Source organism: Corvus moneduloides, chromosome 6 (genome assembly GCF_009650955.1).
Source record: "Corvus moneduloides isolate bCorMon1 chromosome 6, bCorMon1.pri, whole genome shotgun sequence".
Taxonomy (NCBI): Eukaryota; Metazoa; Chordata; class Aves; order Passeriformes; family Corvidae; genus Corvus; species Corvus moneduloides.
In genome coordinates, this window is record NC_045481.1 from 25,956,315 (window position 1) to 26,027,355 (window position 71,041).

The 71,041-nt window shown below is 40.1% G+C and overlaps 3 protein-coding genes across 5 annotated transcripts; all 3 read left to right on the plus strand.

Moving 5' to 3' along the window:
* The first annotated feature begins 611 nt into the window (after nucleotides 1-611).
* On the plus strand, nucleotides 612-30,445 carry SNX6 (sorting nexin 6). Of its 3 annotated transcripts, XM_032112180.1 has the most exons (15): nucleotides 634-669; nucleotides 827-877; nucleotides 6,394-6,498; nucleotides 8,223-8,333; nucleotides 9,887-10,008; nucleotides 11,957-12,080; nucleotides 13,305-13,400; nucleotides 14,715-14,820; nucleotides 16,669-16,744; nucleotides 18,031-18,070; nucleotides 19,213-19,299; nucleotides 20,205-20,364; nucleotides 21,412-21,497; nucleotides 21,843-21,920; nucleotides 28,625-30,445. In XM_032112180.1, exons 1-14 carry the CDS (start codon nucleotides 664-666, stop codon nucleotides 21,885-21,887), a joined length of 1,215 nt encoding a protein of 404 aa, XP_031968071.1. In that variant the 5' UTR covers nucleotides 634-663; the 3' UTR covers nucleotides 21,888-21,920; nucleotides 28,625-30,445. The 3 variants fall into 3 exon arrangements, with proteins under 3 accessions (XP_031968070.1, XP_031968071.1, XP_031968069.1); XM_032112179.1 differs by lacking the exon at nucleotides 21,843-21,920 and having other exon boundaries at nucleotides 612-669; nucleotides 830-877; XM_032112178.1 differs by lacking the exon at nucleotides 21,843-21,920 and having other exon boundaries at nucleotides 636-669.
* Nucleotides 30,446-30,679: 234 nt separating this feature from the next.
* On the plus strand, nucleotides 30,680-35,743 carry EAPP (E2F associated phosphoprotein). The gene is made up of 6 exons (XM_032111705.1): nucleotides 30,680-30,805; nucleotides 31,295-31,476; nucleotides 32,116-32,214; nucleotides 32,544-32,667; nucleotides 33,493-33,612; nucleotides 35,124-35,743. The coding sequence occupies exons 1-6, from the start codon at nucleotides 30,732-30,734 to the stop codon at nucleotides 35,383-35,385; spliced, it is 861 nt and encodes a 286-aa protein (XP_031967596.1). The 5' UTR covers nucleotides 30,680-30,731; the 3' UTR covers nucleotides 35,386-35,743.
* A 4,882-nt stretch (nucleotides 35,744-40,625) lies between these two features.
* Nucleotides 40,626-45,902, plus strand: SPTSSA (serine palmitoyltransferase small subunit A). The gene is made up of 2 exons (XM_032111706.1): nucleotides 40,626-40,814; nucleotides 43,639-45,902. Exons 1-2 carry the CDS (start codon nucleotides 40,712-40,714, stop codon nucleotides 43,740-43,742), a joined length of 207 nt encoding a protein of 68 aa, XP_031967597.1. The 5' UTR covers nucleotides 40,626-40,711; the 3' UTR covers nucleotides 43,743-45,902.
* Nucleotides 45,903-71,041: the final 25,139 nt, after the last annotated feature.

Genomic DNA, 71,041 nt, shown 5'->3' on the forward strand with positions numbered 1-71,041 from the left:
TCCGGTTTAGTGTGCGGATGCTGACCTTCTCCACTATCATTAGACAAATCGTCATTTAAAGGCTCCGTTCCTTACTGTGAAATAGGCAGATGTCAATCTTAAATCACGTAACTGCCCATAAATCAAAGCCGTATTATAAGCCTCTTAATTTCTCGCGCTCTCATTGCACAGTTTCACACTCAGGTTTGCACAAACGCGCGAAGCCCATCTCCCGCACGAACGCCGGGAAGCAGCGCAGGACAGCGCGGCGGCCCTGGCCGGCGGACGGAGCGGCGGGGCACGGCGCTGCCCGCCGGGCACACCCCCGGAGGCTCGGCGTGCTGCTCTCGCCGCGTCCCACCGAACAAAGCCGCTCCCCCGCGCACGGGGCACGCCCAGCGCCCTCAACACCCGCTCCCCGGCGCTCGCCAGCCGCAGCCACACGCACAGAACCGCCGCCCTGCCCGGAGCCGGCCCCGCTCCCCTCCCCTCCCTCGCCCGCAGCCGCCGCCGAAGCACCGCCCGGCTCCCTCCCCTCACTTCCCCTCCCTCCCCTCAGCGGCCGCACCCTCGCGGCAGGAGCCGCTCGCCGCTGCTGCCGCCGCCGCCCCGCCCCGTCCCGCCCCGCGCGCCGCAGCCCCGCCCGGCCGCGGCTCCGGCGGGCGCAGAGCGCCGCGAGCAGCCATGATGGTGGGTCCGGGGCGGCCGCGGAGCCGGGCCGGGGCGGGGCGGGGCGGGCGGCGCGGCCGGGCACTCACTAACCTGTGCGCTTTGTCTCCCCTCACCCTCCCTGCCGCCGGCCGTGCCCCTCCGCGCCCCCCGCCCCCGCCGCCGCCTCGCCCCCAAGCAGGAAGGCTCGGACGACGGCCCAGATTTCCTCTCGGAGGAGGACCGAGGTGTAAGTGCTGCGGGGAGGCGTCGGGACCCCGGCGCCTGGGGCTGGGCGTGGGGGGGACAGGGTCGGCCTCTCTTCAGGGGCTTCCGGGCGCTGTTGGCCCGAGCCCGCCGCGTGGGTGCCGGAGGGAGGCGGGTTGCCGGGCGGCGAGCGTCCGGGCTGTCTGTCTGTCCGTCCGTCCGCCCGCCCGCCGGGATGTGCTCCTGGCACAGTCTCCCGCTGATATCGGCGTCTGTGTGCGTGTGCTCTTCATTATTCTGTCACCTAAGTTTCGGAAGGACAGTTCTCTCATGCTGTCGTTGGAATAGCTTGGGAGGGGTTGTGCCCCGGCCCCCTCCCGCTGCACACGCCCGGCGGGGCCGGTCCTGCCCGGGTTGACCAACCCTGGGGAGCACCAGGTTCCATCGCCAGCCGTCATCCAAGGCCTGGGAGATGCAGTCCTGCTCTCCCTTCTCCCTTCAGGCCCGAGGGGCTCTCCCATAGATAACAATGGGACACTTACATTGCAGACACATGCTGCATAACAAACTCTTTATTGGAAAGAAGTTCTGTTGTTGGGACAGGATGCCACAATTATGTTTCTTACTGAGAAAACCTTTTTTTCCGCCCTCCTGTTTCTGCCCTTAGTTTCTCTTCTGACTGCTGTATCCGTATTTCTTTAATTTGCTTGCCTCTCTTAAGCAACAAATCAGCTAATCTAGTATAATTTAGTCAGACTGATTACTCCTGTCACTTAGTATCTTGAGAAAGACCAACTGTGAGCAAGGTAGGTGAGCAGCTTCAGGCTCACTTAGGTTCCCTTGGCTGTTGGTGATTATTGAAGTGACTGTGTACAGTATATTACTAAAAATACAAAAATCTGAGAAACACTGTGATGGTGCATGTTTTATCATGCACACCACAGTCAGGTGTTAAATTTAGTGCATTTTATGTTCCAATTTATGACCAGAAATGTAAAAAGGCATTCTAATATTGTATCAGGCCAATTCTGGCCACTGTAAAGCTTTTGTCTTTATGTATATAGCTACTTTACTAAGAATATTGAATAAAAGAGAGAGGAGGTAGAAATCGTTGTTGTCCTTTGGGTGTCTTCAGAACAAGGACTGCAGAACTTACTAACTGTGGAATTTTAACTACATTGGTATTTTACATAGGTTGTCCCTGGTACTTAGGAACGGCCTTTGATGCGCACAGTTAAGTTGCCTTTACTGAAGGTGCAGGTAGAATATAACAATGCAGATCTCACCTCGTGTGAAACTTGTTTGTTTGGCTGGTTATTAACCCTCTAAGGCTGCAGGTCGTTAAGAGTTCACAAGATAATTTGAAAACCTTAAGAAATCTCTTAGCAGTCTTGTTTGTACTGTTGCGCAATATACCATCTCAGTTGGCCAAGTGTGGTCTTTTTTTTCCTGTCCTGCATGTCCAGTACTGAGGAATTAAACTAGAACAGTGTCCTTATAATTTCCCTAATTTTTTTTAGGGTTTCTTATTTCCAATCACTGGTCACTGTGGGGCTTTAATTTTTTCTCTTCTGTGTAAATCCCTGGGGTTAAAACACGGGTTGTTATCTGCATGATTTTGTTTGTGATATGGGAAATTAATCAGAAGCAACATGGCAGTCTGTTCATGAATGGATTTGCTGTGCTTTAATCTTCAAAACTGTAGTACTTTTTTTTCTTACTAGTAAAAATAAACATCTTTTCATAACGTGATTCCCTAGTTCTGTTTTGTTGTCTTCCTGTCTTTGCAATTAAATAACGAGTAGGTCAAGCCTTTATTTGAAAGCATGGATGGCAACTTCTGGTTGGAGTAATTGAGCTTTTAGTTTTGAAAAGCAATATTCTTGCCTTTGTTGAATTCAGATATTGCTGTGACAACTGTACTTTTAATGCTGCAGGAATTTGTTGGCTACAGTCTTGTTAAGTTTAACCTTAGGGTGATGGGATGAAAGAGGGCTGGAATTTATGCTGATGCCACACTGAAGAGTAATTCTCAAACAATTGTGTTACACCATATGGAGCCTTTTCTGGAGAACTGTAAAACAGAGTGCTGAGAATCATCTTTGAGGAAGTAGCAGTGGGTGGTCTGTAGAAGGAACTTATTATAAATGGTCTGCTTAAAATCAACTTGTGGGAATTGCTTTTCTGAATTTCCCTTAGGAAGACTGGATTGAGTTTGCTTGGTGTAACTTGGGTCCTGTTGAGATTTTTGTGCTCTCTCTAACATAAACAATGCATGCTTTGAAAAGTGGTGTAGTATTGCTCCATTAGTACTGTCTTGTGTATCGTATAGCTATATAATCTTTAGCTGGCTTGGCTGACACTTATTCAGAGGAAATGAGCTATCCTATAGAACAGGTCTGCTGGAAACTTAATGCTGTGAAAACACTTTGAAAGCTTTTGTTATAAAGGTATTCTTCATCCCCTTGCTCTGTGTATTTATCTGCCTGTAAAGAACTGGCTGAAGAAGGGGTCCTTCTACTCTAACATTTTTGGAAGAGCTCAGAGCATGGACATTACTGTTAATGGATGACATTACCTAGGAATGTAATACTTGGTTGTTTCCCTTGTCTCTCTACCAGATTCCACCCATTATCATTTGAAGTTTAATTGATCCTTAAACAAGAGCTTAGATGTTAAATCCTCTCCTTGCATTGTGTTGTCTTTTAGTACTGTAACATCGCTTGGCCTGGGTTTGGCTTCTGGTGTTTTCTAGACCCTTTGAATAGAACAGGGACTTTCTTGGTATAGCATAGAAAATGTAAAGTAACAAAATTAAATCAGTTTTTGTTTTGCGAGTTGTTCAGCATGGATTTAGATTACATATCTAAGCATAAAATTATTACGTGATATTGTATGTATTAGACTTGGAGGGGGCAAGATAAAAAGGGACGGTCCTATCTCTATTTTTTCCGTACTTTAAGGTGCTTTCATTTCAGTTTTCTTTGGTATCAAACTTCTTTTATTTTTTCATTTTCTCCTTCCTTTGTGACTAGAAAACCATCCATTGGTGGCAGTTTTATTTTGGAACTAGTGACGCAGAGTTTGTTTAAGTTTGTGATGTGATGATGTTGTTTGTGAATTCAGTTTCCAGTAATGCAAAGTGAATTGTTGTGTGACACGAATACATTTAAATTCCTTCAACTTTCTGATTGTCTTTGACACTTTTCATAAATGCTGCATTACCATTGCAGATGAAAACCTTCCCTGTTGGCAGTCAGGCTACACAGCATAATTTAACATACGATTAAACTCTTCAAAACTCTTACAAACTTGGTATAAATTAAACAAATAGTCCTGTATAGTTGTATGTCATAGGCAAAGTCATAGGTAGTTCTTAATCCTATCTCAGCACAGATAGGACTTTTGTACCTGAAGTTGTGAATAGTGCATATAGATCAGGCTGCACTGCACTGGATATGCTCTAATGACAAACTTTATCAGCTGTTATACCAAATTTTAGAATTTTACATAGTACCACTTTGAAAAAAAAAATAAAAAGAGGTGGAAAAGTATTTTGGTAGAAATATTTGTGACCTGTGAAAGACTACAAAAATACCATTTAGATAGTCCAGATTATTTGCTGAGATTACTCAGTCTGTTAACATATGCTGGGGGGACCGGAGAAAAACAAACAGTACCCCAGACAGTGTAACCACAAAAACCTTTTTACACGCTGAAAAATGTGGTGTCATGACATAAGGGAGACATTGGTATGTCATTATATTTTTCTTTCCTAAATTAGATGGTAAGCACATTGGAAACTCAGTAGGAGCTTGGAGATTCTGCCTCTGAGAAGTGATCTGCAAGGAGCCATTGCATGATAATATGCCTTTGTGTGAGGCAGTGACCCCCTAAACCTTGGGAAAACAAAACAAAACAAAAGGCAATGCCTGAATCACGTGTGTGAATATGTTACTGTGCAGTCATTTTAATGATTTCCAACTTCACTGTAAGGAAAAGCTATTACTACTTGTGTAAGAGCTATTGAACTGTTATATTTTGCAAGCCTTAGCACAGTATGCTAGAGTGCATGATTTTGGTTTACTTTAATACACTAATTCTAAGATACATGAGTCTGGTTGCTGCTACATAGGCAAGAGTTGTCCGTGCATCGAGGTTAACAGCAAGACTACAGTAGGATCTGACCACTGTGATTTAAGATAAAGGTAATTTATGGAAAACAAGATTTGGCAGTGATGCTTTTGTCCTAGTGCTTTTCCAGTGCCTCACAGCATTACCTTCAAAATCTGCTCATATGTAACCTCTGTACTATGTGTTGTGGATACTTAAAGCATTTTTGTACTTAAGTATGGACTTAAAAATGCAATCCTGAAAAAAATTAATGGAGAAAAAGACCAAATCTCTGTATGGTAAAGCATTTTTTATACTGTAGAATGGGATATTTGTAGAAAAAATGCAGCATCAAAGAAAACACTGTGTCTTAGTAAAAGGTATGCCTTGTGAGCGTGATGTTGAAATATTTTTTGACAATGTGATTGGAAAAGATTTCAGAGTTAGCCTTAGTGCTTGTAAAAACATTCCAAATGTCTGTTGGTCATGATGATGAAATCGTCATGAGACAAATTCCTCCAAATTCCTCTAGAACAAGGGTGCAAGAGCGAGGGGACTTGAATTTCCAGTTGGGGTCTCGATGAGGTTAGTTACACCAAGTACTGTTGAATGAAGCCTTTGGTCCAGTTACTGCCAAATATTGTGGTGCTCAGATAATATTGCAGTTTTGCTATATTTGATCATTGTCTCTTTTTTTTTTTCAATGTGACTTTGGAATTATTTTGTGAAAGAGTTCAGGTTTCTTGTCTTGTAGAAAAAAATATGTGTATTCCTTGCACTTTTGCCATTTCTCATGCTCATTTTGAAGACATCAAAGTCTTTGGTTTGAGTTTTTTGCTTTGAGCTTTTTCAGAAAAGTATTTCCAAGAAGACTTAGTTCTGTGAAGTTTAGGATATTTTTTTATGCTTTTTCATTATATGATGAGAGATGTTGAACAGAAGAATAGTGGAAGACAGTGTGAGTAAATCAGGTCTATAACAGCTCTTGCTTCTTTGAAATATAGAACCACTTTTCTCCTTAAAAGTACCTTTCCAACTGTTAGTATCTTTATAATTACCTTTACAAGTATATTTACTTAGGACAGATTGTCAGTTCAGAGGAGTGGGGAGAATAAAGAGAAAAATCTACCAAACTTGTTGCTATCTGTAAATGTACTCTGTCTTGAGCATCTCAATTACTAGCAGGTTAACAATGTACAGAAATGAAATTAGTGCACTAACATGGAGTAAAGGAGCTTATTATTTGTATGGTCGTTTGTGCAATGAGAAGTACTACTGGATTTCCTTTTTCTGCTGGAAAGAATCTTTTAATGTTGGGGGGTTTTGTGATCTGTCTTCAGCAGTGGAAGATCAGGGTTCATTTCAAAGGAAGAATAATAATGGAAATATAGTTTACTTTTTTTTTTTTTTTTTGATTTTAAGCTAAATATATTTTTCTCTCTTTAGCTTAGAGCAATAAATGTAGATCTCCAGACCGATGCTGCTCTGCAAGTGGATATCTCAGATGCACTCAGTGAGAGGGATAAAGTAAAATTCACGGTCCATACAAAGGTAAAAACCTGGGTTTGTACACGCAACAGTTATTAATTATATACAAAAGAGAGTTTGCTTAAACTGTTTATTGAAACAATGTGTAACACAGTCCAGAGGAAATGAGAAAGTAGAATTATCTCATGTTTAAGAGGCTGTGTAGCTACAGTGCATAAGAAAAAGATGACTAAGAGCTAAAGAACTGTTTAGAAGAAAGTTATGTTCATTTTTTTTTTGTATTGATGTGTTGTCATGTCATTCCCATGCTTATTCATTAGCCTGTTTGCAGGTAGAATCTTTACTAGACATGAATATACTTCAGTATAGTTTTTTAAATTAAATTAGATTTTATTATAGTTTCAGATTCTAAGAACATATGTTGTAATTGTACGTTCAGGGATCATTTTTAATTACTATTGTTTATGGCTTTTTTTTAGATTTGAATGTTTATTGATTGCAGAGTGACAGAATAATTAAAGTTGAATAAAATATCTGGACATCATTAAATCCTTATCTCCTCCCTCACTCTCACCATTAAATTAGAGTGTGTGAGAGCACATTGCTCAGGATTTGTCCATTTGGGTTTTGATTACAGAATCATAGAATCACTTAGGTTGGAAAAGACCTCTAAGATTGAGTCCAGCCATTAATCCAGTGCTGCTGAGTCCACCATTAAACCATGTCCCTAAGTGCCACATCTACACGTGTTTTAAATACCTCCAGGGATGGTCACTCAACCATTGCCCTGGGCAGCCCCTTCTAAAACTTGACAGCCCTTCTGGTGAAGAAATTTTTTTAATATCCAATCTAAATCTCCCCTCGTGCAACTTGAGGCATTTCCTCTTGTCTCGTCACCTGTTACTTGAGAGGGGAGACCAGCCCCCAGCTGGCTACAGCCTCATATCAGATACTTGTAGAGAGTGGTACGGTCACCCCTGATTTTTCTCCAGACTAAACATCACCAGCTCCCTCAGCTGCTCCTCATCAGATTTGTGCTCCAGACCCTTCACCAGCTCTGCTGTACTTCTCTGGACATGCTCCAGCGCCTCTATGTCTTACCTGTTGTGAGGGACCCAGACCTGGACTCGAGGTGCGGCCTCACCAGTGTCCAGTACAGAGGAACTGTGACTTCCCTGGTCCTGGCACACTATTTCTGATACATGTCAGGATGCCATTGGCCTTCTTGGCCGCCTGGGCACATGCTGGATCATGAACAGCTACTGTTGACCAGGTTCTTTTCCAGCTGCTCTGCCCCAAGCCTGTCACACTCTCTGGGGTTGTGACCCAAGTGCAGGACCTGGCTCTTCACCTTGTTGAATCTCCTGCAATTGCCCATGGATCCAGCTGGTCCAGATCCTTCTGCAGATCCTTCCCGCCCTTCAGCAGATCAACACCTCCACCCAACTTCAATCTGCAGATTGACTAAGGGGCACTTGATTGCCTCATCCAGATCATCGATAAAGATACTAAACAGATTAAATTGATAACAGGATTAAATTGATAAAAATATTAGAGATGTCTATGAGAGCAGACACTCCACAACCTCTTTGGGCAAACATGCCAGTTGATTGCTGCGCTAATTAAGATGAGGGTAGTTACTGTGGTATGAATTTTTGGGGACATTTTTGTTGTTCCTTCAAGTTTTTTTCTCATCTATTAATGAAAAACATTGTGGGTTTTTGTTGTGGTTTTCTTCCTCCCTACCTCCTTCCCCCCCATAATTCTACCTCCTTTTACCCTTCCAGAGTTCCTTACCAAATTTCAAACAAAATGAATTTTCTGTTGTCCGGCAACATGAAGAGTTTATTTGGCTTCATGATTCTTTTGTTGAGAATGAGGATTATGCTGGCTATATTGTAAGTACTGATATTTTTGGTTTATATGTGCTGTTTTCTGTGGGCTGTATCAAAACTGCTTGGGACTGCTTTTAAATCCAGTGGAAACAGCAGGTGTTCATTCCGTATAAAATCAGATCAGCTTCTCTAATACTTAATTTTATGCAATTACACAAAATTAATGGTTGAAGCAAGCTTGGAAGAAAGCTACTGTAGCTGTTATACTTTCTTGCCTTTTACTCCTAAGGAATGAGTAGTTTAATTTGTCTCCAAGTGTATTTTTATGCCACCGTGTTAAAAGTGTGGGAGGGAGTTGAACTGTGTGACTTGGTGGTATTGTTTTTGCAAGCTAATGTTTAACTTAGTTACAAGTTTCATGTTGCCTGTGTTTTAGCTGGAATGGCAGAGTGAAGTAACTAGACTTTTTGAGTTCTCATTATAAAGATCAGAATCATTTTTCCATAAATAAGAGGAAAGAAAAAACAGTTTAAATACCATGTGGAACTACAGGGAACCTCAATATGTAGTAACTTACGGTTTGAAGTTTATTTCAGGCCTTCCAGGAGCAGAGGTTTCAAAAGAGGCACTGTATGATAGTGCATATTAAAAATGGTGCTGCTCTTCATATGTTAATTGCAAATAGGAGTATTTGTCATCTTGGTATGAAAGTTATTCATTTTGTGTTGGGGGAGGTGTTTGCTGATTCAGAGCATAAACAGATATTTCTAATTGATTAGTGGGTACATTATAATGAGTATAATCGGTGATGTGTCATACTATTCTTGAGCTAGTCTTTTCTTAGTCAGAAAAGCTATTTGAAGTGACTAGACCTTCAGTGTGGTAATAACTAGTTTCAAATGGTTGACCGTCTCGATACTGGATTTTTTGGTTTTTTGTAAGTGTTAATATAATGGGCCAGTATCGGTAAACTAAAATTTAAACTTAGTTTAACTTTGTTCTGTGTTCCTTTCCTGACAGCAATTCAGGATTAGTTTGACTGTGGTGTTTTCTCTTTCAGTGTTAATATACTGTATTATAAAATTAACCTAGAGACTTGTTGACTAGGGGCTTTGTTATTTAAACACGTGTCTTTAATGTCAGCAGTGCTGCAAGAAAGAGCTAGTGTCTGCAAACAATAGGGAATGGTTTTCTTGGTTTAAAGTTTTGGGGAGTTATAAATGGATGGTGTGAAAACAATTGTGGAATTCTTTTTTTTCTTTAAACAAGAAGTAATCCTTACCAACTAAGCTAAACCAAAACTAATTAAAAAATAATTACTTCAAGTTTTAATTCATTGTCATGGGAAATGAAGTATTATTTGGTTTCTGTTGTAATTAAACTGAAGCCATTAGTTAATACTCTAGTAATCTTCAAGGACACTTGACCGAAATTGGTATAGTAATGCCATGTGTATAACTCGTGAAAGAGAGACTTCATCCAGAAATGCTGTAATGAATGATGAAAGAGAGAAACATGTATTAAAAAGCTGCAGGCAGTCTACAGTTCCTGTACTGTGAATGGGTGTTGTTTGACTGAGAAAATGAGAACTTAAAAAAAATTGGATTCAATTCCAGATTCCACCGGCACCACCCAGGCCTGACTTTGATGCCTCCAGGGAGAAACTGCAGAAACTTGGAGAAGGGGAAGGATCAATGACTAAAGAAGAATTCACCAAGATGAAACAAGAACTGGAAGCGTATGTAGACTTTATTACTACTTTATTTATTTATATTCCAGAACTTCTATTGCTGTTTACTGTCCCATGTTTCCAATTTCACTGTATAATGGTTCTCTGTGAAATACAGACTTGAGAATCCAGGTGTTATGTAAACAGGGTTAATCTCAGTGATCATGATCAGTGCCATTAGGAAAATTGTAGAAATAATTTCATGGAAGATCTTCTGAAACAGGAAATACATCAGCTTGTTCTTGAGCATTCTTTTATAAGAAATAAAGCACTTAGATGCTTTTCTTCACAGAACATCTGCAAAGGGAGGAGATAACTTCTTTTTTAGTTCTGGTGTTCCACATTTTATAAGCATAATGAGACTTCAAGGTTATACATATAGTGATTGGGAGTAGGAAGTTGTGCATGTGGTTGGTACTGTAAACATGGATGCCAACCTTCTGTTCCCCAAGAAATACGAAGATTACTAGAAAATTCCTTTTTTGACACTTTAAAAAAATTTTTTTGCACAAGGAGAATATACTTCCTGAAAATACTATTTTCCCTTAATATGAATTTAATTTATATTGAAATATCTGCTCTGAAGCTTCTTGTTCCATATGGAGTTACACAGTGAAGTTTCTCCTTGCTTCGTCCATTTTATCATGCATTCACTTCTTTGATCTTTTCCTGTCATTGGTTTCAGTTTTCAAGTGTATATTTACGCTGCTTCTAGACTGCTTCTATCAAGAGCTCTGAATTGGCAAGAAAAGTACATAGAACTGTTAGAACTGCTGCTTTCTCTCCGAACTTCAGCTGCTGTGAGCAAATATCTTAAAAAGCTCTGTATTAGTGATATGTACAGCATAATTTATAGCAGAGTAGATATACACTTCATATGCAGAAAACTGGAAATGAGCAAAACACTATAGATTTTAAAGAATCTGGTTTTCCAGCGGCCCTGATCATGATTCTCTTGTGGTCTGGTTAGGGGTTGGATAACACAGAAAACTTTGGGTTTCTTCTACTGCCACCTCCATCCTCTGCATCCTCCTTTTTTGTCTTCACTGAATGACTACTATCACTGAGATCAAACATCTCCCAACACTGGCCCTGCTGGTTTGCTGGTATGTAAATCTTAAACTCCTTGCACATAGTGGAAGGAAAAGCGTTGATTATAATTTTGCTGTTTGACCTCAGAATGGGAAAAAGAGCCCTTTCCTCATTTTTTAGATGAGTTGCATCTTACTGAATTTGCAAAGCACAATGAATTCTAGCAAACTGGTATTTGTAAGAGTGCCTTCCTCTTAATTAAATTGCAAGTGAGTGATTGCTTTGAAGCTGAGTTGGCTGAACTGGGCAACTGTGTGATTATTATGGTTAAATGTGATTTTTTTGTTGTACCTACCAAATGCAGCTCTTAATTTCACTTTTAGAACCACGAAGTGAGACATCAATGTAAGCTTTGGCTCAAAAAGGCTAGGTGCTTTAACATGAAATAAAAGACTGGCTAATCAGCTAACAAAAGTATATGAACTATATAAATAAGTAAGGAGGGTGCAAATGGGCAAGGGGATGGAGATGGGGAGGAAGGAATTTGCACATCAATACATAGTGCCTAGGGACTGTAGTCTGTACCTCAGTTTCTTGATTTTTGGGGTGCTGGGGAAAGGACAATGAAATGAGGTTACAGTTTCAGCAGACCAGCATCTGTTAGCTAACCATAAAAATTAGACTGTCTTTGTTGACTCTTCATTAAAAGTCTCTCTGTAATGTGTTTGGGCTTCAAATTTCTCCCTAGTATTAACATTGTACTATTTATTTATGTCTCTATCAAACATTGGAGTGATAAACTCCGTTATATCAGCTTGTAATTTTGTACCCTTCCTTAGGGTCTCTTAAAGCTGCTCACTAGGTTTATCTCAAACTTAATTGCTTCATACGAAATTCTTATGTCTGTCTTATTTCTTGTTTTTAGTGAATATTTGGCAATATTCAAGAAGACAGTTGCAATGCATGAAGTGTTTTTGTGTCGCGTGGCAGCACATCCTATTTTGAGAAAGGACTTAAATTTCCATGTATTCTTGGAATATAATCAGGATGTGAGTATTGAAAACTGAATTGCTGGTGAGAGAAATCAAGATGTACTTTTATGGTAGGATGGAAAATTGATTAAGAGGGAATTACCTCCTGGAGGAAATTACATCAATTCCTTCATGCCAGACATATTTGTGTTGTAAAAGGTAGAAATTAATTTAGTCTGTAGGAGTTCATTTTCTGCCACCTGGGGAACCAAATGCACTATATGCTCTAACCTCGGCATCAAAAATATTACTGGAAATCCAGTATATTTTGGATTAAAAAGCTGAGCTTTTGGGTGATTTCACATGACAGTATACTTTTCCACTCTTTGAATTTTTTTTTTTTTTTTTGCTATGAGAAAGAATTATGCAACAAAATGGAACACTAATTTTTAGCATTTGGAACTGTGGTATAAATTCTGTTGCTAACAAAACTAGAGAGAATTTCTAATGAAATGTTCTGATAAATAAAACCTTTTTGTTAATGATGGAAATGAAAATGTGGTTAATTTTTTTCTAAGTGTTGGACTAGTGTGGCTATCCATATGTAAATACTGAATTGAGATAATGGAGAGTACTTTTGGCCTCGTAACTCTTTGGCGTTGGAGTTAGTGGTTGCTCGTATTCTGCAAAGAGTTTCAGTTACTTTTTAAAATTGGGGAATCAACGTTGAAAGAAATTATTACAAAGACTGGCTCAACTGCATACATAATTCAAAATGTGTTACAGAGGTTCCTCTGTTGCTTGATGTAGAAATGTTTACGGATTCAGGCACTCAAAACTGGGTGAAGTTAGATGGACAGGAGGAGTGTGAGGGGGCTTAAACCAGCATTATCCTCTGGAAGTCAAAGATCTGCCATTCACCAAAGGGTGAAACTTGGTTGTATTAACTATAGTTACATCAACTCAGCTATACTGTGCATGATAAATAGTGTGTTATTGATAACTGAAATGTACACTCTGTACATTTGGTACTGTCTGTAGGTGCTAGAATGTTGCTGATTTTTTTTTTTTTTTTTTGCCTAGAATAGTATTTTAGGTGATGAGCAATCTAGTAAATGAGGTAGTCTTCATTGGGGATGCAAGGTGCCCTGTCCCCATTAGTGTAGAGTGTAAGAGTGAACAGAGAACAGGAAAGTTGCTTTAGGTGTAGCAAGTAGGGGTATGTAATTCTGTGATTTCTTTTTTAAAGCTTGTATTGCCTCCAGAAAATGACTGAACTTGGTAAATTAATTTGTTTTTCAGTTGAGTGTTCGTGGGAAAAATAAGAAAGAGAAACTTGAAGACTTCTTCAAAAATATGGTTAAATCAGCAGATGGTGTCATTGTTTCAGGAGTAAAGGTGATTACTGCTTAACATAGCAAGATTTAAAATGTATGAACATTGTTGTTGTCCTTTTAAATGAAGCAGAATTTTACATAGGTACAAATATGGGATTTTTATAGTGATGTCTAACTTAAGAATTAGTGGCAGACCATGGGTGAGAACTTGTGGCCTGGATGCAAAATAATTGAGAGCTTTCTTGTGGGATTGAGAGCTTTCTTGTGGGCTTTCAGTACTCTTTCTCCTGTTCTGTGAAATTAAGCTTTTTTTTTTTTTTTTTAATAAACATAGATAATTGATAATAAGGTTGGATTTTTTTGTTCAGGCCTGCCATTTTATGTAGTGGAAAGGAGAACTAGGTGTGACAACTGCTTCAGTTCAGAAGTTACTAATTGAGTGAATTTTCCCAGTCTTGTAGAATCCTTTTACTATTTCAAGGCTAGGAGCAGCAGTAGAGGTTATATGATTTTTCCCAGTAGATGTAAGAATGTAACTGAGGGGGGAGAAAAAGAAGAAAATGCAATTTAATTTTCACTTTTCCAAAAGCTACAAGATTGCTTTTATAACAAACAGAAGTTCTGCAGAGGATAATTTTTAATTTCTTTTCTTTCTAGTGGTAATAGCAATTTTTACAAGAGTTAAAAGTTTCTAGGTTCAAAGTCTTGGTTCTTGAAACTGCTGGAAAGTGGATATAACCATGGATTAAATATGACTTGGAGAAAAAAAAGTCCAAATAACTACTACATTTATAAGAACATTGTTCAAAGCCCATGCTGTAGGCTATTTCATGGTATTGAGCATCTGTGTTGTTTTAGAGGGTTTTTAAGTATAAGTATTAAACCAATTATGTCAAGTTATAATACAGAAAATACTAACAATTACCTGTGTTTACCAAATTGACAGAAGTATGTCATTAAGATCAGTGTTCTGAGCTAGGAGTTCAAATCATCTCATCTGAGACCACAGCCTCTGTACTGCTGGGTGACTTTCATCCCTTCTCCCCTTTTTCTAGGTAGATGCTTTTTTAAATTAAGTACTTGACATGTATTCTATTTCTGTCACCCTTGGTGACCCTTTGATGTTCCTTCATGTTTAGTAACATAGACCTTTAGAATGCTTGTTGCAAATTCTTAGTTCTTACTAAATTCTTAATAGAACTTAAAATCATTATGTAAGTGGAGAAGAAATCAGTTTACATAAATGGTGTTTTAGACAATAAAAATAGCTGCATTTCCTGTCACAGCAACAGTGAAATGTACAAATTTACTCTGCAATTGCTCTGTAGAGAGTGAGTGAAATCCTGTTTTTTCAATTGTTCTCTTTTTTTTGTAGGATGTGGATGACTTCTTTGAACATGAGAGAACATTCCTTGTAGAATATCACAATCGAGTCAAAGATGCCTCTGCCAAATCTGATAAAATGACGAGATCACATAAAAGTGAGGTTTTTTCCAGGGTGAAAATAGTAGTGGTTAAAATGTACAGAAGTTGTTCATGAGGAGAAGTAATTTTTAGTTTTCTTTTTGCATGTGAAAAGTGAATTCATTTCTCCAAGAGTAGCCTTCAGAGTCTAAAGAAGTTCAATCCGACTTTCTAAGTTTAGGCTTTGCTGCAGTAGACTATATGGAGTAAGAACAGCCTGGTGCAACACTGAGGATACCTTGATTCTTCATGCTGTCTGCTTGAAAAGAAGTACACTTTAAGTATTAATATTCTGTTGAAGTCTGACTTAGTCATTTATGTGTAGAGGTGGGTAGTATGGCAGTACATGTGATTTTACACCTAGAGAAGTTGTTATTGACTGGATGTGGTTGATTCCACCAAATGCAATCTCTTGGCACACTGGGCATTGCATTACCTTGCTAACTAAGTACTTTTGCTTGTAGCAAACTCCTGTTTGGGCCATTGTTCTAGACTAGATTTCCATTTTTTAGTTGTTTAGATTGGAGGCTGGAATGTGTACATTCAGTAGCCTGGTTTGCAGGACCCCTTTTCATACTGAGACAAGATTTTCCACTTGCGTGTTGATTTGTCTTTGTGAGCTCAGTGCTAGCTAATGTGATTTCTGAAAGCTCTAGATGGTCTTCCCAAGTGCAGTTCATTTATTTGAGAAAATGAAAAACCTTTGGGGTTAGGACTGTTGTGTTTGATTTAGGATTACTGTGTTTTGAGAAGCTCAGAAAAAATTACCTATATTGCCCTTGATTATAAGTTTTTGTGCCTAGATAAATCAAAATTGATTTTCCAGATTCTGTCTGCTGCTTCAAAGTTTGGGTCTTATTTACAGATATTGTCTTTGCTGTCTAAAGTAACATAGTTTGCACAAGACCAGGTCACAAACGTTTTATGAATCTCCATTGATAAGATCTCTAAAGTGGAGTTTGAATGAGACATTAAACCAAGGATTTTCTGAGTTCTTCAGATGCTTCTCTTGCTGTTGTATGAAGACTGAGTCTTCTGTAGTTTTAGTATCTATGGTAGGAGATGGAAAGAGTCAGTTATGGCTCAGTGAATTACTAAGGGGCCCTGTGTCTGCATTCAGTACCCACCTGAAGTGGTTTCTGGTGTTTTTGGTTGCTTTCCTAAAATGAGAACTGAACTTCCTTCATAGTAATGAAGTGCCAAGATTTATTTACAGAGTGAGAATGGCTTTTACATTGGTTGTAGAACCAAGAAAATCCTTTGAAATGAGGTTGTAGAGGATCTGACGGGAAAGGATTGATCAAACTCATGACAAAGCTTCATTGGTTTCCAGGCTTGAATCACATAGGATGTTTATTGACAACTTTTACCAAACTGTGAATTGGGACAAATGGCACGTTTGGAAATTCTGGCTAGAGGAGTAGAACAATGACCTGGGAAACCTGTTTTGGAAATGGGCAATCTGTAGTTTATGGATAACATGATCAACAGAGAGGTGCAGGGCTTGAAAATACACTGACTTACTATTTCCAGCAGCAAATCTGTTTTTATGTTGAAATGGGAGGAATAGAAGGGGAGATTAATAGCTTCCTAATACCATTCTTCACTATAACCAACTGCACTGATGACATGTGGAGTAATGAATTGCATGGAAATTGACCCACTCAATCTCTCAAGGTTGTGTTATCAAAAAAAAAAATCTGCTTAAAGGCATATAAACTTCAGAAATAACAAGCAAATGTATTTTCCTGTTCATTGCTTGGATCTGTTTGTTTTCATCATTCATTGATTTAATACTTAAAGCTCTTGAATAAAAGAAAGAAGAGGAATGAGATAGTAAAACAAGTGCTTGTTTGTTTTTCTAGATGTGGCGGATGACTATAATAGAATTGGTTCTTCATTATATGCATTAGGAACGCAGGACTCCACAGACATATGCAAGTAAGATATTGTTAATAACCTGTGGGATAATTTGCTATGTAGCAGTCTTCATGGTGACCTGCTGAGATTGGTAGCTCTTGTTAGGAGAAAACCAGAATTTCTTATAGCTGTATCACATTAAGATATTTGCTTCTCTAGTATTTCCTTTCTTTAGCAGGCTGCACTTAATACTTCCGCTTTAATATTTGTCTGTAAAAAAATGCTGTTTTCTACAGTCTGTAGAAAATTACACAGATGAGATGGAAAAGTCCTCATTGAATAAGAAAAAAACACAACTGTTCACCATTTTTTTAAAATGTTACAAATGCTTTTTACATGTGCAGCAAGTGCAGGTCTCAGTTGGAGTATATGCATTTTTTTAAGTGTACCAACATCTTGAAGAATAGTTGTGCTGTTCTGGCAACTTTACTGCCCTTAAGAAAATAAAGCCATCTACTGAGATCCCCAGAACTTTGAAAATAGCAGGGGGTCTCTATGTACAGATGTTTGTCCTTTAATCTTTCAGATTTGCTTGAAGATGAAGTCTGGTGTATCTGAAAATAAAACTTAGTTAACTAGCTTAAAGATGTCAATGGTTATCAACATACACACATAGTTCATTTGTGTGATGTTGGTGTCCGTGTGACGACAGGTAGGACATGAATGTGAAAGTTAACTTACTAATTTACCTGAATTACAGTGATATACATCCAAATGTGGTGACAGCTTATATACCAGATACTTTGATAATAGTATGGATATTTGTTGTAGTCCGTTAGGGTCTGTCAGAAATCACATCTGTCTTCTGTCAAAATAGTATAATTTGATTGTAATTCAGTCTGCTGTAAGACTGAAGCCTTGTATTGTCTTCTGCAATGGAGATGTTGCGACACTGCTGCTCAGCATCCCTGAATTCCAAGTAGGACATACGTCATGTTTACTGGGTGAAGAAAAGTACATTCAAATTTACGTAAAGCACACTTGATAATAGTGTAAGACCATTGACCAGGGTGCTGGTGTTTGGGGTTTAATTCACAGAAGAATAAAGAATCCTTGAGGAGCTGAGCAATTATTCTTTACTTTAAAATATCCATCAGTTATGCTTTGTTTGTCATTTGCCTTTCTTACATTGCCCAGTTCCCACATGTTTGAAGTTTCAAACTAGTATGTTCTCTGAGTTTTTGGATTATAATCCTAAGAAGTGCCTTTGCAGTCTTTATTGCCAGATGCAGACTATAGTGTGAGTTCTAGGAAGTAATTAGACTGTTTAAAACAATGTTGTAATATGAGCTGTTTCCTTTGCACAGGTTTTTTCTGAAGGTGTCAGAGTTATTTGACAAAACAAGGGTATGTACTATGAAACAGACCTCATGTGCCAACAAGGCATTAATATGTGGATTAATATGTGAGCTTCTACATGGAGCGTTTAAGCAATGTGTAGTATGGAATGAGAAAACGTAAGATTTCAGTCATGTGTTTTGTAAAATGATTGAACCTTAGGACTCTTCGGTTGACTAAACATTTCTAGGCAGTCTCCTGTAATACCCTTGTAAAGCTGCTGTTCCTCTAAAATGCATAGAGATCTTCCATACTTGTTACTAGGAATCACAGAACATGTTATGGATAAAAGAAATGAAGAAATGTAATCCTTTATCCAAAAAAATGGTGGCCATGCTGCTTTTTTTCTGGAGCCAAGATCGGTTTCTGCAATTATTTGACTCAGAAGTAGAATTGCTTATGCTTCTAATCAGTTTTTCAAATATCTCTTCTTTTGCCTTACTTGTTTGGTTTGGTAGAGAGAAGATGTGGGCCATGTATCAGGAAAACTTTCAAATGAAAAATGTGTGTATTCCCTAAACTGACAACTGTATCTGCACAAATACATACTTGAAAGAAAATTAACAGAATTACTTGCTTCGACTCAAAATGTTGCATTTTAGAAATTATTTTTTTAAAAATTAGGGTTTAAATAATGCGCTTGCAGACTCTATTTCTAATCTGTTTCAAATACAAGCAAATTAGTTTATTGGTTTTTTAAACCATTTAGTGCATGCAGTTACACAATTAGTCTGCAAAGGTGCCTTAAAAATTTGTTTTCCTTTGATTTCAACAACAACATAAAACTACTTGTGCAACTGTTAATATAAATTTGTTTCTCTGCATTTTTTCTAGCATATGATAAATATAATTGCTATTGGGAAAAAAGCAGTGTTTAATGTAGAAAGCCAGTTGTCAATTACTGCTCGGAGAGTAGCTTATTGCTTACATTTTAATACAAAATCCTAATATTGCTTCTCATTTTGCATCTTTTAAGTATCCTGTCATTAATGCCTGATCTTAGTTTTTGAAAAAGACTATCTGTCATGTACTGTATATTTTACATTGAATTTGTATATACAAAAGAATATCCAAAGTTTGGATGTTTTAAGTTGATCCTTTTGCTTACTGTTTTTTTTGCTTGGTGGTGGTGTTTTGTTTTGTTTTTCCAGAAAATAGAGGCTCGGGTATCTGCTGATGAAGATCTTAAACTTTCTGATCTTCTGAAATATTACCTTAGGGAATCTCAAGCTGCTAAGGTGAATTTATAGGTTTTTGTTCAGTGTTTCTTTTACACTGTGTTTTTTTAACGTAAAAAAAAGAGTGAGAGAGAAAGTGGTAAGAGATCATCAACTCACAATATAGATAGATTAAAATGCTGCCACCCCTAGCCTGCAATTTCTTCCTTAGCTGTAGAACCTGTCTCTGGTGCATATAAGGAGTAACAAAGCAGTTGCTGATGTGGGACTGACTGTGTGGAACTGAGTGAGCCACTTGTCAAGGCCAAATCAATGCAGTAATGAAACACAGTGGAAGGGCTGTTTGTGTGTTTGCAGTGTGTTCAGTGCTTGTAATTGCAGGTAGTTCTGCTTTTTTTAAAGTATTAAAATTGGGTATTCCATATAATCTACTAGTGCTGATACAAAAACGCATGGGCTGAATTTGATATTCTGTGCTTACAGAAAATTTCATTCTTACTGTTGTTTGATGTGACATGATTAAATAACGTCACAGAATGAGCAAGCATTTGACAGAAAATGTCTGTAGTAAGATCACAAACTGTTGCACCAAAAATGTTACTACTGTTTCTTGGGCTCTGTGTGTATTTCAAATGCATAATGTAAATGTAGTTTGTTTCTAATCTAAGAAGCTGTGAAATTTCCCATGATTTGCCTTCTTTGGCTTTCTGGAGTTTGATCTAAGCTGTCTGTTGCTAGCCTCTGTCAGACAAGATGGAGACCAGACAGTATTATGTTGTGGATCTGATCTAGTATAGACATTCCTGTGACTTGCAGAATGAAGTAAAGTGAATGCAAATAATTTAGTAAGAACTGAAATACAGCAAGAAGGACTAATATTAATTTGATTTTTTAATTGTATGGAATATAGTAAAATCCTTGGGTAGAGTCTTATAAACTCCATATAACCTTTGTTTTTTTAATAGGATCTCCTATATAGAAGATCTAGGTCACTAGTGGATTATGAAAATGCTAATAAGGCATTGGATAAAGCAAGAGCAAAAAATAAAGATGTGCTGCAAGCTGAAACTACTCAGCAAATATGCTGTCAGAAATTTGAGAAAATTTCTGAATCGGCAAAACAAGGTATTTGGGTGGTCCTTGATCCTATGTTACTACTTTTAATTTAACATATTTTAGTATGTTCTTAATGAGAATTAATGTAATTAATGAAAATAGGTTTTTATACTGTTTCCTAAGCAGGAATATTATCTTTTAATGATTATTTACTTACTTTAGAACGTTCAAATTATATTTTTCTTTGGCTCCTCATAGCTCTGATAGGCAGAGCAAAGTCTAAGTGCAAATTACTTGTTAAGCTTTTTTTTCGCATACATAAGCTGGGATACAAAATGGTAACTGCTAGCAGTAATAGCAAACAAATACTTTAAAGTGTTGTTAAAATTCCCCTTTTGGTTTTATGCTTTCTTCTGTGATGGCACCAGTCTCTCAGATATGATACTACATTAGAGAAGGGAGAAATAATGAAATGAGATTTCACTGAATTACAGAGTTAATAGAGAAAAGGAACCTTATTTACATGTTACTTTTCTTCTGGAAACTTACTGTCTTTTTTAGGTTAATACTTCAGTGAGTTAGTAGTTATCTGACTCATGATTTGTGGCAGATCTGTTCAAGGTTTAAACACCATGCTCTTTCGTTTTTATCACTGAAGAGTTGTTTGAGGCTGTAAATCTGGTTAATGATTCCTGTAAATGAGACAGTGGAGAATGAGTGATCCTGTTAGCCACAAAGGTATATGCAGAAAGCACACTGTTGTTCTTCCTAGTTTTAACTTTAGTATATTCCTTAAAGACTTCCATTTATCACCCTTGAAAGAACAGTGCAGATGGAATAAGAGAAATAAATATTAAAAGCATTCATATGGCAGTCTTTTTTCAAAAAAGCTTTTTGTCCTCAAAAGGTTCCTAGAGGTGAGGTACTGCAGTGGTGGTTTGCTTTCTTCCAACCGTGTAGCAGCATTTTTGAGCCCAGAATGTGCTGAGATTAAACTCAAGATTTTTCTTTTTTCCTTCTCTCACCCTTTACCTCTTCCATCCTGAAGGAATGTCTGTTAATCACTGAGGTCACTAGCAGGGATACTGTTATTGAGTCCGTTTCTATTTTCTATAGAACTGATAGACTTCAAGACAAGAAGAGTTGCAGCCTTCCGAAAAAATCTGGTGGAACTAGCAGAACTGGAATTAAAGCATGCTAAGGTAATTATGATCCTTTTTGGCCTATATTTCAAGTGATTTTGAATATTATATGCTTGATTAACCAGAATGGCTACATTTGTTGTATGATGCTTCACATTCAGGAAGGGGAATTTTAAGTTAAGCATTGTTCAGAAAGGTGAACTTTCTTTAATGACAGAGAAGACAAAAAAGTACAAGTGGAGTGTCTCTCTGAGAGATTGGTATGCTTGAGGTGCCTTTGGAAAGCACATATCCTGGAAGAAAATTTTGCCTTCAGTTTTATGTTTATTTGGCTGTTTGATATTTACATCTGCAGAGTTTGAAAACTTGCCTATTTTTAAAATTTCATCACACCATTTCACTTAGGAAGTGGTTTCTCCTGTTATCCAGATTTTGGGACTTGATGTATAGGATATTAAGCATGAGATCACACTGGCCTGTCTGGTATGATGAGTATGTTTTTGAACCTTTTTGCCTTTAAACTCTAAACCATTAACAAAAGAGGCACGGTGCAGATAGCCTTTCCAGGAAAATAAATTTTTGTAGGAAAAGAACTTTTAAGGGGCCTGTACTGTCCTTAAATTTCACAATGTATTTGATTTCATGGACAAGTACAACACTCTCTTATTTGAACAGTCTTATACCTGGAGGCAGTTTTCTTTTAAAAATTAGTTCTTTAGCATTTCTCTTCAGATCTGAAACTGGATTGGTTAGGAAGCTGTGAATTAACTCAGAATATATCTGTTGAAAGGACTTGTTAAGAGGTATATTGCTGCTTTACACTCTTTTCAGTAGTGTTGATGGTGTCATTCTTCATTCCCCTAAACCTATTGCTTGTAAAACTAATGCACTGTAAAAAAGGTTTTTTGGGGGGACTTTTTTTTTAAATCTTTGTAGGTATAAGTTCAGCTTAATGAAATATTTATATATTGCTGGTAAAGCAATCAGCAATGTATGGAACGCATGACTCCTTTTTAAGATGAACAGTCCTTACTTTAAATAGTCCTAACAGTCTTTCTTGCAACAGTTCTTATTGATTTGCCATGTTGTGCTTTAGTAAGGGAATGAATCCACACTGCTTCTGTCCTGCTTCAGTCATTGACTCTTCATCATCTCTTGTAACTAACCCTTGCTGAAGTCTCCACATGGCTTGAAGTGGAATTCTTAGACAATGTCTCTGTCTTCTAAAGTATCCTTAAAGAATCACTTCTTTTAACTATACAAGTCACAATCTTGGAGTAATATTCTCTTGAATTTTGACAACTAGTAAGTGTGGAATGCAGGTGGAAGATGCCTAATTTCTGTAGCTTTCAACTTGATATGTACTTCGTATGTCCTCAGTGTACCTGGAACTGCTTTAGTTTTTTAGCTTGAGTTTGTTGTCACAGCTTGTGTTTAACATGCATTTCTTTGGACAGTCTGTCTGTGACTTACCTTGTCTTAGTAAATTTGCTAACAAGGAGTCCATAAAGCTGTAATAGAAGCTTTAAATTGTAGTTCTGTTTTTGAAGATGAATTGTTTTTGCTGACCCTTTTCACCTACTTCATCATGGAGCAACAACATTCACTAGGCAGTTTTGAATCTTTAAAGCTTTACAATAATCAAAGGTCATTTTGACTAAGAGTGACAAATCTTGAAATGTTAACAAATACTGTAACCTGTTGAATAAAAGGATGTTTTGTTTCTCACTAGGTTTGAAAGTTCTGTTTTCTCAATGCCACTGTTTCATATTTTAAATAAGCTAAGCTACTACAGGTGGATCAGTTTGGTTACTGTGTTTTTCTTTCTGTGAATTCTGAGTTAGATTATTACAGAATTTACAAGTACAGTAGATTGCATTTTTCAACATTATATAATGGGGAATGTTCTTATTAGTGCTGTAACTAAGGTATTTGAAGAGAGCCTTATGGATAGGTTTTCATTAGTCTGTACAGAATATTGAAGGATGAAATGGTTTGGTGGACACTTTCTGAGTTAGTTCCATAAAAGGAAGAAAGAAGATATTAGAAGACTTGTTTGTTGGGGTTTTTTTGATGTAATATTGTGCCCTGATGTGGGAAGACCAATATTAGGGGAATATGAATGAAATGAAATCATGAACAATGCTTCCATTTCAAGGACTAGGTAGCCCTGTTTTTGACTGGGCTAAGCTGGGCTGTTTCTAGACACCTAATTCGTCTTGGAGTACAGTCAGAGGAGGACTAGTAGAAGCAAAAAAGAAAGCTATGTTTTTCATGTAGGCAGTCACTTAATTACATCAGATCGAAAGCCCCCTGCTTCTAGGTTCTGGGCAAAATGCCTGATGCTGTGGCAGTCCCTGTCTCTGTGCTTTTGCACCTGCTGGAGGCAGGCATGTGAAGTTTTAGTAGCAGCAAAATGGCAATTGCTTGGTCAGTCGTGTGTGGAGCACAGTGCCTGACAAACTTTGCAACATGACCTGTTACCTAAGTCTAAGTGTTTGCTTCTGGCAAAAATGCTAAGTGGGGAAGAGGTCTGGGGACAATGGAAACCCACTGCTGCAGGCTTTTACTAGAAGTCTTCTATTGTGGGTTTTCTTTTTCTGTAATGAGTGCCTCCACACTAGATGCCATGCAGATGGATCTGTCTCTGAATCAGTCTAGCCATGTATTACAGCTGGTGGAGGGGGTCAGCGGCTCTGTCCCAGGAAGAGGTGACCGGTCCGGGGAGATGGTCCCGAAAGGAATCGCCTTCCCGAGGTCCAGTGTCTTCCCTCAGCTGCTGGCAGGAGGGCCCCTGCAGAGGCTGTCAGCTCTTTAGTGATATCAGCTCGTGATTCCAGCTCAGCTCTGCAGGGCAGCCTCCAGGCCAAGCCAGACCAGAGAGAGACACGAGAAGGTTCGTGTGGCTGGTTCCGCACGGTGGTAGCTTTATTGTGGGTCCCCTCCGGCGAAGGGGGGAGCCAGGGACGGGAACCCTCTCTGGGAGGGGCCCCAGGGAGCTTGCTTTTATAGGGATACAGGGGATCGGTAGGGGACCAATGGATTACAGAGGGTCTGGGATGGGTACAGACCAATGGGTTACAAATGATCTGCATAGTGTCTCCCAAAGGATTGTGGGTCTGTCTTTTCTTGCCGAGACCATAGAAGTGGTTGCCTTTCCAGGGAGTCCTGCTGGGCGATTGCGAAATCTCTTATCTCAGCAGAGATCCCTCCAGGGCAGGGGCTGGGCATACCCCACAGCCATGTGTCTTCTGGACTTGGAGCTGCCTCACACAAAAAACATGGAGGTGAAATATGATGTAGCATTGGGTGCTGGAAACTCACTTGAGAGGCTGTCTTTTGGAGGAATTCAGACACAGTGAAGGCTGCTGCTTGACTTGCTGTTTGAAGTTACTTGCTCTGTGTGGAAAGAAAAACACAAATCCCAAAATACAGAGGTGGCTGCACACAAGTCAGAGTAACCAAAGAATTGAGAGAAGGTTCTGAGGCGCAGCTCACATTTTGTGAGCTATACCTGCCTGTAGCTCCAGAAGACTCGAGGGCAATAGGGAAATAAACTTCTAGTAAATCAGGGACACTGTATATACAAATCCTAAGTAAACCCTCTCTGCCCAGTTACATTTATACTACTTCCCTATAAAATACTTCTTGGAAGTATTGCTACTATCCTCTTAACCTTTTGGTTTGCAACTCAAGACTTTTGAAAAAGCTAAAAATCCGACTGTGGGTTGAGTTTAAGTTGATGAAAGGGCAGACTGTTGCCAGGAAGGATGATGATGCATGATTCTTCCTTTCCCTTACGTTGGCACAATTATGTGTGCAGCTGCATAGTACAAAGAAGCTTAAAGTTGCTCTGGGTTTTCCTAAGCTTTACTTTGTCTTGTTTTCACGACATCCCTTGTATCAAAACACACAGTTTTGGCTGGGAGGGTCTGGCAGTAAAAGAGAGCTGCCTTCTTAGCAGCAGCATGTACCCTAGATTTATTTAGAATAGCTGGCAAACGGAAGCTTTAGATTGTCATTGGTCTCTGACCTACACTAAACATACTGATGTTTCTTTTTCTATGGCCATTCTGGCTGTTTATCTCCCTAGGTAATGCTTTAGCTTCTGTTTTGCTAGCTTTTGTGTTTCTTCATGACTTCATGCAGCTGTAACTGATATAAGACCTGAATAAGTGTTTGACCATTTTGGTGCAAAAGCTGCATTTGGTGTATTGTTCAGTATTTTAAATGGTTGGATTTTGAGGTATTCCTGTGTTGGACTTCATGTTCAAGAAGGGAGGTTTGATAGCTGGTGAAACTGCTAAGGTTATAATCATATACTTAGAGCACTCATAGCCTTGGCTGTACTTTTAGAATCTTTTGACATATGAATTGTAACTGAGTAAGATAGCCACTTTCTTCATATAAATAAAAAGAAACATATATTTTCCACAAATATTAAGATGTACACTCTTGCCTCTATGGGTTTTTTGGAAAAAGAATTTCTTGTGTTACTAGCAACAGATGTCTGTTTGGAACTGGCAGAACAAGGAAGTAAGCAAAATGCAGTGCTAAGGGATTTGATGAAATGTTTTGTCAGTAATTCTTTCTTTCCTGAAAAGGATGTTTCTGTCACTGTGGTTCTGCCAATAATTTTAGTATCTACAGCTTAGGAGTGTGAGCTGGCAAGAAACACTTTTCTGAATCTGAAGGTATAGGACTTTCTCAAGCTGTGCTGATGTAAGTATGTCAGATACTGCAGCCACAAAGAGTAATGGCTCACAGCTTCTATTGTCCTTGATTTATTATAATTTAAATAAGGTGATTCTTGTGAATTTTGTAAATCTGATCTAATGAAAATGAATTACGTGCTTATTTGGGAAAGTTTAGTAGACTGGCTGGCTTAGTGTGGAAATGACTGAGGTGTAAAGGATGTTGTGGTGGTTTAACCTCAGCTGGCAACTAAAAATCAGAAAAGTGAGAAAACTTGTGGGTTGAGTTAAAGACAGTTTGACAGGGAAAGGAAAAACCGTGCACACAAGCAAAGCTAAGCAAGGACTTTATTCAGTGCTTCCCATAGGCAAGGCAGGTTGTTTAGCCATCTCCAGGAGAGCAGGGCTCCATTATGTGGAACAGTGACTTGAGAAGACAACACTCTGAATGCCTCCCTCTTCCTTCTTATTTCCCCCACCTTATATACCAAGCGTGATGTCATATGGTCTGGAATATCGCTTTGATCACTGGGGGTCAGCTGTCCTAGCTGTGCCCCCTCCCATGCACCCCCAGCCACTTTTCCAGTGTGCCAGTACAAGGAGCAGAAAAGGCAGAGTAAGAGCTGCTTGGCAATAACGACATCACCTCTATATTATCAACACCATTTTCAGCACAAATCCAAAACACATCCCCTATTAGCCACTGAGAAGAAAATTAACTCTACCACAGGCGAAACCAGCACAGATGTCTTGGTAGCATCTTTTTTTTTTTTTTTTTTTTTGAGAGTGCTACATAATGGCCTGTAAATTACAAATATACTTCATGCTTCTGTAATAAGATGGCCAAATGAGTATTGTCACACTTCAGTTATAGGTAACTTGTGCAGTCCATAAGTATAGAAGTCAGATTGAAGTATTCCATTTGAAGACTGAAGACTTCAGACTGAAGTATTCTTTTCAATTCATTAGTTCATTACAGTCAATAATCAGCTTTTCAGTAACAGAGACCTTAGATTTATGAGTCCTGTATACCACAAAGATGGGCCACCAAGTCCCCATGTATCTTGCTTTTATATAGAACTTACTAATGTCACCGAATTACAAGCCTTCTAAAAAATAGCTTGTGACTGTCCTCTGCCATAATAGACATGAAAAGACAAAAAAGCTGCTGGAGTTGTTACTGAAATTGCTGCCTTCTGGATAAGACTGAGAAGGATTTAGTAGGCCTAACTGGGAATCTGCTTTCAAACCTTTAAATCAGTTAATTGCTTAATCTGGATTATAAGAACCCAAATGGGGCATAGAATTATGATTTACCTTTTGGGGCTGAGGGATGAATGTCCTGCTTATCTATCACAGGTCACTTGGAGTGCTTCTAACTGAAAAAATTACAAATTCTTAAGGACTTCTGTGGACTGTTTATGAAAGGCATGCAAATCACATGCTTTGGTGTGCCTGAAGTTTTCTTTATATGTTTCCTTTTTGACGCAAAAATTTATTTAGAAGTCAGCAGTTCCTTCTGTGTTCATAACTGGGCATTCAGACTGCTTTGTTCCTGCATTTTATCTGAACCTGATATGAATTACTCTTAACACTGTCAACAGCCCAACATTTTTTTCTTACATAGAGATTTCAGATTTGGGAACAAATCTAGTACAGGTATTTCATAGTGAATAGCTAGTAGTTTTAAGTGATGGAAACATAAATGAATGCACATACGAATACTGGGTCGTTTTGGTTTTTTGTGGTAGTTTTTTTTCCTGCAAAGTAAATTCTGGCTTGGTAGTCACATTTGCTAAATTCACAAGGGTATCAGTTCTGTAGATTCATTCAGATACCTGAAAATCAGTCTGTATATTTCTATGGTAGAGTCAGAATGCTTTAAATAAGATTAAAAACCGTGTTTGGAAAGAAGGCCAGAGCTTGGCTTAGAGTTGAGTTAATGTTCTGATAATCACTTCTAATGACTAAACTCAACTTTGATGGCTAAATCACCTGGCTAAGCATGTAAATCACTCTGCTGTCTTTCTGACAAGGTCTCCTCCTTGAACAAAGCTGTCAGCTCTGATGGCTGCTATACGCGAGGAGATCCTGAGTGCTATAAATTGTTTAATACTTGTCAATGAATACAGTATTCAGTGAAACACATGAATACTTAAGCTTTTGGAGTCTCATTCTAGAGACAGAGTAATGGTACTTCTATATAAAAAAATTTTAACTTTGCAACTGTGAATTCCATTGCTGAGGGTGCTCTGCAGTGAATAGTTTTTGTGGCCAGACTAGACCTCTAGGAAGAAACATGAAAGGCATTAAGTGCTTATTTTTGAATCTCAAATTGGCTCTGTTAATTTCCATGACACGATATATTTTCCCATAAGCTTAAATCCTGTCTGTTCTTTTTTAGTGGTGTCATTGCTATTTAAAAAACATTGTTCTGTTACAAGCATAAAAGAAAGAAGACAAATGTGGTGATATTTTTCTTTATTTTTACAGGGTAACTTACAACTTCTGCAGAGCTGCCTGGCAGTGTTAAATGGTGATACATAAGCTACGTTCCGTCCTCCCACTAACAAGGGCTGCCCTCCTCTGGATTTTGTTTTCATGACTTTAAATAGGCATTTACAGTTCCCTGGAGAAAACATTTGACAAAGTGCACATAAGCAAGCTTCTTCTTTCAAAAGAATTAAACACCTGAAAGTAGCTCCAGACTATATGAACGGCATACTTGTTATACATACATATTCATGTTTATTTAATCATTATATGCTTTCATTGTTCAGAAACCAAATGCTCGGGTTTTGTGAAAATAGCCAATATAATAATGTTCATGTTACAAATATTATGATACGGCTGCAATCTTATTTACCTTTGTAAGTAATTTCTGAAGTTCACCATTTGAAGCACATTGTTCAAATGGCCTAAATATTACCATTAGATATTTGAATATTGTTACTATAATGACATTGTATACACTGTCTTAGTTTTTTTTCCATGTACTTATATCAAAAAACTTATCTTTTTTTGAATTGTGAACATTTCTTAGAAATTTTGGAGAACTTTGTGTAACCTTTATAACTATGATTTAAAAAGAAAAGCAGATGCATTAGTATGTTTGCCTTAACTTGTAGACTAATCAAATTATTGTAAAATAAACCATGAAATCAGTGATTTTTCTAAAATCATGAAGACACTGTATCATCTGTAAGCTTAGTACTTTCTAGTAAATTAGATTAATTTGTTTTTTTCTCGATTCACCATGTAAAAACCTTTGACTAAGTATTGGATTGGTCTGACACTACTTGCCCAGTACTTTTTCACTTGCATTCTCAGGTTTTATCTGTTTCTCTGTGACTTTCCAGTCCAGTGTACCTAAATTGTTTCGAGCTTAGTGGCTGACTCTGCAATTTCTTTGGCAGAAATACATTTGAGAGAACCTCTTGGATTTCTTCCCGGAAAGGGGAAACAGTAGCAGAAGGGAGTTCAGAAGGTGCATAAACTATCAGTGAAAAGTAATACTGCCCCACTGTGATACAGATAAAACATTTTGCTTCAGGAAAAAAATGAAGGTATCCCCTATAAAGGAATGTGTGAAAAGAATCTCATTCTGCTAACTGGACTTAAGACATAGAGCTGTGAATCCAATATCATTAGTTGTAATGATGGGTCTCTCTTACTTGAACCATGAACCTTTTTCAGAGGTGCTGTTATGTTGTGTAATTTCAGGATGTCATAAAATTAGGCTTGACTTGATGAATCGCTCTTCACAGTGGGATTGCTGCTTTGTGTGTGTTTGTAGGCCTTCAGTGGAGCATCGAATTTTGGGTGAATGGTATGGTTGGAAATGCAGATCAGTGTAAGTCAATGTTTCTGTGATTACAGATGCCCTGTACTGCCACACACAGGTGCGTGGTTTGTTTTGTTTTCCTCAAATAGGGTGCATTGCAGTATAGTATACTTACCCTGCTGCCTTGCACATTAAAACACTGCAAAGGCAGAGAACTTTGCATTGTGCGTTTATTTGTGTACTCATCACCTCAGGCTTCCATGACCAGTGCCCAGTGGCTCTTGGCAATTTACCTAGTACAGAGAGTATTCCCAGCAATCCCTACTACAATACTGTGCTGTTCATCTTCAGATGTAACAGGTATAATTCCTAAGGAACTCATCTATAAATAGACTATAAGGGACAAAGATGACAATGTATATATAGTTAACAATATTGTAAATATTTTAAGTAGGATGTGGGAACAGTTTTTAGATTAGTCCTCGCTGTTGAGTGTTACTAAATCATTAAATTTTTTCCAAGCCTCTTGGTATTGGGTGTGTCTCTTAAAGCTCTAACTCTGTAACTCTGGAAAAAAGTGCTTAAAACGTGACCCGAGGACTTGCAGCTCCAAGGAGAAAAGGGAGAAGACCCGCCTGCCCGGTGCTCGCTGCGGGGCGGCCCGGCAGCCGCCGGGGCCCGCTCTGGCCCGGCCCTTGGCGGCGGGGGCGCCTTTTCCGGGCGGGGCGGGGCGGGGCGAGGCTCGGCCGCCGGAAGTCGCGGGGGCGCCCGGAAGGGGCAGGGCTGCGGCAGCGGGCGAGCGGCGGCGGCGCAGCCATGAGCCGCCTGCGGGAGGAGGACGACCCGTACGTGGTGGAGGAGCCCAGCGACGAGGAGCGAGCGCTCAGCAGGTGCCTGGAGCTGCCGGCCGGGGGGTGGGCTCGGGCCGGCGGCGGCGGGCCCCGCTCGCCGCCTGGCGTGTCCTGGCCCGGGCGCGGAGCGACGCTGGCGGTGCCAAGCCGTGGGTGCCGCGGCTCTCGCCCGACCCTAGGTGCCGGCCCCGGGCTGCCTGCGAAGTGCAGGAGGATCGGCCTCGCACCAGCCGTGGCGATTTCCTTGAAACCGGCGTATATTCCTGACCGCACAGCTTCCTGTGCCGAGCGAGAGTTGCAGGGGATCGCGGCAGGCCGCACGCAGTCGGCTGAAGCTCCTTTGCGTTTAAACTGGAGTTTTAATATCACTAAGCTAATAAAATGTTTTAATATGTACATTGCCAATAAACGTAGGAATAAATGCTTTCCAGTGCCCCCACACAATTCAGATATTCGTTCTCCAAGTGACTATGTCCACGTTTTAGCCTATTCGTAATAATTAGGTGTGTAACACTTAAATGTTTGTAGCTCAGAGGATGAGGTGGATGTGCTCCTACATGGCACTCCTGACCAGAAGCGGAAGCTGATACGGGAGTGCCTGACTGGGGAGAGCGAGTCTTCCAGTGATGATGAGTTCCAAAAGGAGATGGAAGCAGAACTGAACACCACCATGAAGACTATGGAAAGCAAATGGAAATCACCAGAAATGGGTAAATCACGCTTAACATCTGGTTGCATATGAAATCATGAATTATGTCTTAGTGGCCAAATCATCTTTACGTTTTGGTTGTGCAGTTGAGAGTACATAGCAATATTTACACCACCACATCCATACAGCACAAAACAGCAGTTTTGTTGCAAAGTGACTGTGACTGCTTGGCAGTTTATCTAGGTCTTTTTTGAACTTCTGTGGCCCTGAAATTTTGGGGGACTTTTTTTAGTTAATTTTATTGTAATCAAAGTTTGTGAAACAATGTGCCACACCTGTACTTCTTTCATGTGAGTAAAGATGTCTTGTGTGTATTATGTAGGGCAGAGACAGGCATATTTAATGTAGTGTCCTCTGTGTCTGAAGGGAGTGTTGGGAGAAACTTTCCATCAAACTGTACCTGAGGTTCAACTTCAAGGGAGGGGGAGCAGCTTTGCTCTGAGAATGGCTATAAATGAAGTAACACAAGTGATGTGAATGACAAAGGGTGTGGGAATAATTTGGGAGAGCTGTTACTTAACACACCCAGGTAGAACAGAGCACTCTGGACGGAGTAACTTGAAAGTAAAGGTTTGTTCTGGGCTACATACTTCCTGTCATTTTAGTGGAGTGTTCTTACCACTTCTGATTTCACTTGTAGGTACTTCCTCAAGTACTGGGCTGACTGGATCTGCCAGCACTTCAAAATACTATGATGACATTTATTTTGATTCTGATTCAGAGGATGAAGATAAAATAGGTAAATGATAGAGGCGAGAGGAGGGCATCTTTATAGTACCACTCACTCTCTCAGATCCTGTAAAATCCTCTTGGGGGTGTCAAGAGGCTGTTTTTGAAGGCAGCATTTTGCAGGGTAATTACCAGCCTGTATGATCTCAGTGTAGTTCCTGCAGTTTTGTTATGTATCCCAGTGTAATGCTGTGGTGTCATGCTCTTGGAGGAGCGATGAGCCAGGCCTTTAAGTTTCAGTTTAGATTTATTGCAAGGATGGAAAATGAAAATTGGAAATTGTATCTTTTGATAATTTGTGTCAGATGGTTGTAACATGTTCTTGCACAAATTTTTCAGATACACAGGATGTCCGTAAAAACAGAAAACATCAGCAACGCCGGATTCTTTCCAATGATGAGCTGCTGTATGACCCAGAAGAAGACAGTAGAGACCAAGAGTGGGTAGATTCACAGAGGAGAGGGTAAGCAACCATAAATACTTGAATTGTAAGATGCTTAACATCAACTGAAAATTTTAAATGAAAATGGTAAATATAGAGAAAAAGCCAATGCTGTCAAGTCCATGCAGCGGAACTATTTTTTATATATAACTTACAGCATAGGAAACTTAAAAGCCTGTAAAATGGTTTAGGTGTATGTAATGGAGGTTGAGTAAACTATACAAAACTTCAAAACTTTTAAAATCAGGATTTCCAAATTCTGTAAGCCAGTTTTGTCTGTAGATCTCATCGAACAACCATGCTCTGAATTAAAATATTGCAAGATAATTTGATTGCTGATTAATATCTGTTTCTGATAAATACTGTATTTCCGGTTTTGGAAAACTCTGAATTTAGCAAGCTACAGAATGTTCAGAAAAAACAGGAACAATACAAAGCTGCTTTAGTGAGGGTTTTTTGAAGGTTGAAGTAGAAAAATGTTTGTTTCACCAGGGGTAAAATTTTCCACATAAATATATTGCATAAGATGATGTATGTTGCCTGCAGAGATAGCACTTGAGACACCTGCCTTGTTAGAGGAGAGGGTTATTAGGCACAAATGCTCATGCCAGATGTATTTGTCTCACCAAATGAAAATACTCTGTAAATGAAATGATACTGGTATATTTTCCCCTCACCTTATCATTTATGTTCTTTGGGTTAATGAAAAAGGTGTCTAGACGGAGCCAAGTATTAATTGGTGTACTTTAATGCAAAGAAAGGTTTGACAGTTGAATTGATATGACCAACAGCAAGGGCATGTCATTTCACTTTTTGTCTCCCCTTCCTCCTCTCTCGAACTGGTAGGTACCGTAACCAGAGAAGAGCACCGCAGCAGCGGCAGGCAAAACCTGCACCTGTTCCAAATAGCGATGCTGTTCTGAATTGCCCTGCTTGCATGACAACATTATGCCTGGACTGCCAGAGGTAACAACAGTGAACAATAAGGGGTCTTTTTGTAATGTCTTTTTTTCGGTAGTAGTAGTATTAGTTTATTCAATTTGATCATGGATTTTTATCAATTCCGTCATGCAAGGTTGCCCTAATAAAGAGAAGGCAGGTAGATGTGAATCAGATTTAGGGTTGGATGCTGGTTTGTAAGAATGATGATCAGTTTAACCTGCAGTGTGGAGATGTGGAAGAATAGGGTGGAATGTTAGCATAGTGGAGAAGGTAAATTTTTCAAAAAAATAATAACCATGGAGACTCAACAGGCATTTTAGGTAGATTGGGGTTTTTAGAGATACTTACTTATATATATTTTGGCTTGATGTTTAGAGGCGTAAAACTATTCCAGGTTATTTTTGTCTAAAAGTGCCTTGTTAAAGGAGGATTAAGCAAAATAAAGATAGCGTATTCATACTTGGTTTGAGTCTTAGCAGTTACATTTAAAAGTGTTTTGAGTGTAGTTACATTTAAAAGTGCCAGGAAGGTATTTAGGTGAGACTCCACAGTGTGTTTTGCCAGTCTTCAGTGTCTGACTGCATTGCAGGCCTGGTTAGTGCTGCTAACCCATGCTAAGGAAAGGACTCTAGAACTGGGAGTAAAGTAGAAAGAAATCTTCTGAAATGAGGAATAAACTACCTGTCATTTATTGAGTATTTCTGGTGATTGAGGATAAAATTCCACAGCAGCCTAAAATCATCTAAGTACTGGTCCTGTTTTTTGCTTTGCTGGCTCTGGTACTTCTTGACCCTGTTCTATAGTTCAGTGTTTCAGTTTGCTAAGATGACAGAAAACTCCCTATTTTTATTGTCAGACTGGTCTTTCCTGGGTTTAATAAACTGAAATAGCTCAGCACAGTGTCATACAAGCAGTAAGCCAGCAGAATTTGAGACTGGACTTCTATAGCCACTGTTACGTTGGTTTAGGCTGCTGTAAAGTTGCAGCCCGAGGGACATAGCATTAAATTGGCCTACAGCACTGAATTTTGCTACATACTCCAGATATACAGTTGTTAAGGCTGATGACAGCTGAAATTTTGTTTTATGTTTTATTATAGACATGTGTCTTCTAATGTGATGTGTCAATGTTGTTATTTATAAATAAGGAATTTCAGACTTCCACGACATTTTAGGATGTCAGTGCCAGTAGTTGAGTCATTTGCACTCACAGCTTCCTGATCTTTTGCCTATTATCAGCTATATGTAGCAATGCATAATTCTGCAGTACCAATACCTTTGTACTCCAGAGTGTTTCTTTCAGCAACAGCCAGTATTTTTTTTAAATGCCTTAAAAAAAAACAACAGATGGCTGCAATTCTATGTTTTTATTATTTTTGTATATGTGACTTCTGTTTATAAAATTCCTATTTATTTGGCTTTCAGCCCTTTGGCATGTTACTTCCTATCTTTAATCCCATTTTCAATGTTGATAACAGATTTCTTGGAAGCAGAGTTGTGTATGGTATGACTTGCATTTTCTTCCCTTCTCCATAGACATGAATCTTACAAAACACAGTACAGAGCAATGTTTGTGATGAACTGTGTTGTTAACAAAGAGGAAATACTGAAATACAGAAAGAAGGTAAAGAGAAGTAAGAAAATGAAGCACAGCAAAGAAATTGGCTCTATACAATCAAATCAAGAAGAAGAGGAAGTTTATCATCCGGTATTATGTACTGAATGTTCAACTGAAGTAGCAGTAATGGATAAAGATGAAGTTTTTCACTTCTTCAATGTTCTGGCCAGCCACTCCTAATGTGCAAATGCCAGGGGAAAAATCCTGTGCTGTTTTTAAGAGCATGGGAAGTGTTAGAAATGCAGGCACGCTAGCCTTTTTAAAATGTGGTCTTGTAAATGTACATTATCATCTGAGAACTTTATAATGGTTGGACTTTTTGCAAAGTTTGTAAAGGGCATACGGTTAACTGCATGTATTTGAGAGCAGTATTCTTTCCCACCATCAGGCAGTTGAATCATTGGGGATTAAAAATTTTGTAAATACCATGTAAGATCTGTATATTATAATCATTCCCTGTATATATACAATCCATTCATTATCTCAGTGTGTATTAGAACTGCTTCTTGGAATAAATACTATAGTAACTGATTTTCCACAGCTGCATTGGTTATATTTATAGCAAGGGATATACAGCTTTCAGTCAGGATGTTTGATGTGCTTAGGCTGTTGTTCTTGGTAGATTTGCACACATGTAATCTGTGTTACGGTTTTACCCCAGCTGGCAACTAAGCCACACAGCTGCTTGCTCACTCCTCCCACCCCCTCCCCCAGCGGGGAGGAAAATTTGGACCTGAAAACCCGTGGCAAGAGGAGCCCACACTAGAGCAAGTGTTCTGGTAGAACTTGTGACCCTGTGGTGGACCCATGTTGGAGCAGGCTGTACCTAAAGGACTGCACTTCATAGAAAAAGACCTACATAGGAGCAGTTTGGGAAGAACTGTTGCCTGTGGGATGGACTCATGTTAGAGAAGTTTGTGGAGTACTGTCTCCTGTGGAAGGTAGTCCGCACTGGAGCAGGGGAAGGACTTCTCCTGGAGCAGTGGCAGGAACAATGAGTGATGAACTGACTGTAACCTTCATTTCCTGTCCCCTTGCACTGCTGGCGGGGGAGGAAGTAGAGCCCAAGAAGGAGGGAGAGTTGGGGGAAAGTGTTTTTAAGATTTATTGTGTTTCTCATTATCCTGCTCTGATTTTGTTAGTAATAAGTCCAGTTAATATCCCCAAGTTCGGTGTGTTTTGCCCATGGTGGTATTTGGGGAGTGAGCTCTCCCAATCCTTAACTCATGAACCTTTTTCTGTATTTCCCCTGTGCATATGCAGAGGGGAATAACAGAGCAGCTTTGGTGGGTGCCTGGTGTCCAGCCAGGGTCAACCCACCGCAACAACACAACTGCTCACCACCTGCTGACCGACAGCCAGCTTGTCCCTGAACAGCAATCATGTGCCTTCCAGGTAACTCTCCCAGTTTATATACTGGGCATGATGATATTCTAGAGTATGGAATATCCCTTTGGCCAGTTTGGTCACTTGTCCTGGCCATGCTCCCTCCCAGTTTTTTGTGGAGCTCCTCATTGGCAGAGCATGAGACACTGAAAAGTCCTTGACTTATCCTAAGTACCACCTAGTGTTTTGCCAGTGAGTAGGGTCAGAGACACAGACACAAACCAACACCAACTTAAGGAATAGTGTAAATTACTATAATGCAAAACTGCAAAGAATCACAAAAGCATAGACTAAGCGATGCACATAATCCTTAGGAAACAATTACACAAGGATAAACAATGCACCTAATTGTTACTACGAAAGAATGCCTATAGTGATTTAAGAAAGATACATCACCAGTTACCCTAATACTTGACCATCATCCAAGCCCTCCAAACATCAACTGTGGGGCAAAGGACTGGAGAACCAGGCCTGGTAATGGAACTCCAGCAGTGTGTCCACCTTGCAGGCCACGAGGCTCCCCCAATTTAACTGTGACAGTAGCCCAGATTTTGTACTGTTAAACAAACAAGCTGACATAATTTCTGATTTCATTCTTCTGTTTGCTTTCCCCTAAAGCCCCACCAGGGCTCCAGGAGGAACCAAGGGAGTTGTCTTTGACCCCATACCCCTCTAGTAAGGCCAGATGTGGCCTTATCTGGTTTCTAGATATGGAAAGGTAAATAAATGTTTTGCCAATAAATGAATACATATAACAATACTTTGTTAATGAGCGAATATATATATAACATTTGGTTGGAATGTTCATCTAGAGGTTAACTTTGGCTCAGGGCCTGTTGTTTGGGCCTTAGTACTTAATTTAGCAACAACCAAAACATCAGGGTGTTCATGAGAACATTATTCTCATACTAAATCCAATCTACTGACAAGAATATGAACTCCATCCCAGCCAAAACCAGGACACTGATAGATTGTAATGATATTTGGATTTTTGGTTCATTAAGCTCTCAAAAAATTGAAACTTTCCTTTATACAGAGTGGAAGATGAGTTTACATTGATTTTGCTGGCATGGAGTGTTCTGCCACTGATCGTGTAAATCAACATATTAATGCCCAGCAATACAGCTAAATGTTGTACATGTAAATATGTATATGAAGAAAGTACTGGACTTTATTGTCCTTTTTCCTTATGATGACACATTTTAAGAAGAAATTTACAGTCAGATCTATTACCATAGAACTAGTTTGTATGCTTTTTCTGTTTCTTTAGTAGATTTACAGCTTTTTTATGGAAGCACAAAGAGCTTCTGCTACTTGGTATTTATGTTTATGAAGCCACTGTATTTTTAATACTGGATTTTCCCGGTCTCCATTCAGGTGTGTGCCCAAGAGGTGAACTCTTGTTTTTTATTAGTAATTAACATCTCTTTATAGCCTGATTTTTTTTCACTCTACTTTGAACAAGGGTCTGTCTGGAAAAAAAAAAATCTCATCTTTGTGTTTTTTCTCATAATAGTACTGGGAGTAACTAGTTATATGTGCTTTGAGGAATTGTCAGAAATATTTGAACTTAGGAGATAGGAACCTGAATAGCATCTTTTGTGCCTTAGATTATAATAAAACCTTCTAACTCTTTTGTTACCTTTTGTAGTCCCTGGTGTGGTATTTTACTAATCCACACATACTCATTCTATGCTGTTACATGAGATTAGGAAGAAATAAACATCCTGGTTCTTCTGTCAGGATTACATGAGAAAAGCACTGAATTACTATTATCAAATCAGCAGAAACTTAGCCTCTGCCTAATGAAGTAGAGAACTGTTGATGCAGCTGCTGAACACGTGGTTGGTCAGTATGATGTGCCTTCCTCTGCATATGCAACCTATGAACAAAATGGAGCTCTATTGGTTCTGAGGCTTGGGGTATGCATGAGACAAGATTTCAATCTCATCTTTGCTACCTACATTCAGACTCATTAGTGAAATATCTAACTTGCAGTATCAGCTGTGGGATCATCAGAAGTGGGATAAATTCTTACTGTGTGCCACCAGTCAAGAGGTGTATACAGGAAATTTTGAATGTATCAAGAACTGTTTCTTGGTAGAACTGTGGAGGAGCACATGTAATAGGGAGTATGGTCTGTGCTCTAGAGCATGCTGGCCTCAATTTAGCTCTCTTCACATTCCAGGTGAAACACAAAGGCTGTGTGTAGTGTCAGGTTAAGGATGTTTGCACTGACCTGCTGGAAACATGAGCACGTGAGAATGTAGTTCACGGGCTCAAGTGTCAATGCAGGTGGTATCACAAAAATCAGTTACGTGATGACAGTCCGTAAGCGGGGGTACAATGGAGCTGGTGAAGGAAGGGAAACTATAGAGGAATAATGTCCATTTCCTTAAGGGGCTAACTAGCAAAAAAACTCTGATGAGTATTCACCATACCAAAAAAGGGGCTGCCTACCTGGTAGGTTAGGACAGATGTAGTACATTTTGAAGCTGGCATGCCTCTAGGCATTACCTTTCCTCTCATCCCAGGTCCTTTCTTGCTGCTGCAAGCATTTTGCTTGCCTTACCACTTGAATTGCACAGCGTCTTGTTAGGAATCACAGGAACAGAAAGGACTGGACCTGTTTGCTCCATGTTGATAATGTTCTTGCAGCTTTGAATGGGAGTAATGCTTTACTTGTGCTGAATACCCCATTTGTCCTTGAACTTTGGACATGTTTATACAGAAAGGCGCCTTTCGTGATTACTACCATGTGCTCAAGCAGCAACACCAACACGGCACTCCTCCAACAGCAACTGCAACAAGTAACAGCAGAGTTGGATAGTGGCAACAGCTCCCGCAGGCATTGTGTAGGAGTGTTAACTGAATGCTCTCATTTCCCCTTGTGTTGAAATAAAACTGCACAGATAAGGTGTGTCTAAATGTCTTCAGGGTGAATTAAATCCCATTTCAGATTCCTGAAATAGTACACAAAATCGTACAGTCTTAAGTTTTGCCAGCTGCTTTTCTTTTTCACAGTTATCTCCTGGTCCTGTGGTTGTATTTTGCAGCTGTATAAGTAACTCATATGTGCATTCTCCTGTGGTTGTATTTCCTTATTTTTCATTGGATAAATAGAACAGGTGAAGGTAGGGGTGGGATGGCTACAAGGACAGAATCACATTGCTCAGTGACATAACTGCAAATTGATTTACTAAGCAGAGTAAGTATAGTGGGTCAATTCCAGTTTCTAATCTATGCTGTGCACACTTGGAATGTGTGGTCTGGACCAGTGGCCTGGCCCCAGTGCCTGGAAGTTGCAACACATGCTCTGCTCATTTAAGGCCTGATGATTGTGTACATCCCCTTCCAGCGGGCTTTCAACACCTGTCTTCTAGAGTGTCAGCATAAACTGCCAAGGGCCTTCCTAATCACCAAGTTCCAAACCAGTCTCTGGGAATTTCTCTTAGGCCAAATAGCAGTCAGGGCAGGGGTGTCCCACACCCTCTGGTTTCTGTCTCCGAGTGCCTTAGGGTAGTGCAAAGTTAGGAACAGTCACAGTAAACAGTTGACTTATCACTTCTTTGTTTTTCCTATTCATATGGATTAATCTCGCCAGAGCTGGCCGATCTTAAGGTCGCATTTATCCGAGCCACGTTTTTAGGTGGGTTTTACCCTCCGACAATTGAACGAAACTGAAGACTCGTGCAGATAATTTTTAACATGCCTCCCTTAGGCCCTGCCAAGCACAGGCTTTGACTCTTCCGTGATTCCCAGAACGTCAATTTAGATTAAACAGGATGAGAGAAAGTAGGTTGCAGCACCATCTCCTCGGTGTGACTCGGGCCGGGAGGTTACCATGTTCAGGTCAGCCGTATAATTTAATCAGCTCGGGCCCGATGTCGGCGTTCAGCGGGGAGGGCCGGGGAAGCGGTGTGTGCCCCCACCGTGCTCCCCGGCTCTGGGAGCGCCCGGAGCACTCCGTGCCGACCCCACAGGCCGCGGCGCCTCCTTGCCGGCGGCCGCGGCCGCCCGAGCACAGGGCGGGGCTGGGGGAGGGCGGTCCCGGCTGCACCGCCCCCGTCTCTGCTCGGCCTGGGCCCGGCGCGGGGCCGCTGGCGGGCGGGGGAGCGCCATGGCGCTGGGCTCGGCGTGGAAGCAGATGTCGTGGCTGTACTACCAGTACCTGCTGGTCACCGCGCTCTACATGCTGGAGCCCTGGGAGCGCACCGTCTTCAGTATCCTTCTGCCGGCCGGGCCTGGCGGGGGGGGTTTGTGCGGGGCCGGGGGCTCTCCCCCTTCCTTGCCGTGCTGTGTCCGGCGGTGGCTCCGGGGCTGCCCCAAGGCCTCCGGGCGGGTGTGGCGGCTCCGCCGGCCCTGCGCGGGGCTCGGGGAGCGCCCGGGCCGTGGTCGTGCTGAGGGCGCTGCCGCCGGCGGGGCTTGCTGGGGGTGGAGGAGAGTCGGGCCGGGAGGGGAGCCGAGCCGAGCCGGCCTGAGGCGCCGAGCGCGGCCAGAGGGGCGGCGGTGTCCGCTTGGGACCGAGGCTTGGCCCCACCTTGCTGGCGGGGACTCAGCTCCTCACCCTTCCAAACTTACATGCTGCCCGAGCTGGGAATAAGCCTCACTCTGCTGTTTTCGCATGCCGTGTCCGGGCGCCTGGCAGCCTAGTCCGTTTCTCCTCCGGTATAAGTTTTTATCTCTAGAGTTGTGGTAGTTCTGTCTCTTGCACTGAAATCCAGAGCTTTCTGTTAAGGATAAGTGTCTTTAATGATTTCTTCTGTATTTTTGCCTAGAGGAAAGTAAATGTGCACGCTGCAAAACCTGGGAAGCCTAGGGTTTCATGCTGCTTTGTCACATAGCTTTTATTACATGGGTATTTAATCCTCGAGCTGGTAAATTTGCTTGGCTGTTTCAGAGTGGAAGAACTTGATAGATGCTCATGTAAAGGCATCTGTATAAACACTATTTATAGGTTTTCTTCTTTACCTGGCCCTTTTTTACAGGCAGTGCATTTTCTTAAGTATTGCTATGGCATTGCAAGTATTTTTCTCTGAAGTGTGACTGTTTTGATCTTGACTTAAAATGATGTCTCAGTACGAATGACCCTGAGACATCTCCAGTTAATGCTGAGAGGCGGATAGAGAAATTAATTGAAACATTAACATAGAGAAGGGTATAAGCAGTAGCAAGAATCTGCTTTTGCTGAGATTCTGCTCAGTTTTGTAAAGAAACTCATATTTGTTGCATAAAAGTGGTTGCCCAAGTTACAGTGCTGTGGTCAGTCATTTTATTTTTCCTGTGCCAAGTCAGTAGAAATGGAGATGACTGGAAAAGAGGAATACTATGTTTTTATAGACTTACTGTGCACAATTGTTCAGGTAGGGGTTCTTCTGTTGTATTCCTTGTTAACATACGTTCTTCCTTTTATGCCATGCCTGTGTTATTGAGGAAACCTAATTTTTGTTTTCCCTGCAATTATATTAATCATGATTATTTTTTTTCCTTTTTGCCTTGTGCAAAATATTTAAGTAAATGAAAGTGTGTACATGTTTACTTTCATAAAATGCTCATATTGTAATTGCCACATAGTGTACAAATGTAAGGAGTGGCACATGTATCACTTCTGATCTCAGGTCACCAAAAATGTTTTTTGTCCTCAAAGTGGATGCTTTGGCTGTAGGTGGGCCATGTCTGCCAGGTGCTGTATGGATGCAGTGCAGACACAGTGGCCTTGGGAACTAATGGTGTGTGGCTGTGCTGCGTGTCATGCTGCTGCCTGTGCTCCAGTATCAGAAGTGAGCACTGATAGGGAAATGTGGATTTATGAGTTGACCTTCATTTTAGTATCTCTTGCTGTATAATCTTCTGGGACTATAAATACACCAAGCAGCTCTAAAAGGCACACCTCATACCTCTGCTCTGCCGTGGGTGAGTCGGTCATAGAGCGCTTGTTATGCTTGTGCTGTGGAGACTTGATTTCAGGAAAGCGCAGAGCGTGCACAGCTCCTCTGGTTTCACCTGTGGAAACCGAGTACTGCTGTCTGTCTTATCACACTTGTTAATCTCCAGTGTGTTTTATAGTGTTTCTGGCTAAGTTTACTGAATCTCTGCAGGTAGTTGGACGAAATCAACAGTTTTTTATTAATTTTGAGTACTTCCGAATTTCTGAAACCTTAAGCTTTTTGAAACCATAATCTTTCAGTAATCTGATGCCGGAATTTGTTTAGATAAAGCTTCAAGAGCCCCTAGAGCTTGACAAAAATACAGCTGTACATATACTTTATAAGCTATTGTCTCAGTTCTCTATATAAATTTTACAAAAGTTCCCTGTTAGGAGTTCAACTAATAAAGTGGTCATCTGAAGACTTTTTAGCTGATAGCGTCATGTGAAGTTTATTTTGCATTGTAATCTGCTATAGTAAAGTACTAATGACTGCATTTAAGTACACACCTTGAGTCAAAGCTATGCTGATGCTCTGAGGCTTTGTGAGTGAAGTAGTTAGAAAACATCCAATGCTGTCTGCTTAAAAAGGAGGTCATCCACAAATAAGAATGGTATTGTTCAGTAAATACTGATTTACTTCTAAAGTAATTTACTGAGTAAGTAAACTACTTTTTCAGTAAATCCTCATATTATTGTAGTTTTGTTTTGTTTTGGATTTTTGTGGTGGTTGACTTTTTTCTGCTTGGCTTAATGGGGCTGGCTTCAGCAAGACTTGCTCAACATCTAAGAAGATGAATGTGAAAACGTGTATTTTCTCAGTGCCCGCTTTCTGTTCTCCCTCACACTTCCCATGCTCTGGCCTGTCCTCTTGTGTCACTGACAAGGCAGTGGATAACTTGCAAGGCATCCTTTGCAATTCAGCTGATTGCTTCTACTGGCATTCTGGTTTTCAGTGTTCATTAGGTTCTTCTGTGGCTTATAATTGCCGAATACAGTTGATCTTGTTGTTTCAGAAACATAATGTTATAAGATAGTAACCACTAAAATTTTAATGCTATAGTTTTTGATGTCTTGTGCGGTTTCTGTTTCAAGTGCTTTTTTCCTCAACTGTAATTCAGATTCCATGTTAGTTTCCATTGTTGGAATGGCACTGTACACAGGCTATGTGTTCATGCCTCAGCACATCATGGCAATATTGCACTACTTTGAAATTGTGCAGTGATGAAGAACGTATTTTCAAGAAGTAACTGGGCTTTGAAATCTGGTCTACAAAGAAGAATGAACCTCTTAGTTTTAACAAGATTTCTACTGATGTCCGAAAGACACAATTATGACTCTGAAGACTAGGAAATGAGATATGTAGAGCAGGGACGTGAGATGTCCCCTGTGTTGTGTTCATTCCCTTTAATTTTACAAGATACGCCCTTGTATAGTAGTTTTGTCTACTTTAACATTGTGATTGTACTTTGATATCAGTATTTTCTTAACTTTGTGACAGTTTCAATATTGCACTGTGAAAGCTTTTCTTAATTGTAATTTTGAGTAAATCTTAATTGCCTTCTATTTTTAATCAGAAAGTCATCTTATTAAATGGGGCTTAAAGCTTTTGCTATTGTATGGTATGTATTTGCCTGGATATTTCTATTAATGCTTTTTGTAAGAAAATACATCTAGATTCATATTAGAGACATGGATATATTAGTCTAATGCTATTTACAAAAGTTAGTTTGTATGACTGAACTCAGGTGTACTGTTTGCTGTCCAAACTTTGTTCAACAGTATATTTGTGCATATCACCTAAATTTGGAATTGGCAGTTATTTCAAGTTTCTGTATTCTACCTGTTGGAGGAGGGAGGGGGAAATGAGGCATTCAAGCAGAGTGAAGACTGCATTCGTTATGTTTGAAGTAGTGCTATGGTTCTGGGCTCTATCTGGGTGGGAGGAGAAACAGACTTTCCTTTACTGGTATTGGCCCACATAAGGCTTTGGGATAGCACTTTAAATCAACCCTGTTTTTCTAGCTACCAATTTAATTGTACTTTTACAGGATGCTTTATTATGTTCCAATAGCTATGGTTTCTGCTGATTTTCACTCAACAGTTTAACTATGTCTAGGTTTTCAAGGGGTTTTCTATTGCTGCTAGTGTTCCAAACATGTTTTCGCTACAAATGACCAAAACATAGGGGTTTCAATGGACTTGAGTTACAATTACAGCAATAAGTAGCTGAATATTTGGCTGAAGTCCTGTCTTTTTTTTAATAGGGATTTTTTTCAGTTTTGTATTCTGAAATGTAAGATGGTGACAACTTAACTTTCCTAAGTGGACAATTTTTTTGTTGTTGTTGTTTAAAAAATAAAAGTTAAAAAGCAGAGCTTTGATGCAGAACTTTCCTGGAGAAGTTAAATGTGTTTCCGAGTGCTGCTTGCTTTTCTCAGAACTTTCCAAAAGTGATACTTGACCAAAGAACTGTGATTTTAATGGTCCAGTAATAATAGGTACTGTTATGTCTTTTATGCAACGTCTGTTGACATCAGAAATTGTAGATGTCCAGTATCTATAGAGATATTGTCTTTTATTTAATTTTCTCAAAAGTGTATTCGTGAGAAGAGAGTGTTTTTCCCTGTATTTAAAAACTTCATATGTATTTGATTAAAAACCCTGTTGTTGTTTTGGGAACTAAAAACAGTGAGCCTTAAACTTCTTAGATGAACCTGAAGTTGGTAGGAGTCTCCCTCTAATTCAGTGCTTTCACTTATTAATAACTGGCCGACAAAACATGGGTAGGTTTTTGGGATTGTGTTTTTTGTTATTTTTTTTGGTGGTGTTTTATTGTGGTTTTATTTAAATGTATCCAGAGTTGTATGTGAGCGTTTTAAGTGTATATATGGAGATAATGATAAGTTAATGTACTCTTTTGGAAGTAACATAGCATAAGTCCAGTCTCTCTGTGGATTAAATTGATACTTGATTGTGATGTTTCTTTGCAAACTACTACCATGATTGATAACCTCTTTCTCAGCAGTAGATATGTTATTTGTATGAGGGTGAGAAAATGCCTTCAGTGTGGTGGCATTAGGAATGTTAAGCATGATTTTTAATTGTGAAAGGTTTTATAAAAGGGCTTTGATATACTGACTTTTATTAGCTGTCTGCTTTTTGTTGAGGAAAAAAAGAGTAACCACTAATTTCCAATTATTTGTGTTATGTAGGCTTGATTGATACCATACTTGAATTCAATTTGCTAATTTGAGTAGTCTTTTTCAGTATTTCTTTTTAGTATAAATCAAGAATCTTATAGTCTTGGATAGTTCTTTTTAGATTCTGAATACTTTGTGAAAGATGGAGTACTTTCATTAATAAAATACGATGTGTTACTAAAGTTTAAATTTCTAGAAGAAAGTTTTTGCTGTGTGTCATTTTGTTAAGGTTGAGCTAGTGAAGAGATGGTTCAAGTGGTGATTATTACAAAGCAGAGCTTTCTTTTTTAAAGTAAGGGTATTGGTAGGGATTTAAGTAATCATTACATTTGAATCATAATAAATGAATCATAAGGCTACCAAGTTGTTTTCCCACTGCAATCTGCCTTATTGTCTTATTAGTTGGGGGATCATGTCCTCTATGATAGAACCATAAGCTTTTTCTCTGCAAGCTGGAGGTTGAAGGTGCTTCAAATATCATTTGGAGGCAGCTGGTCAATTATGCTTTTGTTCAAACATGTTGATAACAATTGAGGCATTAGTAATTTAGTTGAAATTGGAAAAAAACATTTGTGAGAAATGAGAAAAAAAAATGGCCTGAGAGACCTGCCAAGTGGCTGTATGTTAATCTTTTAATAGTAATAGCTCTTGGGGTTTAGATTGTATCTTTAGAAATAAGCATTTAAAAATGCATTAGGTGTGTCATATAGCAGAACGGATAATTCCAGTTCCTACCAGGCAGACTGAGCTGGGGTGACTTGCTGTGCTGGAGGCCCTGGGGCTCCCAGAGCCAGCTCTGCAGAGGCTCCTTGGCTGCCTCCAGGGCTGGGTACTGTGGAATTATTTATTAAAAACCTTTGCAGAAGGAGCTGCTCTAACCAAAACAGGCATTGTATTGCAGGATGTCAGGCTGGAGCCAGAAACAGATCCAGGACCTGTGTGGTGTATGTATGGCTTGAATCAGTTTTATCTTTTTATGTACATACGTACGCACATACTCTGGTCTTTAAATGTGTGTGTGTGTATATATATATATAAATACAGTTTATTTCTTGTAAAAAATTATTACATAGCAATTAGTTTGGAGACAGAGGCTGTGGGGTTTCTTTACTGGTTTCTTAACAACCCTATGAAGGAGAACACCAGAGAATCTTGAAGTGAGACTTCCTTGACAAAATTTTGCAATGAATATATTTGTGTAGCCATCAATATTAAAAATAAATAGGTGTGAAAGGAGCATAGCACTGTAAAGAGAAATATTGTGTGATAGATGGGCATTGTGTTACTGCAGATTGGCTCCAGCTGGTGTGGTGTGAAGCATTGCCATTTTCCATTCAGGTGAAGAAATGAAGTGTGCATTATAAATGCTGAAGAAGGGGTACTTGCTGTTGACTAACACAAATAAAGGTTATATTGGGGTGAAGAGACACAACTTGAAGAGATTGGGTACCATGGGCTGTGCACAAAGCTGTGGACAGAGCAGCCATCCTCTAAAATACCAGAGCAGTGGAGTCTGGAATTGGCACCCCAATAAAGGTTTTCAGTGCCAGAAGTTCCTTGCACGTGCTTATTTGCTCATGTTTTCTATGACTGCTTTCATAGGAAGACAGTTTTTCCCCTCTTGCTGACATGTTTTCCTGATACCAGTGTGGTGCTTTTATCCTTCCCCCCCCCCCCCCCCCCCCCCCCGACAAAAGGAAACCAAAACTTTTATGCATTGTTTCTCTATTTGATCTGCTAGGTCAGCCTTAAACAGCTGTCATCAAATAGCTGCTGCCTTTTCTGCCTTTTGTTTGTGTAGTGATGATTTAAGAAGAAAATTTGGCATCATAGTCCAGAGCTGGATCTGCCCTCTCCTTGTAATGGAGAGAGATGAAACTCTAGGTCTGATCTAGATTCCAGTGTGGGATTTGGGCAGAAACTCCTCTGCTTTTCATAACCTTCAGTGCATCACCACTAGATCCTCAATCCATCTTAACTAGCATTGCATGATTGAATACTAAGAACTTATGAAGAACTTTCCCTGAGAGTTTAGCTGGACAAGAGTTGAACAGGCCTTGATATAAACCTGAGTCAAACACTCCAATTTCTGAAGTAAAAGATCTGTCACATAGTTGGAACTAATAGGTGATCAACACCTTGATAATCATGTCTGATGTATCTGGTTTGTATTTATGCCTGTATCTGCAGGTGGAGTTGTCTCAGCATGTCTTGCATTTTGTGTTCTCTGCAATTTGAGATAGCATGTCTCAGGCCCAGATTTTACAATGACAAGAGATGCACTACAAAACCCCCAAAACAACTTCTTTGGGAAAAAAATTGTCATGGCAATGATTGATATTATTTGTCTTTTCTGTGAAATTTGTTTGTGTCTACTGAGGCAGAAAAGGCAAGTAGTTATGATTACATTGGAATTTAAACCAAAAACCTTGTCGCCAAGGTTTATGTTCTTTCCCACTTCTGTAATTGGCTGTTGTCCTCTCTTCCTTCAAGATGTTTTTGCTGCAGATACTTCAAAAAGGAAGAAATGAATGCCTCAGAACACTTTGCTCTGTGTTGCTATTTAATACACACTGGTAAGGTTACAAAATTCTGGAAGGTGTCTCTGAATAATATTTTTGCTGGAATAATAGGATTGTCCTATCAGTTCATCTGAGGCATGCATGCACTCTTAATTTGAATATCTAGTTAGTATCTAGGTGCCAGACTACTGACAGCTTATTATTGTGCTCATCTTATATCACCACCTCAAAGTAAGCATTTTTGAGAGAAAGCCTCCTGTGCCACATCCCAGAAGCCCAGAAGTTTATATGCTTGCTTAGGTAATACTTCCTGAATTTTAATCAGAGTTAGCAAATAGTTCCCAAACTCAGGATAGAATTGGGTGATGATTATATGAAGTGGGGTATGTTTTGTTGTTACACTTGTTTAAAAGAAAAAAATTTTCAAAACCTCTTCTGTGTTGTAGAGTATTTCAGTAGGTTGGTCAAAAAAGTAGCGCTCAGCTCAGCGTGACTGAGGATGAAATGTGCAGTCTGTTTGTCTTAGACCACAAAGAGGGACTGCTGAACTCTTGGTTTTCTAATCAAATGGAAAGGTGGACTTCACTGGAAAGGGATCAAGGGGCTATCTGTACCCAGAGAATAAGAGACAACATCTGTGGGTGTGAGGCTTTCTGGGTCAGGACACAGCTGCAGGGTGTGCCTGCACTATGTGATGGTGCCTAATGCTGAGATCAGAAGTACCTTGCAGAAGGACTTGTGCCCCTTCTCTGCATTTCATTGAAAAGAGAGTTATATTAAGCTATGCTTACATTGAAAAAATTTCAAGTGTTAGTGAGGAATCATGAAGAAGTTGAAGTAAAGCATGCCAGCTCTGGTCTGTGCTTTGTGCTGCGTGGTGTGAAGCAGACAGCCGTTAGGTATCCGCATGACATATTGGGTTTCCATACTACCTCTGCTCAATGTCATGTGCACATGTGAGCACAAATGTTCTGTCTTGTGCCTTTTGAAAAATCATAAGGCTTGTTTAGAAGAGTGACAAGTGTAGTTCAGGTCTTTTGTTCCTCCTTTGCCTGGTGACTGCAGTCTGGGGAGCAGGTGCTACACTGATTGGTAATCTCTAATTTGATAGATGATGGTGATATTCATTCCTTTTGAAGCCAACATATTATGTATCCCATATATATATGGGGTATACCAATGATTTGGATGTCTTTACCTGCTTCAAGAAGCAGTCTTGCTGGAAAACCCTCTTTTGTCTGACATTTCAGCAACGTTGGAACTCTTCATAAAACTACTGATAAACCCTTTGCCTTGTGTGTTAGACTGGTTTCAACCACTGGATGCTTTCTTAAATAGTTTCAGGCCTAGACAGGACAGTAGACATAAGAGGTAACAGGGATAAGAGAAACCGAAATCCATCCATGTCCATTTTATTTCACCTGCGGAGTTACCAGGTGTGTTTTGACAGTTGGAGACTGGAGTAACCAAGGTAAAGCACTAAATTACACTAACAAAGAAAAACAAGACTTGGAAAGTAACAGTTGTGATGCTGTGTTGAGGCTTTGCTCAGATGTCTGGCCTGTGCAGGTGAATTATTTTTTTATTTTTTAAAAAAAAGGCTTACTTATATAAGCAAGACAAGAATAAGTTCTAGTGAACTAGAAGACCAAAAAAGAAGTGGAAATAAGTAAGGACAGGCTATAAAGGAGATGTGTAAAAGCATTGGTTAGACAACCAGATGGCCTTATAAGCTTGAATACTTGTTATGTCAGTTGGGGCAGTGGTGGATATTCTCATAAGTTGACTTTAGAATGGCTTCTGACACATTCTCGCCCATTCTCTCGTGTTTGCATGTGGACCAGAGGAACTATGAGTAAAGCGAATGGGCTGGTTGGTGGCTTGAACTGGATGGATCACTGTACTCTCATCAGTTGCTCAATGTTAATTTGTGAAGTGGCTAAAAGTGGAGTACCCTGTAAGGTGATACTGGGGCTGATGTTCAGTATCTTCATAGCTGACCCTAATTATTAGACAATGTTCCTCTATGGGGAAGAGAATTAATATGCTGGAAGATAGAGCCTGGGTTCAGAATTTGGCTGACAGAAACTTCACGCTGTTTGACAAGAAGTGCAAAACTCTCAGCTTTGCTGAGAGAGATCCTGGGAATCAGTGGTATGTGCTGAATGTTAGCCAACAGTGAATTCACAATATGAATATGGCAGCCTGGATGCCAGCCTATGGTAGGAGAATGTGGCCACCAAATGGAGGGAAATTATTGTCCTCATCATGCTGCTGAAGCAGCTGCTGCAATACTGTGTCTGGTTTTGTGCTCTTTGATTCCAGAAGGATGGTAAGAAACTATCCAGAAGAGACTATATAGTTAGGAGTTAGGAACAGGGTTCCTACAGCAGTTGTGAAACCTTTCTCCTTGAAGGTTTTCAAGACTTCTCTGGACAAAGCCATGACTAACCTGATTCGAACTAGTGTTGGTGTTAGTCCTGCTTTTAGTGGGAGGCTGGACTAGGTGATCTCAGGAAGCACCTTTGAAACAGCTTTTCTATTGTTCTTTAAAGACCAAGGAAGAAGTCAGGTGAAGGAGTGTGAGAAAAAAATTTACATGGATCATAACAGCAACTGAAGCAGTAGGCATTAGGAGAATGATACAGAATCCAAAGTGTTAGAAACTCATAGGATGACAGAGTGAAAGTATAGGGAAGGTGCTGAGATGACAGTGGTGACATGATTCCAAGATGATCTTTGCAGCAACACTGCATTTCCCTCTATGCTATTTTTAGTCAATAAAACATTACAGTTAGTAAGACTGAAACCAACAGAACAAACTATTTTCTGAGCTTGAAATGAGAAAAAAAATCAAGAGAGGCATCTGCTGCAATATTTTGCAAGTATGTTTCCTGTAAAACTGAACAGCTTGCAAGCTGAGCAGAGTTATTTACCTTTTAATGATCTCTGTTTTTAGAACAGATGTCTCATGGACTTGCCCTGTACTTTGTTATTATTTTTGCCTTGGAATATGTGTCCTGAGTTGTCTTCTGGGCTTAAACATTGATTCATCCTTACTCATATTTGAGGACTTTTGTATTTGAGTCTTGAATGACTCTTCTGTTAAGAAATCAAAATATTTCCTCTCATTTTCTGTATAGTATTGTTTCTGGAAGAGAACAAAAAGAAGAATCTAATTTCCACTGATTCAGTTTGAGGCTTTTCCGTGTGGAACTTGAAAATGGCTTATTTCTGGGGGCTTGTTCTTCTCATGAAAGGCCCCAAACTGTAAACCAGGGAAAACAAGCTTGTTTTGCAGTAAGTATTTATGGAGTAATTTTTTCTTTCCTTTTGATTATTATAGAATGGCTATTAATGTTCTTTTTTGAATTCCTGAATGATATGTGGTTAAGAATTGTTAAAAAGGAATGCTCTGTTGTCTCCCAGCCCTGGATCTTCCTTAGCAAGAAAAAAAGTACCCTGTAAAGAACTTTTTAATTGTAGGGGTCAGAACACTTTAAAAATGCCTCTTAGATGCGTTCTGTCAGAGAGTAGCCCTTTATTTTTTGTCCTTTTGCAGTAGCTGAAAAGAGAGAGCTTTTCTTCTTGCTAGAGCTGATTTTTAGCTTCTTTGGACTATAAGGTCTCAGAGATCTTGGCAAAAATGAGGATCCCTGTAACTGAATTCCTCCCATCTCTATGTCCAGTCTAATGGGTATGGGATGCGGTTACCCTTTCTAGCTGAAGTTAATGTCAGCTTTACTTAGGTAGCTAAAATGCAGGTCACTCACCTGGGGGAAACCCAGCTTCCAGTCACTGCTTTCACATCCAAGTAAATTTAGGAGAGTATCAAGGAGACTGTAGCATCCCTCTTAGCATGTGTCCAGGTTAGTTTGGCCTCAAGTACATTGGCTTCCAATTTTTCTTTACACCTGATTGAAAATTTCATTCTGGGAATGAGACAGATTTTTCCATTGGCAACTCAGTTGATATACCTCAGGGCACCTTTACCTGATCCCTGCAATTTTCCTGGCAACCACAGGACTAAATTCAGTCACTCATTTTGAATGTCAGCACTCCAGGAATTACACCTCACCTCTACAGTGTGGAGTGAAGCTTGTGAAAATAATCCCTGCTCTCCATTTAATTAGCCTGTTTGTCATACCATCTTGATGTACCGGTATAACAAGCCAGGATGTCAACTGGATTAAAAACATCAAACAACTGCTATGCTTCTAAATGAGCTGTAAGTCTAAGGTTTCTAGTCAAAACAACCTCCCAAAGCCATCAGCAAATGACAACCCTGCAAGAATTACTCCTTAACAAGCGTGCTGTCAAGTGAGCTGTGGAGTTTACACTAGTGAAAAGCAAATGGCACCTGTCTATCTGCAAGTGGCTGATTCCCCAGCTGCTCCCAGCTGTGTGCTTTTGCAGAGCTCTGTTCCAATTAGAGATTAATTTTGGGGACTGCTAGCACAGAAAAATGCAGTGCATGGTTTTGAAGAGAAGGGAGTCTATTTTCATGATCAGTGGGGTCTTCTATAGTTTTGGAACCTAAAAAGTGGTCTGATTGTTCTTGTCCCTATGTGTCTTTTCATGATGCTTTTGTATGTGTCATATGCTTGTGCAAATAAAGAAACAAACCAGGTAATCTCTTGTGGGGTGGGGTTACTACCCTTCTAGTTATAATGATTTTCCTTATTTCTAACCATAATCCTGCTTTTCCTTAAGCTTATTGCTACCTGTCTTGTCTACCATGTGCAAAGATGGGTGATCTTTTGCAACAAGTTTTTATATACTTCAAGGCAGGAGGGACAAGGGAGGGAATTAATAATCTTCCATAAGATAAATTGCCTCAGATACTTTCTGAAACTGGATATTACTTCATCTGAGGCCTTCTCAGTGCCAAGTGAAGTAGACAAATTGTATCCTGAAAACCACATGAAATAATCCTGTTCATACATCCCTGTCCAATGTTTCTCTTTTCACAATGGCGTTACATTGACTTGTGTTTTGTTTGGTATCTGTTGCCTTCCCTTCCTCTTAATAGCTGTTACCTTGCCAGCCATTTCCTGTCCCAAAGTCATTAATTTGGGAGTTATTATGAAAATACAGTGCTTGACATTAATTCCTGCTTGGTTTGTGTCCTTTTTCCTTTTCCCAACTGCTTTCCAGTTTGTTTATGTTGAATTGTTTGCCATCCAGTGTACTTGCAGTTCTCCCTACTTTCTCATGTGCAGATTTAATAAGGTTGTTTATTCTATTGTCCAAATTATTAGTGAAAGCACTGAATGAAGCCGAAGTGGTGCAGTTATCCATGAAATATCCACCTCAATGCATTTTCCTTTTTTGAAAGGGAACCACAGATAGTGTCTGATGACTTTTGCAGGCATCCTATGGTGGTTTGATCTAACCTTTGCTTCTGCAGCTTACTTACTTACAAGTTTGTCATACTGGGTAATGTCAAAGGCCTTTACTGAAAGTGAGCTTTGACATTGATTTCTTCTTCCTTGTCCACAAGGCCTGTTGGTCTCTTGTGGAAGGAAAGTAGATTGGTTTGGTATGATTTGTTCCCTACCATTCATCTGCTTTAGTACCTTTGGTGGGTTTACAGATGGTATGATTTATTCCAGTAGTTTTCTGGTAATTGAACATGACAAGTTTTTAATTTTCTGCTCCTCTTTTTTTTCCTCCCCTTGTTAGAGGTGCTGTAGATCTTCTGCCTTCTAGAAACTGCCCATGAGTTCCTCAGGATGACTACCAACACTTCCTCTGGGTTTTTATTATTATCCTAGAACAGACAACATCATGCTCTACCAATATGAAAAAGGATGGCCAAGTTATCATAACCTATTGTTCTTATTGGGGATTTTGACATTAAGTGTTGTGGACTTGTGTAATTTTTTAATATTTTTCTTTTTTGAATTCCTAAGCTAAATTTCCTATTCTTCTAGCTGCCAGAGTGTATATGTTAATGTTCCTTCTTAGTTGCATCTCACTTTGTCTTACCATTCCTGATTTTGTCTCTAGGCACTCCTACTATTCTTTCACATTCATCTTTAACTAAGACCTAGATCGTTTTCTGTGTATTTCCCTGTTTTTATCGGAGGTGAATAAAGAGCGTTGGTGTAATTTCTTTGAGGAACTGGCACCCTAATTCCTCCTTTATGTTTGATTTTTAAAAAATTTCCTAAATACAGAATATGAGTTTGTAACAGGCATCTTTCTTTAAATGTACCTTGTATTGAAGGTAATTTTCTTAATTCCTTTTACTCAACCTTCCAAAGGATCAGTCAGTCTATCATTCCTTGGTTGCTGTCACTTTTGCTTTCCCAGGTGATCCCTCCTTACATGTTAGCACCAGATCTAGCAAGGCTTCCTCATGTTCCTCTACCTTCCATGTCAGAAATAATTTCTGTTATCACCATCCACAGGGCTGTGTCCTTCTGTGCTCCGTTCCCATGTTGATATGGCTGGTTCTCCATTCTCTGAAATGGAGAGCAGAGCTTTGTGTACTGAGGCTGGGAAAATCATCAGATTGTCATCAAAACTTGAAAAGCCAAAAAATTCCACAGAAACCCTTGGTGGTTTTGTGATGCTCACTGCTGAAAGTCCCCCCTTTTTCCTAAAAGAAACTGAGCAGGGACAGAGAAAACGGTACTGTAGGGTATACAGATTGTAGCAGCAGACAATAATTTAGTGACTCTTCTTGTTCTTTAGGTTTTATTTAAATTCTATCTGGGGAAAATACGTCGTAGCCTGTTTTGAAGCTCTGCTGAAGCCAGGAGGGTACAGCCTGTCACTTGGGGTGCTTCTAAGGAAGGGTGCAGCCATTGCCGCCCTCGGCTCCTGTGTCTGTACGCGCGGCTGCCGGAGGTGCGGTGCCTCGGCCGCCGGCTCGGCTCTGCTCTGCCTTGGTCCTCTGCCAGCCCCATGCCTTAATGGTGATGGCACAGCAACAAGCTGCAAGTAGAAGACAGGCCTCTGGTTGTCTTGAGCCAATGCTCTTATTTCTCTTGTTCTGCTCAATTTCCTAGTCGTCTTCAGATAGAGCAGGGCTTAGGGTAACTCTGCTGTTAGAGTAGCAATTAGCTTGGCCGAAATGCCGAGGAATCCCAGCCCTGTTCAAGTCAGTGGGATTGCTATCACTGATGTGCCAGGATTTCATCTCGGTGCGTCTGGACTGTTGGGAGATACTGTGCTACTTTGCTGTATTGCATGCTGAGTGCAGTGTATTTAGCACTTATTTATTCTCCCTTTGTAAGTGGTTACTTAAAATTCAAACCTTAAGCCAACTAAATCCATTGTAGTGAAGCTGAATATTTGTGAGAAATAAGTGAAAGTCTATTCTCAAAGCATTGACACTTGTATTTTCCTTGCACTGAGTGTAAATGCTTCTGTAAAGTGAAAGTAGCGCTGGTGAAGGGTGCCGATTTGAAGGCTTTAAAGCTGGAGATCTCTATCTTCAGGGCAAATCAGCCGGGAACTTCTGAGGCAAGATCCTTGGCTGAACAGTTCAGCTCTGCACAGGGCTGAGAACTTCAGGTGGCCTGAGCTGACTACAGGAGAGCAAATGGTTCAGTCTGTGGCAGCACAGAGCAGTTCCATGAGATTTTTTTTTACCTTATTGCTTATAGTTAGGTACACTAACTATTCAGTACTCCACTGAACTTCAGTGAAGAATAAAATTAAAATATCCTTTCTGGTGAGCGTCCATTTGCTGTACTTCTTAAGGAGTATATCTCTGGCAAGCTGCCTAAACAGCTTCCCACAATTTAGATTGCACTTTAGGCTGTTCTTGGAGAGTTGTGTGGAAAAGGCTTCTTGCCTTTCCTGAGATGGTGTTCAAGTAGGGCTTACATCCATAAGCTTTATGATACCGTTTCAGACCTCTCAAAGCCATATGAAAGTCCACCTTATCCTTAGTTAATGCCTCACTCACCCTTCCTTAATTCGGGCATTTGCACCGCCACCTCCATGCTGCACCACTGGTGATGGTGCTACCCCACCTGAACCCTGCAGTGCAACCCAAATGTGAGGGGTGGGACTGGGGCGGTCCTGGAAAACTGGGGACAAAGATTCCTACTGCTTGTCTTCTGCACATTGATTTCCACTAGTTTTAGCACAGAGCTTGGCAGCAGCTGAGGAAGTGGAAGGTAATTAGGGATAACTGAGAAGAAAAATGATCAGATTTTTAATTCCTGCAGACCTATAGTAGTGCTAGACACAATCTCTTTTGACATAATAAAGGGCCAAAAATTGTGTAATCCAATCAAATTAATTCCATACCTTTTTCCCTGCATCTGGTAGGGTGATAGGATGATTCAAACCTGATTTGAAGTACAGGCCATTTTATATGATACAATATTGAAAAACTGGTGATAATCTGAAAGATGGGATTACCTGGTGTTGAATGTTTCTGTCTTCCTGAATGGAAGCGCATCATTATGACAGTAACACTGGAAATAGTTTCAAAATTTTGATCATTAAATAATATTTTCATTATGAGCCACTATATATATACCATTGATAATTGCAACAATTATCTGTGTCGGAAGTCAACAGTTCCTGTTCACAAAGTGTTTCTGAAGGGAGATGCAGCCTTCCAGAAGGCATTACTGATTCCTTTTGCCTAGAAACCCTTTCTGAAGGCCATGACCAATGGGCAGCTGAGGAAATTGATTAACTGGGTGTGCGGAGTTCAAGCCAACCCTGTGCTGGACAGGTTGTGCTAGAGGGTTTGTGGGTTGTACACAGTGGTATGATTTGCTTTGGGAACAGAAGGGACTGACCTTCTGTTTTATATTGACTTATCCCAGAGTCTGTATCTATTTTGTTGGTGTTTTTTACTATGGTAATTAATTTCTGCATTCTGTAAGCATACTGTTTCTATGCTACATCCTACCATATACACATTTGCTGCCACATACTGGCTGTCTTAGGTCTCTTTTTATGCACAAGAAGCTGAAATAACCCTTTTTCTACAGGATCTTCTTAGTTAGCCACCACCACCTTGCTGTCCCTGGCCAGCCTCAACTCCTATTTAGTTTTCTAGAACTGGCTTCAGAGGATCTTTGGGGACTGGGAAGTGTGGGGTTGGTGTCTGTGCCAGCACTGCAAGTCAGAACTGATGGCCTCAGAGCCAGACCTGTTGTGTTGTTTTCCTGACACTTGTGAAGGGTGGGAGGTGTGCTGCATAACAGGATGGTGACTTAGGTGTCTTTTTATTAAGGATCTAAGTATTTGTGGTCAAGCCTGGGCAAGTAGGCAGGAACGAGAACCTAGGCAGAACGAAAGCGTGGAAGTACGTAACATTGTTTGGTAAGGAGGAGTATTGAGGTGAAGAGTAAATATCCTGGCTTCGGGACTGTGAGTTTAGGCAGATGGTATTTGTACACTGTCTGTAATTGTGCTTTTATCACAGCCAGTGAAACCTCAGCAGGAGAATATGGAGCCAAGTAAAGGTCTGTGCTCTGAGGATGGTGGAGCTGAGTGAGGATGGCCTGTACCCACAAATGCACTCAGCTATTGAGCAGTGGCAGAAGCACGCTCCATGTGTATTTTCTTCTGTGATGCACAGAGATCAGAAAGATTATGATTATTTTATGGCTTATGGGTTTAATGAAAGCTTTGATAAACCTGGTCTTTTTAATCCCCACTTAAAGCTGACTTTCTGTCATTTTTGGTTTGAAAAGTGTATCTGCATTGAAAAACCTGTTACAGGGGCACAAACCCATACTTTTAGGTGGTTGATATTTCAAGTCAAATATGGACATAGCTGCAGTGCTTAACGGTTTGAAGCTAAGGTTTGAAGCTAAGTTAAACATGGTATTCTTTCACATCTTTCTCCTTTTCTTGATCTGCCATGCAGTAAAAGGGAGACACAAGAATGACTATGCCTACGCACAGCACAGAAGAAAATACTCCGATCTCATCACCATCTCCATTTTGCAAATACATCTAGAGCACAGTAGTGACAAACTCTTATTTATCTGGTTACTAATTCCCCTTTGAAATATGTTACATGCCAGAGTTTATCTGGAGTCTCCAATGCCTCATTTTAGGTCCAAACAGACATTAATTAGAGACATTAAGCTCTCTGCTGCTCCTAAGCTTTTCATGCATCACAGCTGGAGTTTGTTTGTATTGCAGCTCGGTGCTGAACAAGGCACACCCAAGTGCAGGCTCTGCACACAGTCAAAATCTTTAATAAACAAAGTGAGGTGAAGCCCATTCTTTATTAAAAAAAAAAAGAAGAAAAAGGAGGGGGGAATCTTTTCAGTCTTGAAATACGGAAGGTTTTTTTGTTTGTTTTTGTTTGTTTATTTGTTTGTTTGTTTATTTGTTTGTTTTTGTTTGTTTGGGTTTTTTTTTTTTGTTTTGTTGTTGTTTTTAATTTAATGATGTTTTGGAAGCAGAATTCTTATTTTTATGAAGATGAAAGTTGATGACTGCTCTTTTCTGTTGTCCTGCTTTTGTTCTGCTGTTGGCCCTCTTTCCCCTCTTTGCTCACTGTTTACACTTTCAGTTCCCAAGCTATTTTAAATTTATGCTCTTTCTGATTGTACTGAAAGTCTGTTTCCTAATTCATCCCATTTTCTTAGTGTTTGATTGGTTATACTTTTCCTTGTTTTGAGGCTATTGAGGCAAGGATAGTAATACTTTAGATTATGGATCTCCTCTCCATATTTATTACCCTACTCTTCTGGTTTTATTTGGTCTGCTTTTTAGCATACCCTACAACAAATAAAGCCCAGGACTTTAAGTTTTCTCAACATTTTGGTTTACACTTGTGTTTGCTGAAGGCGTTTTCATACAGTAGCTGTAGATATTTTGGTTAGAATAGAACTGTGGAGTGCTAGTTACAGATTATCTAGGAGCTCCCTTGGTGAGCCAGAATCCATATGTTGTTTTGGCTTGGTTTGCCATAAAATTACTCCTGATTATTACTTAATGCCTTCTCCCAGCCAGAGCTTCTGGATATTAATAGAGGTCCAATTATTAATAATTGATATTATTAATTATAAGTAATAATTGTGAGGGGAATTGGAATTAATAATTGGGAGTTGTCAGGGAAGGCTTGTACAACCAGGTCGCCGACTGTTTTTATCAGAAGTGTCTGGTGTGGGGAAAGAACAAATACCTGCTTTTGTACTTTTCAAAAGTCCATATAAATCTTACCTCCATGCTGAAATGTGGCAGAAGTAGGTGGTTCTACTGTGTCAGATGCATTTGCTGGCCACCAGCAGTGCAGGTCTGGCCGGGGTGTACTCCTACCACACCTCTAATTGCGCTGTGGTTTTATGTCTAATCTAGAAAGTATGTTACCTGTCTGCTTGATCAGAAGTGTTTCAGCTACTCTTGGGCAATACGTCCACATTAGTTATTGCAGATGGGACCAGTGAGTGACACTGTTCCACCCTGTGCTTTCGGTGCTGAGGTGACCTTGAGCAGACTGGCCAGTGCAGTCCCCTTTTGTTGCATTTCTTCAGACAGTGTAATGATCAGCTTGCCAAGGGTCAAAGTCTGATGTAAGGGGGAGACAAGTCTTACTTCTCTGCACGTTTGCAGGTTTTTAGTCAGTAAGTTGTTTGTTTTGATGAACAGACAAAACAAAAAGAGAAAGGCAGTGTTAGGATAGCAAAATCTGAGTTCCACAGAAAAAGTTATGCTAGACATGGCTTTGCTTATGTCCCATCCACGTGCAGGATCGGCAGCATCCACTTTGTTGAACTAGACTGATGGCTGTCTGACCTGAGACATCACCAGTGCCAGTGATTTTGTAACATCCCTGCTCTGTCTATTCCCCTGCACAGGGGAATGTGCATTTGTTAAATTAATGAGTGGTTATTGATTAACAACCTTAATTAACTGACTGACTCCAGTCAGTCACTGACTCCACTGTCACTGTCCAACCTCCTCTTGGATTTTGTGATGGACATGGAGAAGGTAAGCAGATGTGGGTGGTGCCGTGCCTGAGCAGTGCTTACCTCTTGCAATCCCCAGGGATGGGTGCTGATGCTACATGCAGGTGGCCTGACTGCGGTGCTCACAACTCTCAGCACTGCAAAGAGTAGGTTGAATCTGTGCTGGCTCATGATTGTAGATGGTTATTGCTTTCCAAATTTAATACTGAGGGGCGGCCAGCTCAGTAATGATGAACCTTGCAGCCTGTCATGGAGCCTGTGTTCTGGAGGCAGATAGACAACATGTGCTAACACTCGTTCCTTGTCAGCATAATAGCAATAATGGGATTACAGTGTCAGCAATGCTAATTGATATTAAAACAAAGCCAGGTGTGTAAAATACAGTGCAATAATCTAGAGCCAATTAGGATTTATTGTAAACTGACAATGAATGTAGCTGCAAATTATTCAAAACCTCAAACTAGTTACTAGTCGGATTAGTTTGTTTGCATTAGTAGATCACTGTATGTATCAGGCTGGCATGAATAGACTAGTTTTGTCTGAAAAAACAAGCAGCACTTTCCTAAATTTGTCTTTGGTTCTTGATTTGTTACTCTTGTATGAGACCCACCAATTTTCAAGATGGTTGAAAAATATGTATAACTTCCTTGGCAATTTCTCACATTGCCTAATTTTTACTTTGATTAGATTGTTTATATTCAGACAAATCCCCATTCCTAGGTTGTACTGGATGTACAGGAAAATAAAAAGGGAGACAGTAATCCACAGCCTCTAAATGAGATTTATCTCATATAACACTTTAGATTTGAAATATACTGCTACTGTGGGATACTGAGTTTCTGACAGTTCTTGCTCTTTCCTATTTATATAAGTTGTCACCTTTCTGGTCCAGGTGCTAATTCAGTCACCTGACATAGTGCTACGGGACAGACCCATCTAAATTATGGTGGAAATGCTTAATTCCACTGTTTCAAGTTTAGCAACATCATGTTTCTCTCTCAGTCTCACTGACAGTTCATAAGGTTTCAAACCTTTTAAAATAGAGGATGACATCTGTGACTCATGGCCAGTGTATCTTGACATTTACCCTTGTGAGGCGATTTTTGTGACTCATTTTAGAACAGGCTGAGTTGCCTGATGTGCAGTCGCTGTACCTCTGAGAATGAACCTTATCCCTCTCAAAATAGGTTTCTATACAAATTGTTCCTGTGAGAAGTGCCTCAGTGCTTGGGTGACTCAACAATGAAAATAGCAGTGGGTACAGAGCCCGCTCAACAGTAAGTGCCATAAAGACTGAACGTCTCTCTGCTGATGTTCTGCCTCATGCTATTGCCAGGAAAGGGCTCCCTTGATAAAACTCCAGGAGACACCCAAACTATTACTTCACAAAAATATGAGAGGCAGCTGCTTACCAATAGATTTATCTAGACTGCAATACGTGTCATTTCTTCAGAGTATCAACATGTCACAGTGAGCAAAGTAAGAACAATTCATCTTTCCAAAGATATGCCAGGAACAGAAGAGCTTGCCCTTAAATGAGCACCTCTTACACTGAAGGTCAGCCTAAGTGCGTAAGTCGTACAAGAGGTGAAACAGAGCTCTTCCTCATGTTGACACAGGCCACTTTTTGTCATTACAGCAAAAGTGAATCTTTTATGGTGAAGCAGTATTGGTGCTAGGCAGTTGTTTGGGCTGAGTGGTCATTGCAACTACCTAATGCTGTTTTTGCCTTGTTCAAATCCTGCAGTTCTATTTCCCTCTCCTCCCCTAAAAGTATTTGTTCTGACCTCAGGCTTCTGCTCATTACAGCTTCTGTCTCTGTGCTTATAAATCAAGCTCCATCACAAATATCTGCAGTTTTAATGCTGTGATGGTAGCACTCCTGACATGTTGTTATAGCAACAGTGCATACTGTATATCTCAGAATATCCCACCTTATATCACTGAAATGAAATATTTTGTGTTCTATCAGGTACATAGAATCTGTGGTGTTTTAAAGGATATGTTGTAGCACCCATCTCCTTTCTTAGATAACAGCTCCATTTCCTTGCACTTGCTCTATCCTTCTGGGGTTTCTAATCAACCATAACATTTGTCCCAGAAACACTGCCAGCACTGATGTATCCCTTTTGTAATGGAGCAAGCAGAAATGTGTGTGTGCCTGTGGCAAAGAGCGGACAATCGATTTATACAGTGGCAGCAAAGGAGCCACTCTCTCCTGGAATAAATGTGTGTAAGAAAATAAATTAATGTTTGGAATTGAAATTGGGTGAGACCACAGGAAAAATAAGCTTATTTCAGGGGAGGATGGGTTGCATGGCCCAAAGTTCACAATGTACTGTGAATTACTGGGATGAAGCAGGACCTCCAGTGCTCTGAGGAGGGAAGATGAGAGGAGGTCATACTGGTCCTTCCTGATTCTTCCCTGTCCTACCGTGAGAGACCTGAGGATTTGTTTCTGCGTAAGACCTTTTTTTCCCCCTGCAGCTGTGTAAGTCTCCTGGCTGTCAGTCCCGGCTCTGCTCAGCCCAACACAGCCCTCTGCTGTGAGCGAGTGGGAAGCCTAACAGCCTGGCTTCAGCTCATCTGCATGAGCCCGATTTTCAGATGCAGCTTTTAGGGATGTTGCCCACCTACTTTTCTTTTTTTACTGCAGGCTGGTGTATCATGTTTGCATATTAGTTCAATGCTACAAATGCTTTTCTTGGTTTGAAAATAAAGAGAATCCATAGATTCTCTCACAGATTTCACAGATGAATGTTGTCCCTGCTTCACCCCACCAAGAACCTCCACAAGGAGACCCTCAGCCCACACTTGTATGAACACATGTAAAGGACATGTCTGATGTGGGGGCTGTTTTTACAGGTTCTATCAAAGTACTCTCAGGGAAAGGAGCTGGAGTTGCAAATGGGGTATTTCCGTTTACAGAAAAAGTGACTTGAATTGCTGCAGTTTCTGGCAGATAACACCTAGTGGAAGTACGACCTTCTCAATAGTTTTACCATTGACAATTGACTGTGCTAATAAATAAATGGATTTACAAAGCCTTCCTTTGCGCCTGCCTCTGCATGTTCACTGTCGAAGGGTGATTCCCTCTGTATGTTTATGGGAATTTGCTGCAGCCTGTTTCTCATGGTGCCATATGAAGACACCTTGTTTTCTCTCTGGTGGCAAAAATAGAAAAGGATGAGTCTGGGTAAGTTAATAGGCTAGAAGGCTTTTGAGTCCTTTGAAAAGGACATGCATGAATACCTCCTGCATGTGTTCTGCTTTTGCATGCTTGTAACACAGAGATTAGAAATCTGCAGCAAAGCAGGGGATGGACTAGATGACCTGCAGAGGGTCCCAATCAACCTCAGCGCCTCTTTTGTGTAAGATGCCTATTGCTAAAGTCAACACAAAGTGATGGGGGGGTGGTTGGGGTATAATCTCATATACATGCAGGGCTGGGGGAGGAGGGTGAAACCAAAAAGGAGTGAAACTTCCCCTTCTTTTTTGTTTGTTGCTTACATTGATGTTATTAAACGAACCAATGTGTGCTCCTTGCAGAAACTGAGCACAGAATGGGAGACCCTGTTATTAGAGAGAAATGAAGGGCTGGTTTCCAGCAAGGCACATACATAATAGTGCTTTCCCCTCTCCTGAACAACACATACAACTGTGCTTTCTTCCCAGTGCCTGTTTGAGGCATACTGAACTCTTCTGTAATTCACTTCAACTCGACATCTTTAAAAGGTCACATCAACAGCAGGCAGTTGTGTGAAACTGGCAGGTTTTGCATAGGATCAGCAGGGGTATTTCAGACTGGGCTGAAGAAGTGTTTGTAGGAATCTGATTACAAGTTTATGTGGAATTTGTTTATGTCATTCCAATGCTAGTATTTTTACTTTCACAAGCATTGCAATTAAAAAAAAAAAGTGTAAGTTAAAAAAAAAAAAAGACTTCCACAAAAACCTCTGCAAAATAGGGAATATCAAAACCTTGAATTATTTACTACCTGGGTAGTAAGTATATACTTTCCTCTTCATGGGCTTTGTTAGGTAGAAGGCTGTAGTAGCATGCAGCGTCTTCTCTCTGAATGACGCATGACAGTGTGGTCTGAGCAGCAGTGTGCAGGCTGCATGGGGTCCACGCACACTTCTGCCTATTCTGTCGCTCAGACACTGCCCACAAAGCCAGACTCCTGCTCTGGCACACACCCAGGCTAGAGCTTCATCTGCCACCTCTCCCAGTATAGGTGGTCAGGAGGTAGATGCTTCCACATCATCTGCAAACTGCTGTTGCTGTGTTTCCCAGTGGTGGGATAAATGCTGGAGCATCTCGGCAGGCTCTGTGAGGCTGTGTCTGAGGGAGGGAGAAGGTGCAGTGTCTAGATGGTGCTTGTGGCTGTAGGTGTGTGTGAGTCATGAAGACATGTTTGTGTCTGAGAAAGGAGTTGTGGTTACAAGACCATTGCAGGGACAGCCTGGAGCCATCTCTGCAGTGAGAAGAACTTGGCAGAGGTAGTACTCTGAGTATTCCAGCAGTGTTGCAGAGCTCTTGGACTAGAAAAAAATGGGTAACCACAGACCTGCAAAGACAGTGAAAGGTAAGCTGTCAAATGTAAGGTTCCCTGGGATCAGTTAATTAATACTAACACATGACTGGGGGCGCCTTTGAATTTACATTGCAAATGGATGCTGGGTTTAAGTCCTGCAGATAAGTCCCTTCTGCATTTCAGCCTGATCTCTACTTGTGCCTTGTGTTGCCTGCAACGGTTGGAAGGGCTCTGTAAGGTCTTCAGGCCTCCTCACTGATCTCAGTGGCACTGTACACTTGTAATATAGATGTCATTAGCATGATGCATAAAAAGACTTTGGAGACCCTTGATCTTATGAATTAATCTTTGCTCCAGCTAAAGGTGGACCTAAATTAGAACTTGGACTTTTAGTCCCTCTAAATTTGGGGGAAGTTTGAATTTTGGCATGAATCTGGTGATGTGGTCTCATTTCCAATCCCATGATTTAGTGGGAGTCCTAATTCTGTATCTCTCAAAAGTTTGATTTCCTTTGTGTGCCTGGCAATCTGGGCAATCACTGGATCTGTTTGTTTCACAGTCATTTAAGGTGGTCAGTAACAAATGCTTTGGGCAAGATATAAGAAGCTCTGTAATGGAATGGCTCCCTAAGGCTCTTTTTGACCTTCGATTTAAAAGTTTAGATGTGGAGACTACATAACTACATAGTCCTTGCTGCTCAGTGATTTTTTCATTGGAATCAGTGGGACCTTGATGGGTCTGTGGCTCTGCTCACTCAGCAGTCCATCCCCAGGACATGACTTGCTTGTTCTGTGCCCAAATTATTTCTGCATCCTGCTGCTAAACATCTAACATCAGTTTGCTTCAGCAACAATAGAGAAAAAATGTCTGAAAGGTAGTTTATAGAGGGAATGAATCTCAGGCATTGTTGCTTTTATTGCACATCTCTGTTCTGCATATGGCTTTCAGCATCTTTATTGGTTTGTTATGTGGAGTAAGTTTCTGTGTGCATAACCCCTGGGGCATTTGACCCAATAATTGGACAGAGTTGTCTTGTGCATAACAAGAAACTGAAGAGAGTAATGATTTATTAGTTGCCCTACCACAATTTCAAATTTTATAATGATGATAGGAAATGTCGTGATTCTCTAAACCTGAACAAGAACTGAGAGCAGTTTTAGAATACATCAGACTGCAGTCAACAGATGCAGTTTTTTCTGCTTTTCTCCCCAAAAAACTGCTGTTCAGCCTCATGCACATTTTAATAGGATAACTGCTTATATAAATAGAGCAGGCTAACAGCTGAACAATTTCTGGAAAGATTTAGCAAGTAAGATAAATACAAACCACCGATATTAATTCTCTGAATAACCTTATCCTAAGATCTGAATTACTTATGTTTCTGCTGTATTATTTTATTTAGGCGAGATCCACTTTTAATGCTTTGTTTAGAGAGTATGTTGTCAGAAATTCTACTTATTGTTAATAAATACATGAAAAAAAATGTTTCAACAAAAAACAGATTAAGCCCAGTTTCTTGGGAAATGCTATTAACTCCTGTCAACAACTACTGTCTGTTCATGCAAGATAATAGGTACCCTTCCTGGATTGTTTTTAACTTGCTTTGGATGTACATTTTGTGAAATAAGATGGAATTTCAGCTTGTGGCTGTAGGATATTATCTTGGTCTTTTTCAGCTTCTTTTTGCTTCAGTTATCATATTTCTTGTTGCTTTTATTAGGAGAACAATCAGACTGCTGGTTAAAACCAGACACGTGTTCCTGAATACCCGCTCACAGCTTGAGGGGAATCTAGCAGTGGTTTTGACAAGAAAACCATTATTCATCATGCCTCATTTAGCAGGCATCAAATTTTACATTTTCCCTCTGCCAGCTATTCACTCTCCTGCCCCTTCTCATCAGTCAAATACAATTAATATCACCTTAACTGACTGTTAACTTTGATTATCCAGTCTAGTACTATTACTAGTTTTGTTTCTTGACATTAGCAAACCATGCGTAATGGTTTATAAGCCAGATAAAACAGTGTTCCTGGCATGTCCATAGACCTGAGTTTATATTTCTTATTTTTTTTCCTCAAATGCCTTCCAGAGTAATTTCTTATTACTGTGCTGTTTACTTATGCTTTGGCTCAGTACTTCTGACTGTCTTTCACTGTGAATTCCTTTCTGCCATCAACTCTTCTGCACAACCTCTTGCTGACTGCTCTTCAAGGAAAGTTCTATAATTTTTCTTTCTTTTTTTTCTTTTTTTTTTTTTTTTTTTTCCAATTTCATTATCCTTGTTGCTGGTATATCTTTCTTGGGAGTTTCTGAAGTGGACTCTGACCTCTAAAATAACATCATCTTTGACATTTAGTCAGCCACCTGTACTATCTCAGTTTAACAGAGTCCTTCAGCTGGTGTTCCCCACTGCTCAGAAGCACCAAGGAAGGAGAGCTGTCAGTCTCAAGTAGATGGTTGCTGAGATTAAATTATTTTATTTGCTGGACCACCTGCTGTTAGCTGTTACTCTACTTCTTCAAACACACATTTTTGCTGTGTTTACCCTGAATGCTGAAGATGCTCCTGAGGTATCTGAGTAGCTGTTTGGCACAAATTGGCTCTGAGAGATCATTGCTGGAAGCAAAAAAATTAGATGTGGGAAAGGCCTGAAGGAGTGTTTACGTTCCTCAGGCTGCAGCTGAAGTAGGGCTGGTCACAGTGATCTGCTTCCTTGCTCTCTGTCCCATGGTGACACCCTCTTTTCTGTGCCTTACCTGGGTTTTAGAAGCAATGATTCCTGCTGTAACATGTAAATACTCAAAATACCCAAACCTGTTGTTGTAAATCTAGGAGGAGCATTGAACTATCTCTCTTTGAATCATGATAGTCATCTAGCCCTCCTGGAATGAGTTTGTGTAGTTGTCATGGAGGACTCCAGTCAGGAGCACTGGAGCTGTGTATTGATTTATTTGTCTGATACTTCTCAGTCTGAACTCCACTTTGTCTTCTGCAGCTCGCTTGCTGTGGGCTTGCAGGGTTTCATTTTCCACTGTAGCACTGGTGGGAGCCCAGCAGGGAGGATTCCTCTGGCTCACACGTTTCTATCTTCCACAGTTTTTGTGGCTGACTGACTGGCAGAAGTCCCCTCTCTGCATTGTTACTGGTTTTATTGGCTCTTTAAAAAAAATTATTACTTTTTCATCCTGTTAATTTGTTCTATCAGGTATCTTCTTGTAACCACATACTAATGGGTGAAGAAGGCAAATTTCATTTCCTGCAGGAAAGTGGTATACTGCTATGCTCATAAAACATGGGAGTAGCAATATCCTGTCCTCAAAGAAATGCATGTTCTAGAAACCTAAAAAGAAAGCTATGCTCCGGTGTCTGGTTTGAACATGGCTTAAACTGTCTGCAATGCATCTTGCACTAAATGACTAATTAATTGTTTTGTAATCAAAGTTTCTGAAACTTTCCCAGAACCATTGGAAAAAACAAATTATTTTGTGGAGATCTTGCATCTATATTTCCTCAACTCATCTATCCTTTTGATGGCTACCATATTTTTTATGACAGTAGTTTTTTATGTATGGGGGGGGAGGGGGAAGTAACATTCAGGAAAACTTCTGAGATCTTATAGGTGGCTTTAAACACAACAATTAACATTAATGAATCCCTACAATCGAACATCAAAGTATTCATTAGAAGAAGAATTTGTTCCTTTCTCTTCAGTTTAAGCTTTAAGGATGTAGCTGGGCTTTCTTCTGTTCTTGTGGCCCAAGGAATATTTAAGTATTCCTTGGAAAAATAGAACAGCTTCCATCTGGTCGTTTTGACACCATCCTGGCCCTAGATGCTGCACACCTGTGATGTGAGACATGTGAGTTTGAATTCACAAGGGACATGAGGGAAGCTGTACCAAAATCTCTCTTTGGTAGGTGTGACTTGTGGCCATGGGTCCATCATAAAGGGTTAGCTCCTTAATGTAGGGGAGAGCTGAAGGTTGTGCATCCAGACCAGAGAGGGGCAGTGCTTCTTATAGCAGGTCTCTGGTTTAAATATGCAATTCTCTTTTGTATCTCCCACCTCATGACACCTACTTGCATGTCCATGCCCTGTACAAGGCAGAAGTTGTGGGGCTGTGGAACAGCACTGCTCTGCTTGAGCAGCACCTGGGCTCCTGGGCTCAGTACCTCCTTTTTAGACATAATTTGATATTTAGTGACAAAACTGTTTGAGCCAATATAAAACACAGAGAAAATCTGTGACTGTGCATGCTCTGGGGTAATGTGCATGCTCATGGCTCTGTTGAGCTTGTCATCAGACACCTAAAATAGCTGCAGATTTGCCAGGGAGGTGTGGAGACCTGCAGGGTCCCATTAATGCTTCATAGAATAATAGAATCATCAAGGTTGGAAGAGACCTTCAAGATCATCCAGTTCCTGACTAACATATTCTTGGTAATGTGTTGGCACTGGTCTGTCATCCATGCTGCGATTGCTTCTGCCCAGGCCAGCAGAACCTGAGCACCTGATTTAGGACTCCCAGTTCTGCAAGCTGGCAAAGTACCTAGGAGTGCTGGGAAACTAAGTACTGTATTTCCCAAATTCTTTGGTGAGTCAAGCTCAGAGACTCTTATCACTTGTATATTTTAATTTCATAAATTTCTGGAGGCTAGAGGGAGGATCAGGATCTGACTGTTTAGATGTTACGCAGACATGTAGACATCTAGCCCTGAAGGTCTTTCAATCTACATACAAGAAGATTAAAGATTAGAGAAGCAGAAATATCATCAGAGACAATAATCAGATAATAAGTGGTAAATGTTGCATTAGTTCCACATTAGATTTTTCCCTTGTTTTTGTGTTAAATTCCTTTACTCTTACCACCAAAGATAAGAGGTAAAGAAAGAAGAACTGATGCTTTCCACTCCTTTTAATATATCTCACCTATGGCAAAAGAGCAACTGGCATTTTTATTGGTCTCTGGTTATTATGTTTAGTTTTGGGTTTTTTTAAATCAACATTTATTATTATTAAAATACTACCATCAATAATGTTATTTTTTTCACTATTATGGTGCTCAAAATCTGCAGTGATAGGGGCCAAATTGGAAAGATACTCTATAAGCAGAGGAATAAATCCACCTCCAGTTGGTTTAGCAGTCCTTATTCAGCTACTTACAAGAAAATGAAGATACTTTTTAGAGAAAAATAAAATTTTAGTAATTAAAGTATCGTCTCCTTGAGGCCTAGCCCTCTTAAGGGACAGAAGAATATTGCTGTCAGGAAAAGTCTGTGTTTTCCAGCTTTATAGCTATGGAATGATTTTTATGCATAGACTAGTCAATATGCTTCTCTGAAGATTTTGTTTCACTTAAGTGAAGTACAGCAATCAGCTGTCAATACTGAAGCCCTGTGTGAAAGGCAGTCAGTTTTCTTCCTATGTTCAGCTCTATCATGCTGCCTATAGCTCCAGTAGATTGCATTATTTGGCACACCTCTGAATTTAGTGAAGTGCAGTACATATGACAGGAGGCTTCAGTTAAGTTATATCAGCATCTGGCACTTGCCATGATGAGATGTAGGAGGATTGAAAGAAATCATAGTTCCATTGAAATCAGCAGTTACACTCATTGTACTCCAGTGAGGACAGGATTTCAGAATGTGTATTGGTAAGGGCCTGTCCTTGGCTTCTCTTAAATGGTTCCTCTTGCAGAAATTGTCTTTTATGTCCTAGGTGGAGAGGATCTTAAACATAATTTCAGTTTATTATTGCTCAGTGTTCTGCTGGGGAGTAAATCTAACCAATTTATGTAATGACAAGGTCTCAAACACCAAAACATGATCTTCAAGAAGTTAAAGGAAAGAAAAACCGAGCATCTAGGAGGCTCAGTGATACAAATCCTTTTCCTGATACAGTTGAATACTGTGTAATCAGTGTCAGAACCAAAACTTTTGCCATTCACTTTTGTGAAAAACTGCAAAGGGCCCTGGGTTTTCTAGTGTTTCTCTTGCTGGAGCCCCGTGCTCCACATCCTGAGCCAGAATTTTGCTTTGCTCACCTGGAAGTCGCATGCCTAAATTGATCTACAGGCTCATTCTTCAGCAGGGTCTGGCTTTAGGGAACACGGCTCTCTCTGGGCAGCTTGGAAAATGACTGCGTCTCCTCCCTGCTTTTCACAGCTGGCACTAGATGGTGCTGCGGCACCGGGCTTCGCTTCGGAACACTCCGGCAGCGTCAGCCTGCTGCTCTCTCCAACGCATCCATCTCACACTGAAACATGGGGACAGCAGAAAGACCCTTTTCTAATTCTAAACATGAGCAGTTTTGTGCAGGGTCTGTTCCAAACCTGGACATCGTTCAGCCCAATC

Coding starts and splice junctions, on each gene's coding strand:
- SNX6 (XM_032112178.1), top strand. Junction 8,334..9,886: donor AGGATTATGCTGGCTATATT/GTAAGTACTGAT, acceptor ATTCAATTCCAG/ATTCCACCGGCACCACCCAG. Junction 19,300..20,204: donor GGGAATCTCAAGCTGCTAAG/GTGAATTTATAG, acceptor TTTTTTTAATAG/GATCTCCTATATAGAAGATC.
- EAPP (XM_032111705.1), top strand. CDS start 30,732: ATGAGCCGCCTGCGGGAGGAGGACGACCCGTACGTGGTGGAGGAGCCC. Junction 31,477..32,115: donor ATGGAAATCACCAGAAATGG/GTAAATCACGCT, acceptor TTTCACTTGTAG/GTACTTCCTCAAGTACTGGG. Junction 32,668..33,492: donor GTAGATTCACAGAGGAGAGG/GTAAGCAACCAT, acceptor TCGAACTGGTAG/GTACCGTAACCAGAGAAGAG.
- SPTSSA (XM_032111706.1), top strand. CDS start 40,712: ATGGCGCTGGGCTCGGCGTGGAAGCAGATGTCGTGGCTGTACTACCAG. Junction 40,815..43,638: donor CTGGGAGCGCACCGTCTTCA/GTATCCTTCTGC, acceptor ACTGTAATTCAG/ATTCCATGTTAGTTTCCATT.